General features: G+C 39.4%; 1 protein-coding gene across 1 annotated transcript; it reads right to left on the bottom strand.

Moving 5' to 3' along the window:
• Window positions 1–9,886: 9,886 nt before the first annotated feature.
• Window positions 9,887–44,719, bottom strand: LOC104610287 (oligomeric golgi complex subunit). The gene is made up of 11 exons (XM_010276835.3): window positions 44,350–44,719; window positions 44,210–44,262; window positions 43,341–43,488; window positions 42,873–42,980; window positions 28,152–28,219; window positions 18,196–18,319; window positions 17,947–18,093; window positions 17,601–17,864; window positions 17,161–17,445; window positions 16,239–16,394; window positions 9,887–10,616 (listed from the first exon to the last, which is right to left on the bottom strand). The coding sequence occupies exons 1-11, from the start codon at window positions 44,563–44,565 to the stop codon at window positions 10,107–10,109; spliced, it is 2,079 nt and encodes a 692-aa protein (XP_010275137.1). The 5' UTR covers window positions 44,566–44,719; the 3' UTR covers window positions 9,887–10,106.
• Between the last annotated feature and the right edge of the window lie 27,370 nt (window positions 44,720–72,089).

Consider the following 72,089-nt stretch of genomic DNA (forward strand, 5'->3'; position numbering starts at 1 on the left):
TATGGCATGGGAGAACTACTAAGTAGACCATGAGTCACTCTCAAAGCCTAAGGGCCAAAATGCTGAGCTAACACGACCTTGGCGCAATAAGACCCAGTCGCCTCTATGGCATGGGCGAACTACTGAGTAGATCATGAGTCACTCTCAAAGCCTAAGGGCCAAAATGCCGAGCTAACGCGGCCTCGGTGCAATAAGACCCAGTCGCCTCCATGGCATGGGTGGACTCCAAGGGCAGACCATAAGTCACCCCCTCAGCCTAAGGGCTAAAACACCGAGCTAACTAAGACCTCGGCACTGTGAAAGACTTAGCCAATTCATTGATAAAGGCAAGGTCTGAAATATTAGGGGCGTAAGTAGCTCGGGTCTGAACCCTACGAAGCATAGCTCGTCTCAATAGATCGGTTGGACCAAGTAAGGAACAACCTACAAACATATAGTTCAGGCATACATGGTAATTACTTCGCGTTATACTATAAAGATGCCTCAAACACTAAGGGATAGCTCGGGATAACGATTACCAAAAAATCCTACTTTGGGAATGTAGCTCTAATAGCTCGAGTGATGAGATCGCTTTGGCAAAAAAAAAATAAAATAAAAAGAGCACACCATACTTAGAAGAAAAAGAAAATTTTCATTACTATTTCATAAATAAAAAACCGAGCTAAACAGCTCGGGAAAGTACAACAAGAAGTAAAAAAGGGCACAACTGCCCAAGAAGAAGATTTTTGAAAACCGGGTTCTGACACCCGGGAACCACCAGAAGCCAGTCAGAAAAATGAAAAAATAGAGCCACCAGCCTCAAGGGTCTACCTCCTCCACCTTGTCCTCATCCTCTGGGGAGTCAGGCTCCTCCTCCTCTGCCTGGTCCGCCGTCTCGGGAGCTAGGCCCTTCATTGTGATGCCATCGAGGTTGAGCCTAGAGAACTTCTTTCAGACCAACCAGCGTCAGAGCTTGAATCCGGAGCAGTACGAGCTCGAGCCATACTCCACTTGGAGGTCATGATACTCCTGGGAGTCCTTGAAGTCCTAGACTACCTTAGCCCGCTCGACCTCCACCATGGTGTCGAAGTTCCGAATTCGGTCCAGAAGTGTAGACTCCAAGTCTCGAACCTACTGGCGAAGGAGCTCTCTCTCCGCTGCCACCCTCGACGACTCCTCCCTATAGCGTGCGCTCTCTTCAGAAAGCCTGGCGATCTGCACCTCCTGGTCACGGGCGAGCAGGTCCTGGGCCTCGCTCCCCTTGCGAGTCTGAAGGAGCTCACCTCGGGCCTGGTTGAGCTCGTCCTGGAGATTCTGGATGAGGACCCTCTAATTACGAGCGTCGCCGGAGTGGATGTTGGTCTGGAGGGCCATGGCGTGGATGGCGAAGTTCACTTGTCAAATAAGGGACTAAGGTCAGAAAACAGCAAAAGAAAGGAAAGAATGAGAAGAAAAAAGGACCACTTACCACCATACAATGAGAGGCGGCGAGCGCGGCAAGCGACCTAGGCTCCATCTCCCCCCACTTAGTGACCTCCTCGTGGCAGATCGCCCTTCGGCTCTTCCGCCCAGCCACGAGGTAGTCATTAACACCCTTCCTGTCCCCCACCGGGAACTGCGGGTAGGGGAATGGGCGGGAAGGACCAGGAGGAATCACCCCTTGCCTCAGGAGCTCACCCTCCTTGAGGCCACCTTCTCTGGCACCTCCTTCAGATGGGGCCAGTGGAACTTCAGGCGGTGGAGAAACAAAGTCTAGCTCAACAGACTCGAACTCAGTGCCCCAGAAGTGGGAGTTTGGTCAGAACATGACCTCTTTGCCTTACGCTTCTGGTTGCTGGAAAGAAAGCGGCGCGCATCAACACTAGACATGATGGCTGCCAAAAAACCACAAGGTATTAGTCCGATAGAAAAGAAAATATATGTATACACATATGATATAGAGATCTGAGTCTCTCCATCATCATAGAGGAGGGACCGAAGGTGTCGGGCTCTCTGCCCCAAGAAGTAGAAGCCACATCGCCGGAGGCCTCCCGAGCCTCTGGAGCCTGCTCCGATGATCTCCCTGAGCTCAAGGTGTCGTCGTCGTCCTGGTTACCGTCCCGGGGATAAATGTGGTACGGATACCCAAACATGATTGACAGAATGAATAAGACTCACTGGAGCGGTGTGAACAGAAGAGCTCGGGCAAACTAGATGGATGCGCGACCTCAAAATCCAAAGACAACAAGTTAGCGTGAAAGAAAATGAGGCCTAGGGGGACCTCCTATTTATAGCCACTATGCCCCTAGATCAACGGTCTAGATTGAGACAGATCTAACGATTCGCAGTCAAGCTGACTGTATGCCTCCTGAAACCGAAACGTGACTGGCTGCACGTCTCCCACGACTGAGGTAATGACGACTGCACGACATTCGGAGTTAAGAGCCTCTTTGGCGCATTTTTTGGCATTCAAAAAGTCAGAAATCCCCTGATTTCCGCACGCATTTAATATGAGCAGTCAATCAAGTTTGAACTTCGGTCAAATCCACCCGTCACACTTCATGAACTCCTCACGCTAAGGTAGCACTCTTAGCCCGAGGACTGGGGGGCAATTGATGGAGGATGATTTGACTCGACCCCTTGAGACAATGACACGTGGACCTGACTCAGCACGAGCAACAGCTCAACACCACAACCTGACTGCGACTAAGTAATGAGCCTGCGGGACAGCTCGCTACGTCAGGGGGAGCTCGCTACAACGCGAGCTCGAGGTCCCCCGAGTTACTGAAAGGGAATACTCAAAGACTACCCCAACTCGCGAGCTAGGGTAACCAGCTCACTCTAACACTTAGGCAGAAAGACTGCCCCAAAGAGAATCTCAATGAAGGTCACCTCGAAGTACCCCTGGGAGCTCGCTACAAAGTAGCTCGCGACTAAGCGATGCGATGCTCTCAGGAAGCTTCTATCTGACAAGACCGTACCCATCAGACTGTGCCACGTCTCTTGATTGACGGCGCAATCCCTGCCCATTCGACAGACTGTACCCACGTCTCTCGACAGATGGTGGCGTGCCTGTCCTTCTGGGACGTGTCACCCATCCAATTGGGTAGTACCCTGCAACGGTCACCTGCGCAGCCCTGGCAAGTAACGGCTGCGATAGAAGCCCAGTGGCGGTTACACCCGTTTTGACAAGAATGCCCCTATAAAAGCCCCTTTGTCGAAGAGGAGAGGGATCTCTGGTCTAATCTGATTTTGAGTCATCTTACTTGCTCTCGAGCTAATCTTGAGAACTTAGTGATCTAGCTCGACCTACACTCTTTACTTTCTGCCCCAGCATTCTAACTTAAGCTTCGGAGTATTCCCGTCGGGCAAATCCCTCGAGAATCCTTCACCTCTTCTTCTCAGGTGCCGTCCGTTGCCAGGTAGGAGCCAGTCAGCAGCCAGTTAGGAGTGCCCGGATCGTGCCACATCACCAATATATCTCTTATTGTAATTATTACACTTTCAAATGTCAGACTTCAAAACAAACGAATAGGCCCTCAATTGCATTCGCTGATAATGGATTTTCATTTCTTTCAACAAAATAATAAAAATATACAAATATTCAAGTCGTTCTTAGCACAGGTAGCTCCGCTAGTTATTTTACTACTATCAAACACTTGTACCGAGAATCTCCTCTAAAAGCTTTATTGTTTATTAGAAATATCTTTCATTCTCTCTCCTCCCCCTCTCCCTTCTTCCATTTCCCCTCTTTCTCTCATTAGGAGAGAAAATTGCAATTGCGGCTATAGAAAATAAAGTGAAGACTAGTCAAGACCCATGTGATGCATGTGCTTTATTTATAAGCAAAATTGAAGATGATGCTCTATGACATTTTCAATTAAATGGTGTCCATTTAAGTTCAATTCAAGTATTACTTTTTTGGGTTATGTTTGGTTTATCCAATCACAATACAAGCCGTGATTTAATGAGAGTGATAATTTCCTATTTTCTAAATAAGTTTGTATTAAATTTTTTGGGCGATTTCCTTAAACTACCCATACTATTTGCAAAATTGGCTAGTTGTACCCTTATTGTTTACATATTGTCTTAAAGTACCCTTATTGTTTCTAAAAATTGACATGCTGTTAGGTGTTAACGGAAAGTAATGAAAATATCAAATTTGCCCTCCACTATTCCTCAAATTTCAAAATAAAACCCAACTGATAAGTAGTTCCAATGATAATGTTTTAGAGACGGATCGAATTTGCCTTTCCTTCATCCCACTAGGAAGATCCCTTAAGGTGCGAAGAGTGTTTTTTTCGGTCACCCAAGTTTTCTACTATTTCTAAATCACTGCATCTGAAAACCACAAAGCGAAGAGTGTTGGCTGCTTGTCTGCAAATTTACCCTCCATCTTCCGTCTACACATATAAATATTATATTTCCTCCCGATCATTTTCTGTACCTCACCTCTGAATCTTCGATTTTCCAAGCTCACTGTAAAGATGATATGGCCCTATATTCTGCAGACATAGTTATTTGGATTTATTTTTCTGCTTTACGTTAAGTTCTTCTGAATTTGAAATGGGCTTCTCTTTAAAAGGTTTATTGGTTAGATAAAAGATAGTGCAGTAGAAGAACAAAAATGTCTTGGAAGAGCAAAGGAGAGCTGCTTTCGAGCAGCGTTGTGTCCAAGAAATGGACCCTTTTTCTTTGTAGTGGAAGCTTTTGTGTCGGAATGCTCTTCACTAACAGGTATTTCTTTCTTCTTAATTTTGTTATCTCAAATTTCAAATTTTGTTTATTTATGAGTTTTTACTTCTGGCTATGGATTGGCCGGCTGAACTTGTGGAAATTTACTCCCTCCAACCTCCAGCATCTCTCTGATATTGGAGAAAATAGGAATTTGGATTGTTCTTTCATAGAGATTGATTTTGTCAAATCGGCATTCTAATCTCTATAAAAAAACGAACCTATAAATCATTTTTTTTTTTGCACAACGAACATAGATCAGATTCAGACGACAGGCATGACACCTTTCAGACATTCAACACCGTTGAGGTGAAGATATGGGTATTATTATCATTTTTCAAAATATAACACTCACATGGTGTGGCTTGTGAGCATATTATGATGGAACCCTAATGGTAGGGGATTAATTAGTTAATTGTCAGAAATAGTAGGGGTAGTGCAAAACAATAGTTAAACAGTAAGGGTAGAGTTAGTCAATTAGCTAAATAGTAGGGGTAGTTTAAGGAAATTGCCCTATTTTTTTATATCTTAATGTTAATTTTTATTGGTTTGTTATTATTTTTATACTATTTTTAGGTAAAATTATAAAAAAATTGTCCTCTTATAATAATTTTATAAACCACCTTTGTGTTTTGACCCTAACAAAAGCCTCCCCTATAATTTTGAGAAAAAAGTGCAAATACCTCATTTCCCTTGTCTTTTCGATAATAAAGGCATTGAAGTTATCAAAATACTATTATCTTTGTTAATGCATTATCATACATAATTTAAAGTTTCAACTTTACCCTCCACTAGTTTTTTTTTACTAGATAACTTTCAAAGAACAATTCTCCTTACTCTTCTTGGACAAAGGTAAATAGGTTGAAGTGAACTAAATTCATGCATTAAATCAAATTTTTATTTTTTATTTGGAATACTGACAAAAGGAAGGTATTTGCACCTTTTTTTTCAAAACAATAAGGAAGGTTTTTGTTGAGGTTAAAAAAGTGGGGAGTTTCATAAGTTTTTTAGAAAACCCAATGAGTTTTTTATAGAATTTTCCTTATTTTTAAATGGAGTTTCATAAGTTTTTAAGTTGATTTTAAAATAACTAAACTATATTTAAAATTAATTTTTTAAATTAGTAAAAATTGAATTTATTTAATTATATAAAGTTTTTGTTAAATTTAAATTCCTTAGGAAATTTAATTAACTACATAAATTTTTATTTTTTAGTAGAACTTAAGTTGGTTCTAACCTTTGAATTTGTCCGCATTTTTTTTGTGCTTCAAATTTAACACGAAATTTGTGTCGACAATAGTATCTTTTGAAATCAATACAGAAGATAAAATGCCGATAAGGAATGAAACATCTCTTTTGGTGGGTCCTACTATTGTATGCTATACATACATTTTGCAAACTAGTAATTAAAAACATGCATTGCACGTGAGAAAATTTTCTTCATATTAATTACTTGAATTTTAGATATATAATAATTAAGATAGAAATTGAAAATTAACATAAGTAACAATATGATTAAATAAATTTAAATGCTTATAGTAAATGTGCATGTACATTGCACATGGAAATTTTAAATTATAATTACAATTACAATTATTATTATTTTGTATTCCATTTTTGTCATAAATAAAAATAATTTTTATTTTAACAATTATTTTTATTTAATATGATGAATATATAACATTAGAAATATTCCCAAATGTTTTTGACAAAATTCTATACTTTTTCATTTTTTTGTGTTTTATCTTTTTTTTAAATATTTACTATTCAATTGTGACATCATGAGTTTCTTTAAAAAGTTGGATCATTGACCCACCATCTAGATAAGAAAATAAGTTTGCTTTCATATCAGTTTTAAATTATATATTTCATCTATATTTTATAAATAATTTTTACTTATCACACTTAATATTCGTTTTATATAATTAATATATACTTTTTTATATATTCTTTTAATTACTCATACTTTTTTACTTTTAAAGATTTATTAATTATCTTATCATTGACCCTATATTTTATTTTTTTTATAAATATATAATGTTAGATATATGCCCAAAATTTTCTCTATTTCTTTATTTTTGTGATTCTTTGTATATTCTATTTTTTTTTTAATTTTATTATTTGGTTATGACATCATTTCATTTCTAGGTTGGTTTTAAATTTGGCATTCTATTTTTATCATTAATAAAAATACTTCTTACATTTCATACTTATTTTTGTTTAGTATAATGAATATACAATATTAGAGATATGCCCAATTCTTTTTTATTTTTTTGTATTATATGTTTTATTTTATTTTATTTTTTATTATTTAATTATCATTATTTATTAACCCATTTGACCCCAAATGGTTGAATTGCTTACCCACCATCTGGAGGAAAGAAAATGTTTTATTTTCAAATTATTTTTTAAAATATTTATTTGTATACTATTAAAATTAATATTGTAGATTTAATTAGTACAATTTAATAATGAGAAAAATATATCTTAAATATAGGATTTAATGAGGAATATACCTTATATATGAGATTTAATGAGAGGGAATAGGAAAATAATTTTATTTTCAATTGGTTTTAAGTTTTACATTCCATTTCCATAATTAATAAAAACATTTATTAATTATCATATTTATTATTGTTTAATATGTCCAACATATGATGGTAAAAATGTTCCCATTTTTTTTAATTTTTATATTTTCTGCATTTTATCTATTTTGATTTTTTTTATTTAATTGTGGCAACATGGATTGTCTTATTTGACCCAAAATGGTTTAATTTCTTACCACCACCTAGATGAAAACACTATTTTTTCAAGTAGATTTTAAAAGTACAATTTTTATGTTATTAGAATTGTTAGTTTATTATGTATGGATTTAATTAATAAAATTTAATGATGAAAAGAAACAAAATGCCTTAAATATATGATTCAAGGAAGGTAAATGCAAGTTAATACCTTATATGTTGGATTTAATGCAAGGGAATTGTATGCATTGAATATCTTAAAATTACCTATTTTCAATTCATTTAATATCAATAACCAATTACCCTATTTGCCCTCATTTTTTTATCAATAAATTTAAATATAAAGAGATAAATTTTGTCCTCAAAAAATTCTAAAAATATTCTTGAGGCTATTAATGTTTTTTAAAATAATATAGATTTATAACAGCGGCAGCTTTGAAAATGGGAAATCAGTTTATTCCACTACATTCCAACTATTTCCCGTTTTGCTCTTTGCATGACACATTTGAAGTCAATTTATTAATGGAATGACAACAATGGTATAGAAGTTCCTGTAATTGCGTCCCAGCTCCTAACAAGTTAATGCCAGTTCAAGCAAGAAGAAAATATACATAGCCGATGTCAATGAAAATTGTGACAATTAACCTCAAAGTACAGATTGTAGGACTGATAGAGTAGGAGGTAGGATAGTAGGACCCAGACAGTGGCTTGTAAAAGCAGGCAGTATCAAAAGTAGAGGCACAACTCTTGCCTTGCAAATCAATAAAACCCATCCACCTGATTGGTTGGTACACTATTGTCCCCATTCCTACCTCAAATTATTCTTAACCATCCTTGCAATATTGACGATATTTTGGCACAATATTTATGATATATTCTCATTTGTTAGGTGTGATCATCCTGGACTCTTTTTTTTTTCAAATATGTCTGATATTTTGTCAGTAGTGCTATTTCAAATTTCAATAATAAACTATATGGGCATGTTCTTTTTTTTTTTTAGATTTTGAGAGGGGGAAAAGTTGGTCAATGGGATTTTGGTTTCCATTGACCAAGATTCCTATATTCTTTTTTCAGATTTATGTAGGGTCTATGAAAATTTTATTTTTCCTAGGTATCACTCTCCGAGGTGGGTAAATAATTTTGGGAAAAAATTGTTAACACTTAGATGGAACAAAATTACCCTTTTTAATAATGGCTTTTTATTTCTAAAACGGTCATTGTTTTATTTACATAGAAAATAAAAGAACATGGATAAATACATTTACCCGGGTAAATATTTGCTAGGAAACACTTAACCAGATAAATAACTAAGGGGCCTATATGTAAAGTTTAAAATTTTAGAATAAGGTAAATCCTTTAAACCTCTAGGTTTTCTGAAAAAGCCTTAAACCTCCCCTCAACTTTGACCTACCCTTAACACCTCTCTTGACTCTTGGGGATAAAGAGGGCTTTTAGACACCTTTTGTTACTTTTAAGTAATAGAGACATTAAATGTCTGCTATTCCCCTACTACTTTTTACTACCAAGTTAGGAGATTTTTCCTAATTCCAAGTTCCAACTTCACCGTTAATTGTTAGTACAAGTAAATATATTTTAGCATCTTATTTTACAGCATAAACAAATCCATTTTTGGACAAAGTGAGGTTTAAGGGTATTTTATTTTATTTTTTGGTTAAAGAGTTAAAAGGTTTACAAGTATTTCAATCATCAAACATTTGACGATTTTACATAAAGCAAAATTGGCTTTATAATATGTTTAAATCCATGACACTAGAAGTTGCTATTGGATTTCTAATGGTAAATAGAAAGGTTGTATAAGTCCCTTTATCCCCAAAAGTCAGGGGAGGTTTAAGGGCACGTCAAGTTGAGGGGAGGTTTAGGATCTTTTCAGAAAATCCAAGGGAGGTTTAAGCGACTTACCATTTTAAAATATTATTAAAAGTTTTCAATATTTCATTAAAATCATCATAATTTTTCAAAAATGAGAAGGTATTAGTGATAATTGGCTTACTACTTTAATATGATTCACTAAGTCACTATAATTCAAAAGAAGAAGAAAATGCATATAACTACAAAATAGCATTTGCAATCTAATCAAAACAAGTAACAATAAAGACAGTTGAAATGGCAAGCGATTGACATATATAAAAAGAGAGAAGATAGCTAAAGACCAGAAGGCAGACAATTCTTTGTTATGGTTTTTGAAGCCATAAATGTACAATTATAATTCTTTTAATGATCTCTTAAAATTTTATTAACTAATTTAATCTTTTTATAAAACTTTCCTGATTTTTTAGAATTTCCAAATATCTTAGCAAAATTACCAAAATGTCTCTGAAATTCCCCAACTCAACATGGCAAAATGTTCATCAATATTAATATTACGAACGGTGCTCTTAATGGACTATAGAGCAAGAGAAAATCACAATGTAACAGGAGCAGAAGCATTAGTGTAACAAGTATTGCCTACCCATTAAACATGGGTTAACAATCCAGTGCAATAATACTTCCATGACTACAAAAATGTTGTAATTGTTAACTGATGCTTTAAACCACAACCAACTTATCTTTGTAACAGAAATGAACAAACACCTGAATTCAGTATGTAGGAAAACAACAAAAGAATTTTCAAAATCTGTGTACCTAACAAGGATATAATTTCTACATACAGCTTTAAATCCCTAAGATGGTTTTTATCTGATCTGGTGGATGCCTTGCCAAGGACTTCGGCTCTGGGTAACGGTTCTTTGGATCCATGATTGCATTATGAAGGAGTTCATAAGCTTCTGCCAGTGACTTTGCGACACGGATACAAGCATCTGAACGAAGCCGAGGTACCTGCATCTGCTCAAATTCTGGTAAGGAACCTTCGCTTCCTAAAACAAGTCCAAAGAAAACCTTCAAACTCTCTGAAAGTGACATTGGTGACATGTCCTCCACTTCTGCTAATGGTGGCATATTATCTTCCTCACTCGCTGAATTCTGGATGTGAGGCATCTTGTTCAACAAGCCACATCTTCTTAGTATACCATCTACCTCCTTTTCCACCAGAACACAAATATGATTTTCTATCATTGCTCCAAGGTTCCTAACATACTCTGCAGTAACGTCATGTCCCAACAATGGTTGCTGGATGGATGATAAGCAATTGATAAGAAATATCTTTGAGGACATTTCAGCATTCTGGACAGACCCATGAAGATGACACAGTATCAGGAAAATGAAAACAGAAACAACCAGACAAACTTACCTAGTTAGATTCAAGTCCCTGTAAAATCTTGTCAAAATGCTCAACTAGGGAAGATGTGATAGTTGACTGCTAAATTATATCCAATTAAAACCCAGGAAGAACATGTGGCAACACAAAGCAGATGCCTGGGTCCTAGGGGTCGGCTATCACCCTAGAAAATTCATAACAAAATCACCAAATGGATTATCATAGCCACTCAATGATGCTGTGATACAAAAACTGACTAGCACAGTCTCATGGAGATATGAGAAGTAGGAATATGCTTCATCTCCTAAGATGCAGGACATAGACATGGGTGTGAGTATCGGATTCAACATGTTTACCAAGATTTTATAATTTATATCTAGTTTTAAGCTATGTGCCATGCCTCTACTTTTATGCAGATTTAATAGAGCTTTTAACATATGAAGATTTTTTATAGTATGATTTGATAAAACAAACCATTTTACATATTTTAGAAGTTTTAACGTTGAAGTAATACTCTAGAAGTGCCCATACAAAAATGTGACAAAGGACAGTTGAAGGGTAGAGAGCTAGGAGGGTTATCTGATGAGGAACAGGGGAGAAGAATATGGGAATTAATAGAGTTTTTTGAAGGATCTGAAGGAAGCTGAGTTAAGAAACGGGAATCTGTCCAACACTGAAAGTCCTGCAAAGAGGTCAGGACCTAAGCAGCGAGAAGACAAAATCTGGAAGGAAGTTGGGGATAATAGTGATAGATGCAAAGAGGACTTGTTGGCTGAATTTGTTGGCAAGCTGGGGTGCAAGATTAAGAATCCTAATGCTCTGAAAACTTACTTGGGGGGAAGGAAGGAACAGGGCAAAGTTAGAAAGAGGAAGCTGAGTGAGGCTGAAAGATTAAGATTGGATGTTGAGGGAGATAACGAATTCAGTGAAAGGAAGGGAAGAAAAAGGGGGAACAAATAGGGGAAAATGCTCTAAGTAGGGGGAAGAAACAACAGAATTGAAATGAAATTGATCAGTTGGAATGTGAGAGGATTGGGAAGTTCCAGAAAGAGAGCTCTAATTAAGAAAACATTAAGGAAAGAAAACCCTGATATAGTTCTCATTCAGGAAACAAAGTTGGCAATGCTTGATGACAGGTGGGCAAGAAGCATATGGAAAGCAAGGGGTATAAGCTGGGCTATGATTCCATCATGGGGTTTATCAGGTGGAATAGTGACTCTTTGGAAGAGTGATTTGATGCAGGGGGTGGATGAACTGATTGGAAAATTCTCGATGTCAATAAAGTTTAGGCAACTGAATGATGGATTCAAGTGGTCCTGACTAATTTATATGGTCCAAATGATTATAGGGAGGAAAGAGTTCTGAGATGAATTGGGGGATATTAGGGGACTTTGGAAGGGGCCTTAGTGTACCGGGGGGACTTTAATGTGATCAGGTTAGTTGAGAAAACCAATAAAGATAGGTCGAGAGTCACTACCAGTACCAGTATGAGGAATTTTACTTGGTCCTACTTAAAGAGTTGCCTTTGTTGCATAATAAATTTACTTGGTCCAACTTACAGGCCAACCCAATTTGCTCTAAACTTGATAGATTCCTCTTCACAGTAGACTGGAAGGATCATTGGGGGGGATTTGGTGTCAAAAGCTCTACCTAGGATTACTTCCGATCATTGGCCTATTTTCCTATCTGAGGAGGACTTGAGAGGGAGGGGGGGGGGGTCCAGCTCCTATTCATTTTGAGAAAATGTGGCTTAGCCACCCTGGTTTTAAGGAGAAAGTTAAGGAGTTGTGGGAGGGCAGCAACCCAAGGGTAGATTGGGAGGGAATGAAGTTCCATAAAAAACTAAAGGACTTGAAATTGAAAATAAAGGAGTGGAACTCTCAACAGTTTGGGAGGTTGGAGGAGAGAAAACAAGAGTTGGTTAACCATATCCTAGCCTTGGATGACAAAGAAACTGAAGGTATTTTTGGGGATGATGACAAAGAGCATAAGTGGTCTTTGAGGAGACTTTTGGAAGATATTTTGTTTAAAGAAGAGATAAGTTGGAAGCAAAAGTTTAGACACAAGTGGTTAAAGGAAGGGGATAGAAATACAAAATTCTTCCATGCAATAGCAAGCAGTAGAAGAAGAAAATATTTCATTTCAAAGTGAAATTGCTAGAACTTTTGTAGATCATTTCAAATCCATCTTTAGGAGACCTCTGATGGAGAGACTGAGGGTAGAGGATTTAGAGTGGCCAAGGGAAGAGCACAAGGTTTGGCTGTAAAGGAGGATTGAATTGGAAGAGATAAAGGAGGCAGTCTTCTCTATGGATAGAGCTAAAGCACCAGGTCCAGATAGATTTACAATGGCTTTCTACCAAGACTGTTGGGATGTTGCGAAAGAGGACTTATTGAGGGTCTTCAATGAGTTTTTTTGGGAGAGGGATAATTAATCCTGGCTTGAATTCTACTTTTATTGCTTTGATCCCAAAAAAAGCGGAGGCAAATCATCCAAAAGAGTTCAGACCCATTAGCTTGGTGAACAATTTATATAAAATCATTGCAAAGGTGCTGTCTTGAAGAATAAGATTCATGCTTCCCTTTATCATATCCCCAAACCAAGGAGCCTTTGTAAAAGATAGATAAATTTTTGACCAGATCTTAATTGCGTATGAAGGTGTTGAGGATTTTAGAAGAAATGGGAAGAAGGGTATAGTTTGCAAGCTAGATCTGGAGAAGGCCTACGATTTGGTGGATTGGTCCTTTCTGGTGGAAGTCATGAAGAACTTTGGCAATGGGGAGAAATGGTGTAAATGGATTCGAGGTTGTTTGAGGACTTGCCACTACTCAATTTTGGTGAATGGGACAGTAGTTTATCACTTCCCAGCCATTAGAGGGATCAGACAGGGCGACCCTCTATCCCCCTTTCTTTTTACTTTGGTAGCTGATGTGTTAGGGAGACTAATACAAAAGGCAGATTCTAGGGACCCGGTGAGAGGGTGGAGAGTGGGAAGAGATAGAGTACCTATTACACATCTGCAGTTTGCTAATGACATGATTCTTTTTTGTGAAGGGGGGAAAAAAGATGGGTAAGGAATCTAAAGCTAGTAGTCCAACTCTTCGAGCAAATGTAAAATTTAAAGATTAATTTTGATAAGAGTTGTGTAGTAGGTGTGAATATAGATTCAAGGGAGATGTTAGATTGTGCTGCTATCTTGGGTTGTGAAGTATCAACTTGTCCTATAACTTACTTGGGCCTTCCACTAGGGGACAATCCGAGAAATGGAAACTTGTGGAACCTAGTGTTAGAGAGAGTCACAAAGAGATTAACTTCTTGGATGAGGAATTACAATTCTTTGGTTGGGAGGATAACCCTAATCAAATTGACCTTAACCTACTTGTTTATTTTCTATTGATTTTTAAAATGCCAGTGGGGTCTCCGAAAGTCTAGAGAAGATAATTAGAGATTTCTTATGGGAACTTGGGGAGGAAAAAAGGGACCACAAGGTCAATTGGGAAACTGTAACCAAGGGTTTGGACTTTGGAGGATTAGGAATTGGCTACTTTCAGAAAAGAAATACAGCCCTACTAGGGAAGTGGTTGTGGAGGTTTCCAATAGAGAAGGATAGACTGTGGGCCAAGGTAATTTTGAGTATTCATGGGTTGACGGCTAAAGGTTGGGATGCAGGAGTGTTGGCTCGAGCTACTAGTGCTTCTCCTTGGAAGTTGATACATGCTATCCTACCTTCCTTCCTTCCTTCCTTTTATAAGGTTGTTTGGTTAATTTCTAGAAGCACTTGTGGGTAGGAGACTCACCCTTGAAAGATTGTTTTCCCTCTCTCTATGCTTTGTCTGATTATAAGATTAAATTGGTTTCCGACTTCCTTTCTTCTAATGCTGATGGTCTCGAGCTTGATTGGATCTGGGTTTCAGAAGGGGAACCAGGGATTCAGATCTAAACAGCCTTTTGTCACTTCTTCATATCTTGCAAGGTGTCTGCCTGGACCCTTCAAAGGCGGATTCACGTATTTGGACCCCCTCTTCTTCTGGTATTTTTTCCTGTGTTTCCCTCCTTAGAGCTTTAACAATTACTGATTTTGTTGGGCAAACCTTTCTTGTTAAAGAAGTCTGGGGTAAACCGATTCCACCTAGGGTTGGTGCTTTTTGTTGGGAAGCCTCCTTGGGAAGGATTAACACTAGTAATCTCCTTCAAAGAAAGAAGCCTTTTTGGTGCTTATCTCCTAACTTTTTGTGTGTTCTCTGTAAAGCTGATGGTGAGTCCTGTTTCACTTATTAATTTCCTGTCCTTTTGTCTCTTCTATTTGGAAATGGATTATCTCTTTGTTTGGTTGCAGATGGATTCCTCCTCCAGATGTTCAAAGCCTTTTTGGTCCTGCTACGAGTACCTGTACAAAGAAAAGGGGGAAGGCTTTATGGAGATGCACAAGGGCTGCAGCCTGCAGTATGTTGGACAGTTTGGTAGGAAAGAAATCAAAGATTTTTTGCTGATAAGGAAAGATCCAAAGAGGTAATAATTGAAGTAATTACGAAAGAGTAATACATTGGGTAAAATCTCTAAAGCTATTTGAAGACAACCACTTCAGCCTTGTTAAACGATTGGAAGGAAGTGGCATGTTCAGCTCCTGCCAAGATTGTCACTTTACCACAGTGGACTCCTCCAGATTCCGGCTTTATAAAGCTGAACTTTGATGGAAGTAGTGAAGGGAACCCTGGCCCTTCAGGCATTGGAGGGGTTTTTATTGCTATGTTTTCAGGCCCAGTAGGGGAAGGAGATTCACTTCGAGTTGAAGTTTTGACTGTCTTGGAAGGTGTTAAAAAGGCTAAGGAGCTTAATGTAGAAATGTTAATAATTGAGGGAGACTCGAAGCTAGTAATAGATTGGCTACAAAAGGAGGAGAGGAGGTTGTGGAGCTACCTGAATGAAAAAAGAACTTTCAAGAGGTTGACTCGGGGTATGACAGTGAGATTACAGTGGGTAAAGAGATGCGTCAATTCCTTTGCAGACGCACTAGCCAAACAAGGGGTGGGAAGAAATCAGTTGCTCTGGGCTAATTTGTAATCTTTCTTTTCCTTGGGGGAGTTAAGAGAGTTTATCTCCCCTACATTTGTACCTTTCCTTCATTTTTCATTAATGAAATGAATATGTTATTGATAATACATATATATATATATATATGATTTTGTATCAAGTATTATGTCCACCAACAGTATACTAGGCATCAAGCATCCCAGTACCATAGTAGCAATCTCACTGAGATAGGAAGTACGCTATTAAAGGTCAAAGATCACACCGTCCAATAGTCCACTCAGGTTATTGAAAGTATAGAATTTTCAAGGGTGCATACTGATGGTCCAATTCTGGGTATTTAATATGCGCCATTTTAGATATTGGTAGCAGTATAGAAATATTGGATGTTAGTTACTGATGGTCCAATTCTGGGTATTTAATATGCACCATTTTAGATATTGGTAGCAGTATAGAAATATTGGATGTTCCCTCTATAGGAACATGTTTCAATATCTGTATCAGCACTCGAAAACAATGCATAGAAAACACATGATCTGAAATATGAAACATGTACAAACCTGTGATGATGAGATTGAGCTGCTGCTTGTCAAAATTGCATCAACAGATGATGGAGAATCTTTACTGCTATGGCCTGAATCTGAACTCATCCGGCTTCTCCTTGATGAGTGGATTACTCCTTTGGATTTGTGTGTCTCTGCTGCTTGCTCACACATCTGCGGTTACAGGCATAATTGAGATTCTTTATTTTCAGGCCGAGGGTATAATTAAAATTTCCATATTGATTAACTAATTCAGAAAACACATCACAGTACTCAATTTGAAAGGACCATGACAAGTGCTTTCACATGCTGCATGGTTTAAAACCCAAGTGTACTCTCAGCATCACCAATGGCAAGTTCTTGGTCTAATTTGGTCTGAAATTTTTTTATTTATTTTATGGAGTAGGTATCTTTTCTTCTTTCAGGACTTTTGCTATTATATGCCTGTATGTTGTTCCCTCCCCCCCCCCCTCTCAGTAAGTGCTCGGGGGACTAAAGCTCATCCAAAATAGTGGCAAGATTCCCACCCAAGTTGTCTGTCTCAGTGCCTACAACAGATACTGACTTTTTTATTATTTGAAAGGTATAACAGATCTGACTTTTTTTTATTTGAAAGGTACAACAGATCTGACTTTGCAAGCTCAGCTCACCAGGTTCTCATTCTTGACAACTGAAGCACTAAAGTTCCAAAAGTAAGGCAACCCAAGCATGTACAATGATGGCAATCAACTTAATTAAACATTAAGTTGTTATGCAGTACATTTCAAAACTTAATTGTACTTGTTCATAAAAATTCAGTTCCTAGCCCACATTTCGGAAAAAAAAAGGTAAGGAAGTGTATTATCGGATTGAGTTAACTCTTATGCCCATTCAGATTTGAGTAATGACGAACACTACCTTGAAAAATTATGCACAGGTTAATAGATAAGCACAAAGATACCTGAACAATTGGATCTAGTAAAGCAGATATCACCGGATCAAAGTCAGGCTTCTTTCCAGATGCAGGAAACATCATGCCATCATAGGTCTCAATTATTTCAAGTACCACAGACACTCCTTCCCTAACAGCTGGTGGGGGGGATAGATCAACTGCAACAAGTGGAGGGTACCGCAAAAGTTTTTCTCCTCGAGTCTTAAGAATGTCAAAGAAAGTTTGCTGAGCAGCATCTTTGAGTAATGATAGTGTCTTGCAGAGAGCTGTTTCTCTCCCTAGCAAGTCTGAAATCTATGGGAGAATAAAAACCACCATGAAAAGAAAGATTGCAAGACAAAGAAGTAAAGAAGAAACCATAAGGTGGATGACCATATATATGGTGGGGGATGGGAGAGAGACACAATCACAAAATACATTGATAGGGATGCAAGAATTTAAGAACTTACAGTGTAGCTGTAGAATTCCAATGTGTTACTGAGCTTATATGAAATTATAAGACTGGGTTGAGACTGCAAAACTTGTTCAACTCTCACTTTGAATGGCCGGCAAACTCCCTCAAAAATTCTATCCAGCACAAATGTCATGTCCGATTCCATTTTTGAAGCACCAGTTTCTGCGCTTGTGGAAAAGCGATGTGCAGTTGGCCCTGTATCTATCACTGCATCTGGATCAAGTAAAGTGAAGACAAGCTCCCTCTCAGATGCCAATGCCTACTCAGAGTAAAGAGTAACACGAGTGTCAGAGGACAATAGTAAGATGAGACTAAAATATTGAGGAATGAGGACTTCATACCTGATGTAACCACCCCAACATATCACCTACATATCGCAAGGGGTCATGAGCATGCACTTCAATTGGTCTAGGCAGACCACCAGGTCCTCCACGTGTAAGAGCACTTATAAACCTTCTAAATAATGCATTATGCCTCATATTTGCCACCTGAGCAAAAATTAAGTTGATTAGTGATAATAAGCATCTATGATGTTAACCAGATCCACCAACCATGTATTTGATATAGATTGAGTTTATAAACAGAATCACCTCCTCAGCACAGTACTTGAAGAGGACAGGCCTTTCTTTGAGGCAGCGAACAGCTGTCTTCAGAAGGTCACCAACTTCAGGGGTATCACTATCACCCAATTTCCTACACTCAGATTGAACCCACCTGGAACAAGAAAGAGTTATTAAATCTAGTTATTCATGCAACATGCATTCTTTTTTTAATAAATAAAAGAAAAAGATCCATTAAGCAGAAATACATGGAAAATCCAAAAATAATGCCTACTCTATAGGGGAGGATGATGGGGCAAAAGAGGCCTCATGGGCTAACCAAAAAAGTAAAATGAGATCAAGCAAATACAATAAGATACCCCAGAATGTCGGGCCCCCAGTACAACTAGTTACTCAGGCAATAGCATGACACAAAAAAAAACAAAGTGTGATAAATATGGATTACAAACATAATTTATTTGAGGCAAATTCACTTCACTGAAAATAAATGTTCATGCCATATATGTTATCCAAATTGACTTGCTAGGTTTAGGTCTCATCCATGATATGCGCCAAATAATAGTAATTACAGGCTTGTAAGCCTCTAAATGTTTACCTTACTTAGGACAAGCCTCATTTCTTTTGGATGTGTAGGTTTTAGATCTCAATAACATGGCTAAGTTTCTTTTATCAACATATCCTCTCAGACCATGCAGAAATGCATATATCGGGCCGAAAGTTGACAGTTCAATTCTCCCTTCCTCCTAAAGTTCTTTTTTTTTATTGTAAACGCACAAATTAGTATTCTACCTTGTTCGTGTGCTTGAAACATTCTTGGGTCAGCAAAACCTTGATCTTTTAATTGAATTTCTAATGAATTTACTGATGAAATTTTCTGACTTTGTCCACGGGTGGGAACTGATTGATTTACCACTGGTTGGAGCATAGTACACCTGGACAAACAATCAAGATATTAGTAAAATTGGACAGGTTCCTAGTTTCATCAGATTGGGAAGAACACCTTCCAGATTTGATCCAAGAAGCACTGCCGAATCCAATATCAAACCACACCCCAGTGATGCTTGGTTACGGTGGAATCATATCTTGCCATTCAAATTCAAATATATGTGGTTAAGGGAAAAGGGCTTGGTTGATTTGTTGGAACAATGGTGTAATGAATTGTAGTTCAAAGGGTCAGCCAGCCATATAATAAGTACAAAGTCAAAAGGCCTAAAGTACAAGACGAAAGGGTGGAAAAAGTATTCAGGAGTGTAGCATTTTTTTCAATAATCAATACTAAACTTTTATTATTGATTGGAGTCACTCCTCCCAGACCACTCTGATCAATTCTTGATTGGCGTCGATCTCAAGAAAAGATTGAAACTTACCCAAAAATACTTGGCTGCCACTTCCAATCCTTAGTCTGAACCCTAATCTTGAGTTTCTTTTCTTCTCTCCGATTCTTCCTGATCACCAGACTCTTTCCAAGACTCCAAAATCTCTTGAAAAGGTGCTGCACTCTACCGGTGATCTCCAAGAACCAGCCGATTGCCAAATCTTGCTAAAACTTCCAACCCTAGGAAGTTCTCATGCAGTCAATCCGATTAGATTCACATGAGAAACACTAGGTTGGATCTGATACCAACTTGTTTAGTAGGGACTGAGATAAGTCCTAGTATAGATGAGAATTTCAACAAGAAACCCAGAGAATGAAATAGGGAGAAAGAGAGGAGAGAAAAGAGAGAGAGAGGAACGAAGAGAAAGAATTTCAGAGAAAGAGTGGAATCAATAACTTGCCGCCCCACTCAATTATATATATATATATATATATATATATATATATATATATATTACAGATTTAATAGTGGCACACTTACAAAATTACCCCTACTAACATAACATGTCAGCAACTAAAAGAATAACAGACATACCTAACTTATAACTTACTAACACTGCTAACATGCTAACAGCTAACACAAATGACATTACTGCCCTACAACTCTACAATGTATAAACAGCAAAGGATATTATACAAAATTTCATACACCCATTGAGAGCATATACCATACTTCCACCCCTTATATGTTCATAATTTCATATTACATGGCCCAAACAAATTTGTTCCTTCCTATGCATTGTCTGGCTGAAGCATCAGCCATTCTGTTAGCCAACCATTCTACCCATTGGATTTTGATTTACATTGACCTTGTTAGCCACTTAAACCGTTTGAGTTCATTTCTGTACTGCTATAAGGATCTCTTCCTATTCAACAGCCATCTGATTACTACCTTTGAGTCACCTTCAATAATTAGTTTACTTATCCCCATCCATGTCTTTTAAAGCTTCCTTAATTTCACCTACCTTGAACTCCCTTTCAATCTAATACATTGAGAATTCACTCAATCTTTTGGAAATCATCTCCCCAAGGGATATCCAGCTCCAAACTCTAAGTATACAAGTTTATTTCAACCCAACCACCTCCTGGATTTCACTCCATGACTCCACCACCTCATCTACTTGTATTCTTGAGATAAAATTCCTCCTTCTAGCACTAGCATAGGCATGACTTTCTGAAGATTTCCAATGCCAAATCCACCACATTTTTTTGCTTCTACTAATCAACTCCCATTTAACCCTATTGCCCCTTTTCCCTTCCCTTGGCTCCCATAAAAAATCTCTCATCATCTTCTCTAATTTCTTGACCACATCTTCTAGAGCCTTAAAAACCAAGTAATAGACATGAAGATTAGCTAGGGCATACCAAATCAAGGTAATTGTACCTCCTAGTGACAAGTACCCCTTCTTCCAACTAGCAAAGCCTCTTCTTGAATCATTGTAACACAGGGTTCCAGAAGCTAAAATTTATTGGATTATCTCCAAGAGGTAAGCTTAAATAATTAGAGGCCAAGGAGATACAACACACCCCTACGTAGCTGCATAGTTCGTCCTCTCTATCCACCATGTTAACTCCTACTAAACAGATCTTATTAAAGTTCACCTTGAGGTTTGACATTTGTTCAAATAGATGCACAATTGATTTCAAATTTCTAATCCACATCAAACCATCTGCAAACTGCAAGTGAGTACCCTCTCACTAACTGTCTCGAATTAGCCCTAGAGATTAATCTATGAAAGACATCTGCAATGAGCCCCCAGCAGCTGTGCCCTAACTCACTCCTGTGAGTCATAGTAATGTTATCCTTTCTTTCCAAGTCCGATAGTAGGAGCAGGAAAACAACACAAGCAGTAGGAACAGGAACCACAATTGACCGGGAAAGCAATCAGAATACTCAAAATAGGAATATGAGTCTTGGCTTTAGTCTTTCCTCGCTTTGTCACTCTTTATAAGAAGAAGAGCATATTTAGCAGCAGCTGGAACTGAAGCTGGTGTATTTACAGTAGTCTTTCCTCACCTTTGTCACTCTGGTTGGTTAGTTTGTCTTGTATGATGAATAGGCAACCGGCATACTACATAGTCAGTATGAACTGGCAAGTGGAACACAACCACTAGGAACAAAAGGAACTCGGAACTGGCATAAGAAACCGAAACCTCCACTGCAACGGAATAATAGGAGTAGGAGCTCGTCTCTTGCTGGTAGTAGGAGGAGTAGAAGGTTGTCATGTTAGGGAAAAGGAACTGGAGTGGGAGTAGGATCAGGAGCAGGAAAGCCAAAACAAAAAGGAGAGAGTTCGTCAACCTATTGATTCCTCGAATAGCAAGGAAAAACATCCACCACTATTCAATTTACTAGCAGTCTAGCATTGGATAATGGAAGGTTTAACACATCCCATAATCCACTTGTACCAATTCTCCTCAAAACCACAACTTCTCATTACCTCCAATAAAAATGACCACTCTACTAGACCATAGGCCTTCTCCAAACCTAACTTACAAATTAAGCCTTTTTCCCCCTACTCTTTTCATCTTCTCCATGCATTCATTGCCAATTAATTTGGTTCATAATTTGTCTATTTTGTACAAAAGCTCCTTGATTAGATGAAATGATAGGACTTGCCTAATCCCCTTGATTAGGTGAGATAACACCTTAGCTATTATCTTATAGAGGCTATTCACCAAGCTTATAGGTCTGAGATCCCTAGGATGGATTGTACCATTCTTTTTAGGAACCAAAGCAATGAAAGTTGCACTTAATCCCAAGTTTATCACACCCAATGTGTTCTCCAATAGAAAAAGGAGGTCTAGGGATCAGAAACTTGAAGATTTTCAATCAGGCCCTACTAGGGAAATGGGTGTGGAGATTTGGGAAAGAAAGGGAAAGCTAGTAGGGGAAATTATTAGCAGCAAAATATGGTACAGACACTGGTAACTGGGCAACCGTTTCAAATCTGTCCTCTTTGGGTTGTTCCCTTTGGAATAAAATTATGGAAGTTGCTCCACTTCTAAATAGAGGACTTTCCATAAAGGTGAGTTCAGGTCACAGATTGAAATTCTGGAAGGACAGTTGGTGTAGTAGCAGGCCTTTAGCTAAGTCCTTTCCCCAGTTATACCAGTTTGCAGAAAATCAGGATGTGATAGTGGCTGATTGCTATGAACTGAGAGGCAACAACACTTCCTGGAACCCTTACTTCAGAAGACAATTTCAAGATTGGAAAATAGACCAAGTGGTAGGGCTGTTTCAGCTGCTGTCTAACCAGTCCTTAAACCAGATGGAAGAAGATACTTGGACTTGGAACTGGTCTGCAGATGGGTTGTCCTCAGTTAACTCTTTTGCTAGAAGCTTAACAGTTGGAGACGGAGCTAAGGTTCCTGCTGACAAAATCCGGAATCCGATTTCCCCCTAAAAAGTAGGTTTGGGCTATAGTGTTGGACAAAAGCCTCTCAAAAAAGAACCTGGTCAGAAGAGGGATTCAGATTCAAGACCTGATGTGTGTGATGTGTGGCCAGGAAGAAGAGAACAACAGCCACTTGTCCATCCATTGCCTTGTCTCTGCAGAAATCTGGGGGCATTACCTCTCCTCTGTGGGCTTATATTGGACTATGCCAATGACTGAAGGACCTGTTATGGTGTTGGGAGCTCCAAGTCCTGTCAAGGATGGCAAGAAGTGTTTGGAAGATAGTTCCTGCTGCAGTAATAAGCACTATCTAGGAGGAAAGGAATTGAAGAACTTTTCAAAATTGTTCAAAGGAAGTCAACTGCTTAATTTCTATTTCTTTTGGCAAGCTAATCTCCTGGACAGCTACAGCAAAAGGTCTTCAAAGCAGGGTGCTTGGAACCCAGCTGGGGTCTAGAAGTTTATTTGAGTTGTAATTCAGTGTTGGGTCTTTGGACCCAGTCTGTTGCTTCCTAAATGGGGCTCCCTGTAAAAAAAAATCTTTTGCCCCATATAATCCAAAGAATCACTAAAGGAAGCGTCCTCCACACCATTCACCCTTTGGAACAGAGGCCTAACAAATACCAGCCCAACAAGAGCTCATTTTAAGATTCCGGGAAGCAAAGACATACAAATAAGGTGTCAAGTGTTGTTGCTCAAATGGTTGGATCATTGTAACATAAAGGCACTTAAATGGTGGGACCATTGCCATTGTTTAAAATGTCCATAAATGTCCTAATATTTCCAAAACATATTTCATTTTTTTATGAGTAATAGTGAAATTTTATTACTTTAGAAACTGATTTAGATTTGTAATTACATACAACACCCCTTGGAGAGGCACAAGCTGCAGCCTCTCCCAATAGCTTATAAGGAAACTAGGAATAAGAGCCCAAAACATTCTTCCCTATTTACCCCTTATTTGGCTAATACATCAGCCAAAGCATTTGCTGATCTCCCCACCAACTCCCACTGTATAGAAACCAACATATTCCTTGTCATCCAAAAATTTCTTAATTTAATATTTTCATTCTTGTAGCATCATACAGTATCCTTGGTGTTTTTCAACCAGCCCACCACCACCTTGGAATCCCCTTCAATAATTAGCTGCTCTACCCCCAATTGGTTTGCAAATTGCACTCCTTGTACAGCAGCTAGTAGTTCTGCCCTACCAGAATTTCCGAATCCTGGAGGACCTCAGTAGAGTAGAACAACCTCTCCAGATTCATTCCTCAGAACGCCCCCCATTCCAGATAACCTTGGATTGTCCAAGCTACTTCCATCAAAATTCAGCTTCAGTGAGCCTTCAGACAGGGGAAACCACTTTGTAACTACCTTATTATTAATGGAAGAACACCTTGCTACTGCTGACCAGTTTCTCCAAAAGTCATTAAAGGAGAATTGATAAAAAATTTCCAAAATTTTTTGTACATGAGGGTGAAGCTTCTTTGGCAACTGTGCATATCCATAGGCACTTTTTTGTACATGAGTTGAGGGCGTCTTGCCCTCCTGTTGATCATTATTCATTGATACAATACTTTTACACAGCTTATAAAAAAAAAGTAAATACATAAATACCATGAAGGTGAAGATTCTTTGGTGTTGCACTATGGCAACAATCCTTTGGAGCATTTAACATAAGAAATACATGGATATTTGAGAACAAATGTCAAGAAGCAAACTCCATTATTTGACTATGCATGGTGTGGGTGGCATACTGGGTGATGACAAGAGAAGAATTTAAAAGGGATTGTGGCTGATTCTATCTTGAGGAGGTGATCTACTATAGCAAGTTTTCCCTCAAAGAAAGGTAGTAGTGAAAGCTTGGAATAGGGTAGAAAAGGGAGTGATAAAACTGAAGTTTGACGGGAGTTCCTCTGGCAATATAGGACAATCAGGATGGGAGTGTTTTTAGATATGAGCGCAGAATTCTGATGAGATATGGACCAGGATGTGGGAATTTTTTTAAGGGCAGAACTCTCCAGACTTCTTCAAGGGACAAAATTATCTGTTGATAATGCTTGTAATAGGCTTCTAGTCAAAGGGGACTGTCAAGTGTTAGTTTGATAGCTTATATTTAGGCTTAATGGGCCATGGGCATTAAGAATTTTTACCAGGAAAGCTAGAGTTTTAGTATCTGATCTAAACTTCTCATTTAGATGGATTCCAAGATCTGTGGCCAACAGCTTAGCAAGACTGGGAACGAACAGCACTGATTAGAATGAGGAATGCCAGGCCCAGGTAACTTTATAATTGCATTGCTTTCAAACTATTGTATCAGCCTTATCATCGCCTTTTATTGTTTGCTGATGGTGTTTATCTTTGATTGACTATCTCTCTAAATCCTTTGGAGAATTAGAGATGTACTCATAGTTGTCAAGGCGGCACCTATGCCTAATGACTAGGCAATTTTTAGAGGTCACCTCGCCTAACGCCTATATGGTTTCCATATTACCATATCATGTTTTTGAATGCTCATATATTTATATCATTTTATTGGATGGTTTTATTTTATTAACATACACCCTGTTGTATGTTACACTTTTTTATTAAGATAGTTCTTTTATTAGAATAGTGAGTATGTTTACAAGTTTTTTGGGCTCTAAACCAAGACTGAGAAGATAGAGAAGACTGACAGAATAGTTTCCATTGTTTTGACCGAGAGTGAGAAGAGAAGATGAAGACCGACTGAGAAGAGTTTTTCAGTCCAAGTCATCCAGGACCTCCAGGTAAGTTCTTCTTCTTCTTCTTTAAGTCATCTCATGCTCTTGTATTTTTTTCTTACATATTTTAAGAAATATTGTAGGAAACAAAACAGGGGCTTCGCCAACGCCCCCTCCTCCTTTGAATGGTCCTATTACTCTTATTTTTTAGTTTTTTTAAATACTTTTGCGAACAAGACTGAGACTCTTCTTCTTCTTCATCCCCTTATTTTGGAATGAAACAGGGGCTCTGTCCCCTTATTTTTCTCCTTTTTTCTTGCATTCAACCTTGTTATTGGACTGAAACAGGGTCTCTGCCCCTTAAAAACAGTGCAAATCGTCCTCTTATTCATGGATTTTTATTTTCTTATTTTTTAAAGAAATTCTTTTTTGGAAACGAAACAGAGCCCCCTTATTTTTCTCTCTTCCTTGCTGCATTTCCTTTTTTTTTGCCTGGTACAGGTTATTAAACATTGATTTAATATATTTAAATGATGTATTTATGATGGCGTTTTTATGTTTTTATATGAAATTTATAGTTAGTTACTCATTTGAATGGTTTTATTGCTAATAGGTAGTATACAGGTATGCTAGTTAGTATAAAAAACCAATAAAGCAGCTTACAAGTAGGGATCCTTAGATTTTATGCTTTCAGATTCCATTGCCTAGGCGACCTAGACGCCTTGACAACTATGGATGTACTTTGTTTTATTTGATCAGCAAAATTCTCATCGTTACTGATAAAAAGGGAGGTGGTCCAATAGAAGCACTAGAGGAAGAGGTAGAAGAAAAAGGGGTAAAAAATAGGCATGTTTGGGTTACCACTTGTGAAGTTAGAATATGGATGTTTCCAAGGTTATCAGCTAGCAAGTTCTTTTTGTTTTTGGAGGTGGTTGGATGAACTACTGTTTTCAAGGATCATATGAGGGTGGTGGTGCAAAATTTGAAAGCAAGTCCTTAATCGGGTTTATGTATTATTTTTCATATTGAGAAGGGCTGTCATTTTTGTTTGGGCTACAAAGCCTGCACATTCTTGTAATCCATTTTTCTTTAATGCATTTTTTTGTTTTATTATCAAAAAGATCTGACTAGAACTAACAAAAATAATAATTACATAATCACTACTATCATTACTTTAATTCAAAGAAAATTCAATAAGTTGATTTTTCCCAAAAATACCACATTCTAATCTTTGCTTTTTTTATTTCCATGAATTTAGCAGCTTATTTTCTCGGTAATAATATATTGGTCCGAAATCATCTTGCAAGCCCTTTAACTGGTCTACGTAAAAGAAATAATAGTCCTTCTCGGTGTTATAACCCTCTCACATCTAAATTTGCTAGATTAGTTTTAACATTGTTGTCGCAAACTGTTATTTGACTGAATACCAAAATATGTTCTAAAATGGTGTCAGCTAATTCTAACACCATGCCTTTTAAGAAATGGTGTTGAGGGTCCTTGGAGATTCAACTGCATTTTCAATGAGACTTTGGAAATCAAGTCTAACTTGATCTGTCATTTTAGATGGATTCCTAGAGAGCTGAATTGTGTGGCTGATGGTTTGGTCAAATCAGGGGTGGAGAGGAATTTTTTGCATAGTGACTCCTCAATGATTTGTAAATTCTAGGAGGATCCTACTTTTTTTACTGGTTTTGGTCCTCTGTGGTATTTCTGTACATCTTCTCATGTACATCCTTCTTCCCCCTTTCTTTGCAATAAAAGTTACCCTTCTCTCAAAAAAAAAAATCATATTAAATATTTTCAATCAAATCCATATGACCATTTGCTGAAAATTGAATTCTTAGTGAAGGTATGAACATTTATACATACCAAATATGAGATTTTTCTCCCATACCGTCGATGTCTAGAAGGAGATGGATCTTCTAGAGATCCTATATGGAAATATAGCATGGAAAATTGGAAATTGAAGGGTTTATAAAAATTGGCAAGCCCCATATATTATATATAGTACCTTAACAGGATTACATTAGTAGTTTAGTATTAGCTTATTTTTATGTTACTTATGATCTATAAATTTGTCCACTATTTTATGAAAATCTTTTGGGGCTTAGCTTTTGTATGTATCATGGCTTGCACTTTTCCTCCTTATGTCCCCAACCACCTTGCCTCCACCTTTTCCTTTAAAAACATTGGCTGAAATGTGGGTCTTTATAGTTGGTTTGGTCATTTTAAAGGAGTGGCAAGCTGTATTGAAAAAGAAGAGTTTTGAGAATGGTCTTTCTAGTTTAGATACTGATTCATGGGTTCTTTATTGTACTGGGCTTTGGTCAATAGTGGTGCATTGCAGATTAGAGGGTACAATTGCTGCAGTGTTTGCCTGTGGGGTTTACTTTGTCTTTTGTCTTGAGCATGTTCTTTCTATTCATAGTAATATTCATTATATAAGCATAAAGGCTAAAAAAACTTTTACATGTTTGAACATTTCTTTTTTTGGACATTGAAAAACCTCACCTGCACAGGCGCTCATATGCTCCTTCTTGGTACACGGCCATCATATCCATCAGTTCCAAACCTGCACGCTGTGAAAGAGCCCTTCAGTGAAATAATGACAAAGACTAACCAATTTTCTTATTAAATAAGCTTTTCTGTCTATATAAGATTTATTAAAAAGAATTAAAGATGAGAATTTCAAATCAAGCATGTTAAGCCAAAGCATCACCAGGATACAGATACTTTAGAAGCTATGTTACCAAGATACAAGGACATGACTGGGTACGGTGTTGGACACAAAATTTACACAAAAAATTGGAGTATCTACACAACATGGCACCCTTGTACCGGACGACAGTATCATGAACTAGTAGTATATACTAGACCTTTATAATATACTAGGCTATGATTAAGGAACTCAACAAAGTATTTCCTTTTTTATCACTTTTTACTGATTTACTAAATTCAGAAAGCTTGTATAGTTAATAATTGGAAATAATATTTTTCAATTCAATAACCTGATTCATGAAGTATCAAGGCATCTAGGCAATTCTTGTCAGAGTCAGTTCGAAAGTCAGAAAAGAGAGAGAAAGAGAGAGAGAAGAGAGAATAGCCGAATGGTGGGTGTGACACCTTCTGTCAGTCGACACCCTAAAAGATATATTTATATTAAGTTGTAAAAGGACAGATCTGCCCTTAATGTACAAGAGAGAGATGGTATAAAGAATAGATATACAGCAAAGAAAAGTAAAAGTACAAAAATAGCCCTACGGCTAGATTTCACTGTCTCTACAATTCTAGGCAATAGTGGGTAGCTTAGTCACCTAATTTCCTAGGTGGGCAACTAAGTGATAAGAATACCATAAAATAAAAATAAAAAAAAAACCAAGTTTTGCCCATTTCCCTAGTTTTATATACCATTTACCAAAATAGCAAGTTTCATTATTAAAAACATTAAGTTTCCTCTCAAAACATACAAATCAACATATCTAGGACAATTATATTTCAAATATACCAACTTCAATACTTTCAAAAATAATATTAATATAGGACAGTTATATCAAACTAGCAACTAAAGGTTATAATTTTATATGACAAAACTTAAGATAGAAATTTGGTCTCCACCGCCTCAGTCCACGGTAAAATTAAACTTGGATGGAAGCTCTTTAGGTAGTCTAGGACCATCAGAAGTTGGGGGTGTTATCATAAATGCAGAAGGAAGAGTTTTGAACCTTTACTTGGGCCTGGTTGGGGTGGGAGACTCCTTAAGGACAGATGTCTTGGCTTTACTCCAATGCCCAAGATTGGCAAAACAATGGCAAATGCAGCACTTAGAAATGGAAGGAGACTCCAAGCTGGTAATAGGGTGGATGCAATCTAGAAACCCGGGAGTGTGGCATCTTAAACAGCCTCTAAGAGAGATTGTAAACTTAGCAAGGGAGAATGGGGTGCAATTTAAGTGGGTAAGAAGGTCAGCAAATGGAATCGCTGATGCTTTAGCTAAGCAAGGAGTAAATAGGGAATCTTTGTTTGGGGCTTGTTCATAAGGATTTTATTTTGGGTTTCTCCACCCATCCTATGGGTGGTGTCAATCTTTATTTAAATTCATCAATGAAAGTTACCATTTCCTATCAAAAAAATGTAGACTGCAACATCTGAATCCGACCTGATTACATAAATACATCATCCGAATCTGAGATAATCAGATCAAAAGTCAGATCGGGCCTCGGATTTTCAGGTATCACTGACAGGCCTAGCTAAAGCACCCTCCCTTTGTGGATTTTGTTGAGGAGTGGAGAAGGTCTAACTTTGAAGGAAAGGCAGGATATATTCTAAAGTGAAGACCTAAAAGTATGGAGTAGGGAGGTACTTGGGAACATTTCAATTCAAAAAGCAAAACCTCTTAGGAAAATGGCAGACTCGGAGAGGCTAGAAGAAAGGGATGCTCTTTCAAGGGAAGGCAAAAGAGAGAAAGAAATTGTGAGGGGAATTAATGGAGGTAATCCATAGGGAGGAAGTTATGTGGCGGCAGAAATCAAGGGCCTTATGGCTAAAAGAGGGAGATAAGAATACATCCTTCTTTCATGCTTTAACTAGGGGTAGGAGAAGAAGAAATTTCAACTTTAGGTTGGAGGAGGAAAATAGAGTCATTGAAGACCCAAAAGAAGTGGTGGATGAAATCAGGACTTTCTACATTAATTTGTATAATGCAGCCCCAAATAGAAAGGTTTTCTTGGGAGATTTAGAACTTGGAAGAATTGGGGAGGGTTTAAGAGATTGATTGGAGAGAGAATTTGATGAGGCAGAAGTTTGGGAAGCAGCAAGTATCTTAAAGGGTGATAAGGCCCTAGGGCCTAATGGTTTTAATCTTTCTTTCTTCAAGAATTATTGGCATGTCTTAAAAGAGGATGTAATGCGGGTGTTGAATGAATTCTGGTAGGAAAAGTTGATGAGAAGTGCAAATGCAACTTTCATTTCATTAATTCTGAAAGTGGAGGGTGCTTCTAGAGTAAAAGACTTTAGACCAATTAGCTTGATTTCAAGTCCTTATAAAATTATAGCTAAGGTGCTATGTAGAAGACTAAGATCAGTTTTGCATGAAATTGTGGACCCAACCCAAATAGCTTTTGTGGAAGGTAGACAGATTCTAGATGTGGTGATGATTACAAGTGAGAATGTGTTGATTCAAGATTAAAAAGTGGCCAGGAAGGTTTGATCTGCAAGCTTGACATTGAGAAAGCTTATGACCATGTAGAGTGGGATTTCTTGGAAGAAGTCTTGTCTAGAATGGGTTTTGGGGAAAGGTGGAGAAATTGGATGTTTGCTTGCATCTCCTTGGTTTCTTTCTCAGTCCTTGTTAATGGAATATCTACACCTTTCTTTCAAGCTTCAAGGGGTCTAAGACAAGGTGACCCTCTATCTCCTTTGTTGTTTGTTTTAGTAGCAGAACTTTTATGTCGATTATTATGTAAAGGAGCAAAAGTTGGGAATGTTTGAAGGATTTAAAGCAAGAAGAAATGAAGTTCACATTACTCATGTCCAGTTTGCTGATGACACTTTGATATTTTTGGATGTTTCAATTGTGTAAGTGCTGAACTTAAGAGTGATCATAATTCATAAGGTTCTTGGAAATGTTGGCAGAGCAAAAGATCAACTTGAATAAAAGTGTGATGATTTGGGTGGGAAATATCTCCGAGTCTCTATTGGAAGAGTGTGCAGCTACCTTGGGTTGCTTGGGGGGGGAGTTTCCTTTTACCTATTTGGGTCTCCCGATTGGAGCAAAAGCTTCAGGATCTTTAACTTGGCAACCGGTTCTTAACAGAATTGATCAAAGATTGCTAGGTTGGAAGGGGAGTATCTTTCACTTGGAGGAAGGATAACTCTTATTAAGAGTGTGAAATCTAATCTACCAGTGTATTACCTTTCATTAGTAATTTCCTGGATGGATGACAGCAGTCTAGGTGTGTGTTAGTTCAGACATCTAATTAGAGAAATAAAGATCTTAGCAAAGGATCTTGAGGCAAGCTTCTAGTGGGTCAAGAGAACATCAAATGGGACGGCTGATACTTTGGCAAAACAAGGATTACATGGGGCTCAACTCTTCTGGGAAGATTTAGGATAATCTTGTAACTCTTGAAAAGCTTTGCTTCTCATGTCTTTAAAAACTGATCTTAATCTGTACTATTTTCTTCCTCTTATAATGAAATGAAATCCTATTGATTACCAATCAAAAAAAAATCTCCACATTCTATGATAAGCTCGATTGAAAAAATGCATGGAGAGTTCTTATGGGGAGTCAAAGGGTTTGAAAATCAATAACTGAATGGATTTCATTAAAAAATAAAGAAGCAAATACAAGGAGGAGAGGGGAGATAAACTCTCTTAGCTCCCACTCCCAAAAAGAAAACATTACTGCATAGCCCAGAACAAGTTGTTTCTTCCCACCCCTTGCTTAGCCAAAGCATCAGCCAAGCTAGTGGCATCTCTCTTAATCCATTTAAATTGAATTTCCATTCCTTGAGCCAAATCTCTGAGCTTTCTTTTTCATTTATATACTCCCACCAGTCCATCTCCTCCTTATGGAGCCAACCAATAACGAGCTTTGAGTCCCCTTCAATTATCAGTTTCGAAACATTTAACTCCTTGGCTTTCTGAATTCCTTCCATCGCAGCAAGGATTTCAGCTCTCAATGAGTCACCTACACCAATAGGGACAGAAAATATAGCCCTAATGGTGCCTTCCTCATCTCTGCACCCCCCCCCCCTCCATCCCAGAAGGTCCAGGGTTACCCTCACTACTACCATCAAAATTCAATTTGATAAATCCATTGGATGGAGGGGCCCAGGATGGATGGTTTAATTACAGTTTTTAATGGAGCAGAGTCAGCCACTTCCCCCCACTTTCTCATCAGATCAGCAGCAGAAACTCCTTCAAATAATTTCAGGGTCTTCATCCAATGAATCACTCTAGTTGTAATTGCTTCAATGAGGGCTTCCCTATTTCTTTCCTTCTCGGCAAATAATCTTTGATTTCTTTCACTTAGTAAAATGGAGCAGGGTCTGCAGGGAGAAGAAAGATGGAGGTCTGGGAATTAGAAAATTAAGCCCTTCAATAAAGCTCTTCTAGGGAAATGGCTGTGGAGATTTGGTTCTGAGAGGGAGGCCCACTGGAGAGGGTGGTGTCATGCAAATATGGGATCATTGGGTTCGGGTGGGATTCCAAAGAAGTGAAGACCTCTTATGGAGCGAGTGTTTGGAAGGGAATTATATGCTTCCAATAGCCTTTCCTCAACTTCGTGTTGTTCAAAGTTGGAGATGGCTCAACAATTAAGTTTTAGGAAGACAAGTGGCTAGGCTTTGGCCATGTCTATATTAGGGCTGTAATCGGATCGGACTCGGATCGGATTTAGAAAATTCTGCATCTGATCCGATTACTGAAAACATGCATCCGAATCTGATCCAAAATCCGAACAGATTTGAAGACCTCAAATTCGAATTCAAATTCAAATCCTAACCAATGTTTTAAAACGCAGAGGCGTGACGCGAGGTGTTCCACTACCTAGAGGCGTGAGGCGTAAGCCTCCCAAACACAAAGAGGCGTAAGCCTACTTAAGAGGAGGGGGATGAGGAGGAAGGAGGATCTCATTTTTCTTTATTTTTAATAAAAATAAAAATCTTTTATATTAAGAAGAATGAAGATGCATATCACTAGTTAAAAGGCATGTCTTGTCGAAGCGGAGGCAAATTGGGCTGCATCGAAAAGGGGGGCTGGGGGGTCTGGGGGTGAAGCCCCCCAGCCGAAGGGGTTCGAGGGCTTAGTCCCCAACCCACTTTCTTTCCCCTTATCTTTTCATTCCTTCCCTTTCCCTTTCGTTTCTTTCTTTTTCTTTCTCTTCCCTTTCCTTCCTTTCCTTTTATTTTCTTTTTTCTTTGTTTTTTCAATCTTTTTACATGGGGTGTACATGAGGCGCATGAGGCGTACACCTCTAGCACGCCTCATGGAAAAAGCGTATGAGGCGTACACCTCTTGCAACTAAGACGTACACTTCAAAGGTGTCAACGCCTCAAGGCGTCTTGGGGGCACGCCTCTAGGCATACACCTCCCACGCCTTTTAAAAGACTGATCCTAACAAACTCAGATCGGATTCAGATTTAATCCAACTCCGCTTTAATTTTTTCTAAAATACCAGAAAAATAAAACATTTAATTGCTTTTCAACTTTTATATATAATAAATTAATGTAAATATAACATACTGAATTTATTTTATATATAAATTCATATAGAATATTTTTTTTAATTTTAAATATAATTACATAAAATTTATATATTAAAAACAATAAATATTATAATATAATCGGATTCGGAATTTAATTGGATCAGATGGGGTCAAATTGGAATCCAATTCAATTATTAATTGGATGTAGATTGCAACATCCGAATCCGATCCAATTACATAAATACATCATCTAAATCCGAGATAATTGGGTAAAATGTCGGGTCGGGCCTCGGGTTTTCGGGTATCATTGACAGGCCTAGTCTGTATAGGTTGGGTAAGAAGAATAGCTCTATTGTAGATAATTTTGAGATCAATCATGATAGAGCAGTGTGGTGCCCAAAATTCAGGAGATCTCTTTTTGACTAGGAAATTCAAGAATGTATGGATTAACTTGCAAAGCTACAATCAACTAAAGCACAAGTAGAAAGGAAGGATTGAAGGTGGTGGAAAGGAAGGATCAAGGGACCATATCACTCTTCTATTAAGGAATGATGGAGAAAGCTTGGAATTAAAAGGGATTTGGGGAAACCTTGTTGCACCAAGGGTGGAAGCCTTTGCATGGCTAGTGGTGTCGGATAGCATTCTGACCTTAAATCATATTCAAAACAAAGGTTTTCACTTGGCTAGCAGATGTTACTTATGTGAGAATGTAGAGGAGAATGTCTATCATTTGTTCGTTAAGTACCCCTACTCTAAGTTTATATGGGGCTCTTTCTTCGAATTCTTCAAGACTAGATGGATAGACCCCTGTTCAGCAAAAGAGCTGTTCTCTAGGCTAGTGTTTGGCATCAATGCTGCAGTTGCAGCACCGTTTTGCTGATGTGTGATTGGAAGCACCGTTTTCTCAGAAAACGGTGTCTTTTTTTGTTTTGAATTGTTGCTGCCAGGTAGGACGTTTCCGGGAGCAACAGCAACTTTTTCTGTTTGGTACCAATGCTCCAGGAAACGTTTTCTGCACTTCTACCCATTATCCAGTGCTACATCACTGCCACATCATTGCCCTGTTGGCAGCAACGAGCTGCAGCTCCAGGAAACACCAAATTTGGCGTTGCTCCAAGCCATGCCTTCCCGATTTCCAAGGCGTGGCTTGGAGCACCGTTTTCTATGGAAAAACGGTTCCAAACAGATGGCTGTTTCCTGGAGCACCGTTTTTTCCTACATGGCACTGATGTGGTGCCGTTGCTCCAGGAAACGGCAACGATGCCAAATAGCCGCTAGGTGGCCAAGTGTGAGGGGAAATGTCAAGGCAAAAATTGCTTGGAGTTGCATTCCTTTTGCAGTTTGATGGGAAGTCTGGAAAGAAAGAAATAGGAGAATCTTCAAAGATGAAGTACGATCAAGGGATCATATCACTCTTTTTTGAGGTAAAAGAATCATGGATTAGATTCTCATTCTCCTAGACTTTGAAGGGGTTATAAAAGAAGATCTAGGTGCTGGATTTTGGAACTTTCATAAGTTGGCTTAAAACCTTTGTCCTTTTCCTAGCTTTAGTTTTGTCTTTTTTATTTGAGTGCCTGTCTTTGTATGATTTTGTATTTCTGATGATCTCTCATCACCCTCAGCTGTACCTTCTTTTTCTATTAATAAATTTTATTTTTTATTTATTACCAAAAAATTTTACTCACCTTTACTTCAATATCCACCATTGTCTCCACATTTATTGATCCTTCAATAATATAAGTCTCACAAATAACTACATCATCCTCAAAGTTAGAACCAACCTTTTCTTCACCTTCAATTTTAACATTATCTTGTATTCATCAAAATAAAAATCTTAACATTATTTTGTAACAGCAAAGTTCTACAACTCCTTCACAAACCCATCCAATTGCACCATGGGAAGAACAAAAACATTCCCAGCAACTTCACTGTTGTTGTTGCCTCTCTCTGCCAACAGAAGATCTGGCTCACCAACTGTCTCTTCCAATTCACCTTCCTCCCCCTCACTTAGAGATGAACCAACACCAAATTGAGGTGCAACAGTCATTGCCATAGACCTTGAATCAACAATGACTGGAGAAGATGAACTTACCTGAGGTAAAACACCAAACATCCCACTTCATTAATGATGCCTTTGTTAACCGAACCTTAACCTTGAACTAAATCAGTGACCTTATTGAGCTTGATATTCACCACCTCAAGCTGAGCATTTCCTTCATTAGACTGAAACCCTTTTGTTGTTGTTGCTAGCCCTGAACCAAACTCAACAGATGCTTCAATCCTCACAATCGAAGTACTCATTGTTTTTTTTTATCAGTAACAGAAAACTTTCATTAATTAAGAAAAAAGGTTTAAATACAAAGGTGGGGAGAGGTAAATCCTCTTACCTCACCCCCAAAAGGAAAATTACAGTGTAGCCCAAAACAAATGATTTCTTCCCACACCCTGCTTAGCCAAAGCATCTGCAAATGAATTGGCACATCTTTTAACCCACTGGACACGCACATCCATTCCTTGAGCTAACCACTTGAAATGCCTTCGTTCATTAACGTATGTCCATAACCCATCATTTGTCTTCTCTATCCAGCCAATCATCACTTGCAAATCTCCTTCAATACTCAACCTGTTTATATTCAGCTCCTTAGCCCTTTTCACCCCCTCCAGCAGAGCCAGAATTTCTGCTCTCAGTTAATCCCCAACTCCAATTGGTCCTGAAAAACAAGCTATTATTGAACCTGCCTCCAATCTGAAAACACCACCAACCCCTGATGGCCCTAGATTTCCTTCACTGCTCCCATCAAAGTTGAGTTTGATAAAACCTTCCATCGGGGGGGTGCCACAAAGGATGGACATTGATTCTACTTGGTGTTGAGACTGCTATTTCTTGCCAATTGTTCACAATGGCCTCTATTGGAGCATCATCAAATAGGTTCATTGTCTTTACCCACTGTGCTACCCTCAAAGCCATCACTTCTATAATTGTGTCCCTGCTTCTTTCTTTTTCAGCGAATATCCTTTGGTTCCTTTCATCCCAAATTGTCCAACAAACCGCTGCCCTGGTGCACCCCCACAAGATTTTTCACCTCTTTTTGATCTGGCTATCAACTGAATAGATGAAGAGGCTTTGAATGCTTAACAGGGGAGTCCACCTACAACCAAAAAAAAAGAGAGAAACCACTCCCAGTAGGGGGAGCTACTCATTGTTTAAAATGTCCTTAATTTTCCTAATATTTCCATGACTCATTTCTACGTCCATGGGTAACAACACAAAATTTTACTAGAATCAGCATATTCCCCAGTGAACACTACCAGCACTATGTGGAGTACAAGAGATAGTGTCCATGGCATACATATTCCCCAATGAACACTACCAGCACTATGTGGAGTGCAAGAGATAGTAATATAACATAAGTTGGTGACAATATTGTAGATATGTAGAGTAACAATGTTATTGCATGCCTAACTTAAATGGTTACCACTTTAAGCTAGCTCAATATTCATTTCAAGCATGAAGTTAAATATTAGCTTTTGTTTGTGTAATAGATTATTTGGTTGATCTATTATAACCATTTACAGTTTCTTGAGTCTAAATTTTGCTTCAACTCATTCTATCATGAAGCTCTGAATCTTAAGGTTTACATGGCAACTTCTAAAAGTATTCTTTTGTATATAAGCTTAGTTTCTTAGCTTTGGTTAGTGAGTTAGAATAAGATAATAATTTAAAAAGTTATGCCTATGCTTCTTTTATCATTTCATAAAATACCATTCTATATTATGCATATTTTACAATGTTTTTTTAAGATAAATAAAGAAGAAAATTTTATTAAAGGAAACTGTAGAAAATACAATATGTGACATGTCAATGTTTCCACCATGTCTATAATTTTTACAATATTTCCGACATTTCTGACATGTTTCTTATATTTGGACGACTGACATTCCCACCAATATCAACATTTTAAAGCTTGCAAAGTAGTGCTGACACTATTAAGCTTACCAACATTAGCCATCATTGATAGGTCGAAAGTCTTCTCCGCCTCCTTATCTCCATAAACAAATTTCATCGCATGCCAGGTATAGCCCCCTTGTTTTGAATCGAATCCTCTTCAGCCACTGCCATCCTTTCACACCGATCACATAACTAGGGCACCCGATCTCCAAGACTATCCGAGTCACACTTAACTAGGTCATTGGCCTTCTCAGCCTAAACTCACAGAAGAATTCCAAATAGCCCACCCTCCCACAACTTTCATTTCCTTTCTTTAAACCCTTGATCCATGTGCCCAGCATTTACCTTGCCCACCTTAACACTTCAACAACATTTCCAAAAATGCCCTCAACTTCAACCTCCTCCCCACAAACCTCCTCCTGACCCTTTCTCTTCCTCCCCAACAAAACGGAAACAGGCACACACTACTCCCATCTGATGTCACAAACTCTTCTCTTTTGATCATCTAACAAACTTGGTGGACATCAATCTTCCACCACAACTCTTAAACTGAACCACTCCCTTGCAAATTGCAACACCACTGAAGATGGGATCAGATGAATTTCATCCACTTACATTTGTGTCGTTGAAAGAATCTTCCAAGAACTTGTTCATGGGTCAATTTTTCTAAACTAGCCAATAGCCTCATCCACTGAATGGAACAACTGCAAGCACCATGCATGGAGTGGAATACCATAGACATTAATCCAAACAAGGCTAATAATTCCAATGTTTCTAACCGCTCCTACCAGTGATTTCCATTTTCCCAACCTAAGTTCAGGAGAGAGAATCTGCTCCAGCTCCCAATTAAGCATATCCTCCATCTCTTCCTTGTCACTTAGGAATTTAGAATGAAAAGGAAGAAACCAGCATTGGGTTTTCTTACTTGGATTTCACTTTTCAGGTTCCACTCTATATTCACCCACTTCGTTATGTCTTCCTCGTCTGTATCAGAGTTGACAAATCAACCTACCAAACAAGTCTCCAACAACCTTATCCTCTCCTCTAAACTCCCTACTGAATTAACAACCACCTCCATCTACCTTTGTTTTTCAGGAAACCTTGCTCATGTGGACAAATCATATCAAGTGGAACTTCAAACTGTGGAAAATTTAAGAACAGCATGAGTGAGAAAGGTTGGATGACCTTATCTTCAATTTAATCTCTCCTTCTATATGTTTGCATATTTGAGAATGTTCCACCATGCCTATATTTTTTATTTTTTATAATACTTCCATAAGACATTTCCGACATTGCTGACATGTTTCCTATATTTAGATGACCTATATGTCCACTGACACCAACATTTAAACCTTGAGATTACAGCTGCATGCCTTATATCAGGGCATTTAGAAGGAAATAATTTCAGGTATAGTGCTATTCACCTAAGAATATGATGATGGTTTCCTAAAACAGGATGAGGGTGACAATATCCAGTCAGTGTCATAAAAATGCTTTTGGGATGCTATATAGACAGGAATTCACAAAGTATACAGGTAATTAAATGTAATGAAACCTTTGGAAAGCTAACTTCAGGAAAGTACACTTGCTCCCATTTGTTGAGAAAAACAAAAATCCAGTTTAGCAGCTACTAAATGGGGAATTGAGGTCCTTCGTTTTGGGATTAATGGTGTTCAAAGGAAAATAGTAGCGAGTTTATGTTGGGGATGCTTGGCATCTTTGCATGCAATCATTCTTTTTTTTCTTTTTTGATAAGCAACATTATATTTTGTTGAAGCAAAAAGCACCATGCTGCTCAAAGAAAAAGAAAGCCAGCAGCCTATAGCCCTATACAAAGTACAACCAAGCTTTCAACAAGAAAGAAAGAAACTACTCCCAACAAGAGGAGCCAGAAATAAAATAAAAGAGCACAAAACTAATAAGTTAAAGAGTACATCCCAGCCCTGGGCAACCCCATTCCAGCTGGATTTTAACCACCCCCAACCTAGCTAGAGAGTCAGCTAGACCATTAGCACATATAGGGACTCAATTGAATGAGATGTTCAAAGAGGCAGCCAAGGAATGTGCCTGTCTCACCACCAATGGCCTGAACTTCCAAGGTATTCTGTCCTGTCTTCTCATCCAAAAAACTGGTTTGATAGTCACCCTCTACTTCAACATTTGTCATTTCTTTCAAGCAACCTAGTGTGCTACTCTTACTGTAATACTCTCCAAAATTGCCTCCTTATTTCATTCTCTTTCCTCAAATATTCTTAAATTCCTCTCCTCCCATACTATCCACACAACTGCTGTCCTTGCACACTTCCACAAGATTCTGCCCGTCCTCTTTGTTCTTTTTTTTTTTTTGAAAAAGGATAAGGTAAAATTTTATTCAAATGGCCACAAGTGGCAGATTACAACCAAGGCCCCTAAGACAAGGAGCCGAAAACTCACTTTAACAACTACAAAACATCATAACTCAAGAAAAATCCTAGATCTCAGCTGAGAACAGAGGACTGAAGCCAGCAACCAATTAGGAAAGATGGGCTAAAGAGCCTTTCCAAACTCACAGGAGAGACCCACCAGCAACCAAAAAGAGAGCAAAACCATTGTCAAACACAACAAACAAAGGGACAGGAGATTAAGAGGTGGAAAGCACTCTCACCATTCAACTTACATAAAATGCACCAATTAGGAGACAAACTCCAATTTGGCCTTTTCTTTTGCGGCAAGTCATTTGTGTTGATGCATGCATGGTAAATTCCCAACAGAATGCACTGACTTTTGGGGGAATAGGAGCACACCAAATTTCTTTCACAGGAAAGGAAGGGGGAGAAGAAGTGGCCACAAGGGAAGAAAAAAAGGATTTGCAAGTGAACAACCCAGAAGGATTGAGGGACCAAACCCACCTATCATCCACTGACTCATCAAAAACCACACCATCCAAAATATTCAAAAGGTTAGATGCTGAAGAGACGTCAAACTCTCTATAACCATTTCCCTAGAAAGACTGAATTCCTATCCCTCAACCTTCCCGAACCTAGGCCCTCTTCTATTTTTTCGTTGCAAAAAGATCTCCAGTCTAAAAGTGATCTCTCTTTGAGTCTCCTGGCCCCAAAAAATATCTCTCATGACCTCCACTCTTTTAGCCACTACAACCAACATACCAAACACAGAAAGGAAGTATACTGGTAGGTGCCCTTGTGTTCAAACATGAATTTAGTTCAGATGATTCCCAAGGCCTGGTTGCCAATGGTAGGCTTTTCAGTAAAGAGTTTCTCTAAGGGGTCTCTTTGCCAAAGAAAATCATCTATCTTGTGCATTTTGTGTCAGTATATTTTTATCCATTGACTATGGATTAGCTAGGTAACCCCTATTTTTCTGTTGTAAGGAATGAAGGCTCTTCTATCTTCTTATTTCCCTCTTTCAATAATTTCTCCTTCAGTTACCAGTAGAAGAAAGAAAAGAAATGATTTGTGACACAAAAGAAAAGTAAGGCTTTCCTTTAGCAGACAGACACATTTAGATTTATGATCCAAAAGACAAATTGATGCAAGCAGAATGCCAGAATATAAAGGGGGGCTACTATATAAAGTCCGACAGAATAACAAAAAGCATCAGTAATTTCTATTTATACAATAAAACATGGTAAAAAAAACAAGTAATGGAATAGCTCCTTGAATTTCTTTTGGATAGCCAACCAGGAAAGGACTGCCCACATGGCCATTCATAAAGCAGCAGTATCCTGAGAAGATAGTCTATTCTGGAAAATTTTTGCATTTGAGTGAAGAAGAGTTAGGTGCAGAAGTGTTTAAAGAAATGGAAGAAGGCAGTGAAACTGTCGAAGGGTCAACTAATGATGGCAACACATTGGTTGATTGTGGAAGAAATTTTGGCAATAAGAAGCCTGTGGTTCCCAGTGAAATATGTTTTGTGGGTGATAACAAAAGGATGAGAAGGTCAGCCAGCAACAACAAGGCTTGTGCTAAGGAGAGAAGAGATGTGGTTGTCCATATCATGGTATGAGCAAGGAGAGTTTGGTTGTTGATCCAAGGTTTTTGTAGATAGGCTAATGATTCTAAAAGGATACCAGACAAAGGGTGGTAATCTTAGTATTAAAAGTGCAGTGATGGTGGAGTGGAAGGAAGGTAAAGGTAGATAATAGGCACTGATCTCTTTTTCCTATTGAGGTTGATGATTTGGAAGATGTTTTAGTTGAAAACTTTGTAAAAGAGAAGGTTAGTGGAAACCATTCATCAATGGCTTACTGTCGAATTATTGCCAGAGGAAGGGGATTGAACTGAACCAGAGTAAAAGTGGCAATCAAGAGAAGATAGTAGAAGATGAAAAACAAAAAGACAGTGGACTACTGAGTACATAAGGGGGATTGAGAAGAATAACATTCAAAGGGGAATAATTTGGGTGGAGAGAAGGGTCAAGGTTGTTGAAGGGGAGAGTGGAAAAGGCAGATGAAGTTTTTCAAACTGTTGGAGCTTGGTTTTGATTAGAAAATTTTGGGTGGTATGAAAAGAAGTATCTGCATGGATTTTAGCTAGAGGGTTGTTTACCGATGTTTATGGTTCAGTTTTTCTTTTTGGTCATGTCTATCACCAATTCTTGTACTTTCTTCCTTTTTATTTTATGAAGTGTTCTTTTTACTATCAAAAAACAAAAGATTTTGCATTTCTTTTTGTTAACTTAAGCTGGCATAATTCTTTTATGTTTAGTTGTCTAAGCTAGATATGGTATCTTAATATTTATATCTTGTCCAATTTAACTAAGCTCTAACATCTTCAGATTTTTAATAGTATGATTTGTTAAAATCTACCATTAACATATTTTAGAAGTTTTTCATGCTAAAAGGTATAAATTAAATGTTTCCATGCATCCATGCAGTATCCAGTGCCATATCAGAAATCTATGGTGTCCAATATTGATACTCCATGCACTAAGCATGTATATGTATCATAGCTTTCAATCTTTCATAAATGTTGATTTCATCAAGTATAGTTTTTGCATAGGATACATGTTATCAGAGAAAACCCTTCATGTTTGCTGTTTTATTTATCTAAGAACAAGAAGATTAAACCGTAGTACCTGGTGATGTGTCCTGAGCAGTATCTTACAGTTGGCATGAATTTCTTGAACATGAGCAAGTGCTTTGAAGAAGTTTTCATCTAGGTCTTCTTCCCTCAGTGCATTAATCTGCAATGTAGAAACAAAAAAAAAAAAAAAAATTCTCACACATCTCTTTAGATGATATAATTGTACAAAAACCGATTATGGAATATTAAGTGAATTTGCAATGTACAGAAAATATGTAGTAAAACAAGAAAACAGAGCTAATACCCAGAACAGTGTCTATATCATGAATCCAAACTATGACACCAAAAAGGTATCATACCTAAGAACCTGATAACCAATCAACCAGTATCATCCAACCAGTGACCAATCAACTGTTATTCAATTATATCCAGATAGGTTTCTGACTAGTTAAAGTTTTTCAGGTATCATACCTTTCTAGTATCATAGGAATTGCCAAAACCTATACATGTACCCATATACCTCTTCATTAGAAAGTTGGTAGTCCCGAAGGAAACATGACGCAATCTCTTGCCGCTGTGTGGTGATCTCAAGTTCTTGTTTGAGCCTCTCGGTTGTACTGATGATATCTCCCGTGGTAGCATTGCAATTGTTCAATGCTTGGGCAATCCTGGGATTTCTCAAATGTCCACTATGAAGTTATAAAATGTAGTAGCAGTTTCATAGAAACCAAAGATATAGGTTACCTAAAGACAATGGAACAAAATACATCCCTAAAAAACAACTATAGACACTATATTTGCTAAAACCATAACAAACAACTATAGACACTATCTTTAATAAGAGTTGTTTGGGTAATCTTTTGTACAAGCTGTGGTTTTTTAGGATCTTTTTTGGGTTTTCTGTGGGTGCTTCTTGCTTCTGGTGATATCTTATCACCTCCTACTTACTTCATCTTTTCTTAATGAATTTTTATCTGATTCTTCAAAAAAAAAAAAAAGAAAAAGAAAAAGAAAGTAATTTCCGAAATTGGCATTCAGCAAACAAACCTAATGCATGCCAAAGATGTTAAATAAAAAACAACCAAGAGAAAGTGTGTTTAACTTGTAAAGCTAATTGTTAATCTACAATGGTGGAAAGCCCCAGAAGCAGACATTTCAACACTACCGTGCCAGCAATCCCAAGTCAGAGGTTGAAAGAAATCACAAAGACCCACTTAGGTACAAAACCTTACACACTGGTATTTATGCTAATTTGAGAAGCAACTGTACTCATGCTCCCTTGAAGAAAAATTCTCATAATGTGAAGAAACTATACCCAATGCCATCCATTAACAGAATATTTGACAAATTTGTGTGCGTTGATAAAAGAAAACGAAAATGGGATCTTACTTGTCGCAGCAATCGGTTAACGCGTTAGCTTCTTCCTCCACTCGATCCAAGGCCTAAGAAAAAAAATCAAAATAAATAAACGTAAGAGAGAGCCAAACAGACAGACGGATAGAGGATGAGTACTAATTGGTGGTGGGAACCTGTTGGACGGCCTCGGAGGCGAGGAGGAATTCATCGTTGATGGAGAGAGATCGCTTCTCGATGGTGGATCTGAGGTTCCTCCGAGCCTGTTGTGTGTTCTCTGTGTAGAATGTCGACAGTGTGTTGAGTGAAGCCAGCAGATCCGGTGAGTCCGTTCGTGACTCCAACACCTTCTTCAGCTTCCGTGACAACCCCGGAGCCAGTGCCACCGCCATCTCTCTCTCTCTCTCTCTCTCTCTCTGTCTAGAGAGAGAATTGTCTTCTGTATTGTTAAATGAAATCACGATTGTCGCCCTCAACAAGCCACACACCCGGTGGAAAAGATCCTCGTTTCGTCTTCTGTAAATTTCCTTCCAATGTCTAGTGCCCACTGCAGAATTCGGGCTTTCAACAGAGTGTGGAAAGTACGCTCTAACTGGCCTGCAAACAGATCGGATCGGATCGGGTAAAAGGTAGATCCATATATCAATTTTATTCGGATATTGAGTAGTCCGAAAAATCCCTCCGTTTTCTCAAACTTGTAACTGATTGATGACTTTTAAGTAAAAACTAAACAACATTCAAACCAATTTAATAGAATATAGAGTTAAATATTTAAATTATTCTGTGATTTAACAAATAGACAAGAAATGGGTAACCAACTTAATGACTTATAGATCGATAGAATTAATATAGGTGCAGCTTGGGTGGACTCGGGTTGGGCTTTTATCAAAAATTCAATGGAATCTACCCAAGGCCCGAGACGGAAGCAATAAAATGATAACTCCAAACAACATGAGTTGCACCTCATATGCATTTAAGTCAAATCGAATTGGATTGTATCAAATTGGATGAATGGATTATACATTTACATCAAATTGATTTGGATTATATCAAACTAGCAGAATTGCACTGGCTTTGTGAAGTCAAATTGAAATAGAAGAAACCCTTACCCTATAGCCAAGGTCATTGGTAGTAAGAAGATTGATAGACTTCTGTCACATCGTGAAGGCATGTGCTACTCCAACAACTTGGACAGAAATTGGAGTTCTTGCAAATGGAAAAAAAAAAAAGAAAAAGAAGATTGGAAGTATATCTGGGTCGGGTTATTGGATATGAAATGACCTAATCCATATAACTCATCTTCTATACCCAATATTCGCTATAATTTTCACTCAAGGTTTTTAAAATCGACCCAGAAAAAGAACTGGTCAGGGGTTCGGTTTCTAGGTTGAACGGTCTGACCGTTTGAATCAAACGGTCGGCCCATTCTGACAAAAATAAAAAATTAAAGATAAATAAAAAAGGTCAAAACCGTTCAAATGGTTAATTGCCCGAGTCAGCGGTTTGTTGATCAAAACAATGGTTTTTGGCAAAAATCTGGTTTTGGGGAAAAATGGAACCAATGTCTTGACCTGACCGTTTCCCTGTTTTTCCAATCTGGTCCAGTTTTGAAAACCATGTTTTCACTTGAAACAATGAACAATAGCATCTTATAGTTTATAAAGAAACTTTTCTTTCTGCACCCTAGGCATGCAATGGATGTTGAATATTCCCCAGTATCTATTATCAGCATATAAAACTACCTAAACGACCCCAAAAATGGGGTAAAATCCCTAATATATGACACAACATACCTAGGAAATTTTTGTCATTGCAAAACTTCTAATGACCCAACTTGTGTCATCCTAGAACTTTTACAAGTGCTAATAGTTGCAACTGCTATCTCACAACTTCTCCAGCCTGCAACTTGATGAAACACATAATATAGTGAATAGGTGCCAAGAGCAATGAAATCTTCAATAAATTTTGCAAAACAAGCTGCCTTCTAGAAAATGAAGGAATATGCATGAAAAGAAGAAATTTGTAAACATTGCTTATAGTGTTGGTTCTTGGCATTGTCTCAAAATATATATCACTTCTGGTGTTGGATATTGGACTATACATCCAAAATAACGGATTAAGGATTTTACTATTTAGTTAAAGGGAAAATCTATGATGCGGAAAAGATATGATATGAGAAGAGTTTTGACCAATCAAAACCCACCCATAAATTTTGATAAATACCACCTGATTGGCTACCATGTTTATAATTCCAGTTGAGTGGCCAGAAGTTTTTCAGATATGATATCTTTTCCATATCATAATTGAACCCTTGGTTAAAATTCAAATCGGACGCACTGTAAAGAGGTGATTATTTATCTTCCATTGAAAATTTGCCACATTAATTGCTTTCTCTCTTGAATATTACCATCAAACAAAGCTTTGCCTTGCTCATTCCCTCTTTCCCACGTTTTCTTTGTTTAGTTTTCTTTTAATCTCACATTTCTACCATCTTCACAGCTACTTTTTACTCTCTCTCCTCCTGCATGCTTTAATTCCTTTCTATTTAAATCTCGTAGTCGAACTAAAGAGAAGAACAGTGTATATGTCAAATGAAAACAAATTTATATGGAAGAAAGGAGAATCTCCATTTTTTTTTTTTTTTTGAAAACATGATATTGATCCGAACCATTCAAAGTTTTTAACTAAATCCAATTTTTGAAAACTTCTCTATTTGAGAGAAAGGGAAATCCGAAGTACAGAAGTAGGAACAAGAGAAAGAAAGATGTCAGGGTTTGAAAGAAAGAGAAGAACGATGTTACCAATTTGTTTCTTTAAATACTTTTTGATAAATTAATATAATAGAAAAAAGACAGTTTGTAAAACAAGTTTGATCCCTTCAATATGCTAAGCAATTAAATGACGTGGCATGCAATGAATGAAGGACCGAAAGTGGCCCTTTTTCAGTGCATTCGCATCAAACTTTCACCCTTTACTATTTTTTCTACAAAAAAAAAAAGAAAAAAATGGTTGAATTTGATTACCTGTATAGAGAAACTAAAAATCTCCTTATTACTACTCTCGATTCCTTCAACTCTAACACTTGTTACACTTACTTGATACACAAAGAAGAGAAATCTTGTATCATGGATATCTTTAGTTTTACAATTGTGATGGAATCTGATTTTACTATACAGCCAAAATAAAGGATAAAAAAATAAAAAAATAAAACTTTCAAACCTAAACAACTATCCCAAGCCTAACAAAACCTATGTGAGCCTATCCCATGTTGTATTTTGTTCAACTTAGGTGGGGTTTGGGTTGAGAAAACTTCAATTTTGACCTCAATTTGGGTCTAGGCTCAAGGCCTATGCTTAGGGTTAAGTCTTGGTTGACATTTAACCCAATCTAACCTGATGAAGGAAGATTTGGCCCGACCTCATAATCACTCCACGTGTCAAAGACGAACAGCTCGACACAACAGCGTGCCCAAGGCACGAGCACCGAAGGGAGGAACTAGCAGTCCAAACTCCCTACTAGGAGCCCAAACTCTCCCTTAGGCCCCGAGCCTCACACAAGGCAGTGACTCGAACTGGCCCGCCTCATGACAGTTCGACACTCCCCTATCCGAACTCAAGACTTCACCTCGCTCACCACTCCAACACTTCACCTCCAGGACGCCGAGCTGAACAAACGTACCATACCTGACACTGAGGAGGTCCGTATCCAAGGGCGGCGCACCTGACTGACTTGGGATCTGACGCTTGACAGCCGCACTTCAACGGCCACCTGCCACCGCCACCTACCACCATCATCGCCAGTCGTAGAGATGGCTCCGACAAAGAAAGCAGTGGCGGTTCTGTCCAGCAGAGGGGATGACACCCGAACTGACAGGGGCCCAGGGGTAATCATACCTGACCAGACAAAAGCTTAGAAGTGAGTGCACGAGGTGGTTATAAAAGGCTCCTCACCCCCCGAGAACAAGGTATGTGAACTTTGCGCCATCTGGTTTTGTCCTGCCTTTGAGAGAATTCTAACTTAAGCTTCGGAGCATTCATATTGGGTTCCCCCCGGAGCTTCCTCATCTTCTCCGTTTCAGATTCCCCGTATCTCCGCCCAGAGGTAGAATCGTTGACAGCTAGGACCAGCCGGATTGCGCTCCATCAATTGGCGCCGTCTGTGGGAAACGCTTCTAGAAGCCTCCCTCTAAACTCTCATAACCTCTTTTCTCCAAAAGCTCTAACACTCATGGCTTCTTCCAACAACGCCGGACATGGCACGGAGACAAACACCACCGGGGAACAACTTCAGGTCCCCGTGGTGTGCGTCGGGTAGTTCACCATCTCCCTTCCGGTGGATGGGATCCCTAGCTTGAATGCGCCACAAACAGTGGCGCCCGTAAGCTTTCCTGCCATGAGCATTCCCCTTCCACTCCCTATCGAAACAACTGTTGTCCCCCTAGCGACCCGCCAGAACCAGTTTGACGACCTGATGCAATGCATGCGGGCAATGCAAGCCCAAATGCAACAATTCCAGCAACATCAGCTCCAGCAGCACCAAGTACTGCACAACATCTCCCAGTATCCTTATCAGCAGCAGTTCCCCCAACTGCCTCTGAACCAACCGCTACTTCCACCTCGGCACCCCACTCCAAAGCCAGTTAAGGCTTCCCCTCAGGATGGACGCCCTCGCTGAGGAGAACCCTCCCAACCCCAGAACCCCCCCAACAGCTAGGCCTCATCCCCAGGCCGAAGGTAAAGAATCACCTCCGCCTCGCAGCTCGCAGGCGGGTCGGGAACCTCACCCATGAAGTCAGCACCTCGGCGCTCCAAGCCTGAGTTCTCGCTCACAAAGAACCGATTCAGCGCCCTAGCAGCAGACTACCAACATTCTGGACCCATCGAGCTCGGCAACACAGAGGCCAGCAGCGCCAGTACCAGGCCCACCCAACAACACAGGCGCCGACGAAGTCGCCGAACTGCCACCCGTGTCCTTCCTGAACTCAGAGGTAAGGAAGAGACGAGTTCGGACGGAGTAAAAGCTATCCCGATTCTCTCAGTTCCTTCCCCCCTCGCATCGGAACTCCTAGCAGTCCCCATGCCCAAAGGCTTCAAGCTTCCACCATTGGACAAGTATGACGGGTCCTTTGACCCCAACAACCACGTCGATGCTTTCCAGTCCCAAATGCACCTCGCCAGGGCCAATGAATCATGCATGTGCGTGGCCTTCACCACCACCTTCAGGGGGGTGGCCCGCACATGGTACAGGAACCTAGCCCCAGGGTCAATAAGAAGCTGGACCCAGTTCATGCAGGTCTTCACCGCGCACTTCGTTACCAGCAAGCGGTGCCCCAGAACTGAGGAAAGCATCTTCGGAGTAGTCCAGAGAGAAGGAGAATCCATCCGGGGCTACATCAAGCGGTTCAATGAAGCGTGCCTACAGATACCACGATTAGACCCCGCAGTTCAGCTCGCGACGGCCAAGAGAGGAGTAGCGCACAAGGAGTTTAAATGGCACATGGTAGCCAGCCATCCCGCGGTCGTGGCCGAATTCCTCAAGCTCGCAGACAAGTTCATGAGAACAGAGGAAGAGATCAACCAAAGGACCGAAGGCGGGGTCGAGAAAAGGAAAAGGGAGGGTGAACCCTCCAACCCAGGCGATAGAAGAAACACGGCCCGGGAGGCGAAGCCAAGCCAACCGTCCCGAGCACCATTAGCAGTTCGGACAGACTATACGCCATTAAACACCAGGCAGACTGAGATCTTGATGACGATCAAAGACGCCCCATACGTCAAGTGGCCACCTCGCCTAAAAGGGAATCCAAACGAGAGAAACAAAAATTTGTACTGTAGTTTTCATAGAGATCACGGTCACAGTATCGAACAGTGTAATAATCTCCGGGACGAGATAGAGGGACTCATCCGTCGCTGATACTTGAGAAATTTTGTACAGCATAATAACAATAATAACAATAAGGTAGGTCGGCAAGGGGAGCACGAGAAGGATGCCCCCGAATCCAGCAGCAGACCAGCCGAAGTGTTGCCACAGCCTCCGGAAGAGAGGCCAATTCGGGGAACCATCCATGTGATAGTGGGAGGTTCGGTGGTAGCAGGATGTACCTCAGCAGCAGCCCGGACGTCAGTTCGTGAGGCAGCCCGAGAAGAACAAAACCCTCCCAAGAGGCCGAAGACAGAAGAATCGATCTTCTTCACTGAAGACGATGCGCGAGGTGTCCACTACCCCCACGATGACGCGCTCGTCATAAAACTTAGGATCAGCGACTTCGAAGTCAGGCGCGTACTTGTGGATTCGGGTAGTTCGGCGGACATCCTCTTCAAGTCGGCATTTGACCAGCTACAGTTGCGGAAAAGCGAGCTGAAGCCCGCAAGCACTCCTCTGGTGGGCTTCAGAGGAGAGGAAGTCAAGCCTATCGGAAAGATAACAGTACCTGTGGAAGTCGACACATGGCCTTGTGCGGTCAGACTCAACCACGTTTTCCTGGTGGTCGCGACCCCCTCCCCATACAATGCCATAATAGGGCGGCCAATTACGCATATCCTGCGGGCAGCGGTCTCCACATACTATTTGGCAATGAAGTTCCCTACAGACTTCGGTGTGGGGGTAGCGCGGGGCGATCAACTTAAGTCTCGCAAGTGTTATGTTGCTGCCCTGAAGGGAAAAACCAAGGCGGCCGACGACCTTGAACTGGAGCGGCCTACAGAGCAAGGCGAGGAACGAGCTTCGCCCACAGAGGAAACGGTCGCAGTCCCAACTTCGGCTACAGACCCATCTCGCACACTACAGATCGGTGCTTCCGTCAAGGAACCGGTACGAACCAAACTGGTGAGTTTCTTACTTCAAAATTTAGATATTTTTGCCTGGTCCGCGGCCGACATGCCCGGTATTGACCCCAGCCTTATAACTCACAAACTTAATACTGACCCTATAGTCAAACCCGTTAGACAGAAGAAACGCAACTTAGCCCCAGAACGCTGGAGGGCGGTTGACGAGGAGATCGAAAAGTTCCTCGTAGTAGGTTTCATAAGGGAAGTTCATTACCCGAGCTGGGTAGCCAACCCAGTGCTGGTGAAAAAGGCAAATGGCAAGTGGCGCATGTGCGTCGACTACACCGACCTAAACCGGGCTTGCCTAAAAGATTACTTCCCCCTCCCCAGAATTGACCACCTAGTAGATGCGACCTTGGGACATGAGTTGCTAAGCTTCCTGGACGCTTACTCGGGCTACAACCAAATCAGGATGGATCGAACCGATGAGGAAAAAACCAGCTTCATAACCGAGTTTGGCCTGTACTGCTACAAGGTCATGCCCTTCGGATTAAAAAATGCCGGGACGACCTTCCAAAGACTTGTAAATAGTTTGTTTCGGCCCTTAATTGGCATGAAATTAGAATGTTATGTAGACGACATGGTAGTTAAGACGCAGTTTTCACATGAATTAATATAAGACTTAGATTCTGTCTTCCAAATCCTGTGTCGATTTAGCATGAAACTGAACCCTAACAAATGTGTCTTCGGTGTCACCTCGGGCAAGTTCCTAGGGTACATTGTCAACTGACACGGTATTGAGGCCAACCCGGACAAGATAAAGGCCATCCTAGACATGAGACCACCCCGGAAAGTAAAAGAAGTTCAGAGGTTAAACGGCCGTATAGCCGCCCTGAGCCGCTTCATGTCCAAGTCAGCAGACCACTGCTTGCCTTTTTTCAAAGCAATCAAAGGCAAAGGGTTCGAGTGGACCCGAGACTGCCAGCTCGCGTTCAACGAGCTGAAAAGCTACATCGCTAGTGTGCCAGCCTTAGTCCGGCCCGAGGAGGGCGAAGTCTTGGAACTATACCTCTCGACAAGCGACGAGGTGGTCAGTTCGGTACTAATTAAAGAAGTAGATCGGGTCCAACAACCCATCTATTATGTTAGTAAAATCTTGTAGGGAGCAGAGACAAGGTGCCCGCAGATAGAAAAGCTAGCATACGCACTGGTGATAGCAGCCCGGAAACTCCGCCCATACTTCCAGGCTCACACTATCGTCGTCTTGACTGACAAACCTCTGAGAAAAGTTTTACTCAAACCCGAGGTTTCCGGTCGACTGACGAAATGGGCCGTCGAACTCAGCGGGTACGACCTACAATACAAGCCACGAACTGCTATTAAGGCCCAAGCCTTAGTAGATTTTATCGCCGAGTGCACGTTTAGCTTCGAAGCCCCTGGGCCAGCCGAGCCCGAGATCCCCAGCTCGGACAAGCCCGGAGCTCCCGAGCCAATAGAGTCTGAACCCCGTGAAGTAGTAGCAAGTGTGGCATCTCTCCTGGTTAGGCCAAACGCGAACTGGAATGAGGAGCCCTGGATCCTTCACGTAGATGGCTCCTCGAACCAGCAGGGCAGCGGGGCTGGAATAGTGCTACGCGACCCAAGTGGCACGAAATTGGAATACGCACTACGCTTTGAACTCGCGGCATCCAACAACGAGGCGAAATACGAGGCACTGATAGTCGTACTGAACCTAGTGCACAAGGTAAGAGCAAAGCACGTAGTTATTTGCAGTGATTCCCAGCTCGTGGTCAACCAGGTTACGGGCGAATACAAAGCGCGCGAGCTCACTATGATCACATACTTGGCCAAAGTAAAGGAGGCTCTGCTCAACTTCCAGTCACACTTCATCAGGCAAATCCCGAGGTCAGAAAACACTGAGGCCGACGCCCTGTCTCGGTTAGCCAGCACGAGTCACAACACCATGAGAACCGTGTACATAGAGGACTTACCTCGGCCTAGCATTCTCGGTGGGGCAGAGGTCGTTCCCATCCTTGAAGCAGAGCCAAGCTGGATCGACCCACTCACGAGCTTCTTGATAGATGGGACCCTCCCTGCGGACCGCAATGCAGCCAAGAGGGTGCAGTGCCAGGCAGTCAAATACATCATGATAAACGAACGGTTGTACCGACGGTCCTACACGCTCCCCTACCTGCGCTGCTTGCGACTTGCCGAAGCCGAGCTCGTACTCCGTGGCACTCATGAAGGTCTATGCGGCGGACACCTGGGGGGCAGAGCCCTCGCCCAAAAAGCACTTCGACAATGATACTACTGGCCAACGATGAAGGCAGAAGCCGTCGAGCTCGTCAGAAAATGCGACAAGTGTCAGAAGCATGCCAATATCCAACATCAGCCCGCTGCCGACCTCAAGTACCTCACCAGTCCATGGCCCTTTGCACAATGGAGCATCGACCTCCTAGGGCCATTCCTGCCAGCAACAGGTGGGAGAAAGTTCCTAGTGGTGGCAGTACATTACTTCAGAAAATGGATAGAAGTTGAACCTCTGGCAACAGTCACAGCCCGAAACATACAGAACTTCTTATGGAAGAACATAGTATGTCGCTTCGGGCTACCTCGGGTACTGATCTCCAACAACGGCAAACAGTTCGAGGATATCCAGTTCCAAGAGTGGTGCCAAGATATGGGAATTCGTCAGAACCACATCAGTCGCACATCTGCAGGCAAACGGTCAGACAGAAGTAATGAATAGAGCCATCCTCCGCGGACTGAAAGCACGACTAGACCGAGCTAAAGGGTTGTGGGCAGACGAGCTACCAAGTGTTCTATGGGCTCACCGAACCACGGAAAAAACCGCTATAGGAGAGACCCCCTTCAACCTCACCTACGGCACTGAAGCGGTAATCCCGGCGGAAATCAAAATACCTACACTGCGACTAGAAGCATATGACGACCAGACAAACGGAGACGAGTTACGCACCAACCTCGACCTACTGGATGAGGTAAGAGACCTCGCGCACATCCGAACAGCGGCCTACCGGCAACAAGTAGCTCGGTACTACAACGCCAGAGTAAAGAAGCGGAGCTTCCACGTTGGCGACCTGGTCCTTCGTAAGATCATGGTACCCGAACCTGGCATGGGCAAACTCGGACCAAATTGGGAAGGACCGTACAGAGTAAAGAAAACACTCGGGGGGGCATACGAGCTTGAAACCTTAAAGGGTAAGCAAGTACCCTGAGCATGGAACATCGTCAACTTAAGGCGATACTACCTATAGACCACCAAGCGAAGTGGAACATCGTCAACTAAGATGTCGAGCTAACGAAGGAACCTCGGCATAGGCAAGCCAAGAAAAGGCCAAAGGCGAAAAGGAGAACAAACTAATGGGGACCGACATCTTAGAGCACCAAAACAGGCCACGCGAGTGCGGTAACCCAGGCAGGAGACAGACCGGGTGTATGGTCAGTTCGGCAAATACGTTCAGTTCGGGAGAAAGAACAACCAACACTTAGCCAAAAGGAAAGACGTTCCATTTCAAAATAAGGGAGTACATTTCAAAAAAAAATAAAAATTTTACAGGCCCGGAGCTACTTCTTCATTATTAGAAGGCACTTCAACAACACCCGAAGGTCTCGCCTCGCCCTCGGAATCTGGCTCACCATTCGCAGCATTGGCCATCTCCTGAGTTATGCGCGAAGTGGATATGGCACTGATATCAAGTTCGGGGTACGTATTCCGGATCATCCACCGGCTTAACTTGAAACCCCTTCGGTACGAATCCACCATCAGGTCGTCAAAGCTCGGCGAGGCGATGTAATCATCGACAACCTTCTTCTTGGCATCTTCAATACCTTAGAGGAGATCTGCGTCCTCTCCCTAATGTCCTCCTGAAGATATTCGACCTGATGCTGCAGATCCAACCTCAAGTCCGCCATATGTTTCACTACGACTCCCATGGCCTCGGCATCTCTCTGAGACCTCGCCTGCCTGGACTGTGCAGCACGAGCAGCTGCCTCAGCAGCGCGAAGAGCCTCTTCGGTAGCTCGCGCCTGCCTCGAGCTCATTTCCACTTGGGCCGCCAAGGCGTGAATAGAAGAGTTCACCTACCAAAAGGAAAGAAAAAGTGATTAAAAGAACCAACAGCAAGAAGGATAAAAGCAAAAGAGCTCAATAAAAAGTCAGATTTACCACCATGGAATGAGTAACAGCACGACAGGCCACCTCGTGCAGAGGGAGATCAGTCCACGCCACGACCTCCTCGGGAAAAATGGCCTCCTTACTCTTCTGAAGAGCGTGGGTCGGCGACAACACACTCCTGAATTCCCCTGGGGCCCCCAAGCCCGAGGGCCCAGCTCGCGTATAAGTAGACCCAGAGTAGATGGGAGCCCCCGTGTAAGTAGTTTCAGCATACGAGCCCCCTGCCGCTTCTTGCATTGGAGGAGCCATCTCGGGCTCCCTGGGTGGATCCTCTAACGGGTAGTCTGGAATCTCGGGCTCCACATCCCGAGGCAGCTCGGTGCGAGTTCGCTTGGCGACTCGCTTCCTCCTCTTCATGCCTTGAAACAAGTGCCCACCACGGGTCCCTCCTGAGTCCATCACACCTACAAAAAAGAGTTCGGCATCAGAAGGAAGCAAGAGACAGCAAAATATAACCTCTAAGTAAGGAACCTACCCGAACTCAGGCTGACCGCAATGAGCTTGGCCTCCGTCAGATACTGTTGGCACTTTAAACCAAGCCACGCCCATTGCCGGAGGCCCTTCGCGGTCTCCTTGTCAAGTGTAACCTCGGAGTCAGGGGCGGCCATCCCCCACTCGGTCTGAAACGGCCACCCCAGCACACTTCGCACCCCGAAGTAGTCCCGCTTCCACGCCGGGACCTTATTAGGGAGCTCGTGTAAAAGCTTAAAACCCGGGCGAGGAGACAAGTAGTACGCTCGCCTACGCCCGGGGAGCAGACCCGCTTGCTTCTTAAGCATTAAGATGAAAGAGAAAATCTCCAAATCTAAAGGGAAGCCCTGTTCGCAAAATAGAGAGATGGTCCCCACCAAATTACGAATTGAGTTCGGGTGAAGCTGTCCAACCGTAATGCCGAAGTGATTCAAGACCTCGACAAGGAAGGGATAGAAAGGCAATCGCAGCCCCGCAGCGAGCTGCTCCCGGAATATCACGATCTCATCAAGACCGTGTTCCCAAGGAAAGCTACTCGAAGGTATGAAATAAGCGTACTCCCCGGGCAAATTATAATAGGAAATAAGGGATTGGAGCCCCTCGGGGGTCATGGTCGAGGGGCCAAACTTCTCTAACGACCGACCCCGATGGAAGGTGGACGCCAAACTACCCGAGGCGACTCGACCAACGGGTTCGAACTCTTCCTCGAGCTCTACCTCCGGCTCGCTGGAACTATCAGGGGATGCTACTCGGTTCGTGGAACCTGCATCTGACTCACTGGAAGAGCCGCCTAATCTATTCGAGCTAGACATCGAAGAAAGAAGGTGGATTCCAGGAAGGTACTCACCCGGATAAAAGCTTGAATGAGACTAGGAGAACTTGAACGAGCCAAAAAACCTTGAACGCGAACTGAAAGCCCGAACGCGAGCTGAAACCTGGACATGAGCTCAAGAGGCAGCGCAGAAGTGACAAAGCGACTGGGGTCCCCCACTATTTATAACCACAGTGACCGAGAAGCAACGGCGTAGATCAAAGCTGATCTGATGGCCCGCAGTCGCGCTGACCGCACGTCCCCTGAGACCGAGACATGATTGGCGCACATCTTTCTGAAACTGACATGCGCCGGTGCACGTCTTTTTGAAACTGACAGCACGCCAGTGCACGTCTCCTCACATTAAAGGCGGTAGCGGCACGTTTTCAAATTTGAAAAGACGCCTGCTGTCACGTCTCCCAGCGGTGCGCTTTTTGAATTTTCAAAATAAGGAGCACGCTGCCACGTCTATCAGCATTTGTAGGCAGGTCGGCGCGTCTTCCACGCTATCGGTCAACCAAGATTCGAAGTACGGGACAAATCCACTGCCAGCTCGCGAACTCCCCGCACGAGGGCAAGACCCTTAGCGCGAGGAGTGGGGGGCAATTGATGAAGGAAGATTTGGCTTGACCTCGTAATCACTCCACGTGTCAAAGACGAACAGCTCGACACAGCAACGCGCCCAAGGCGCGAGCACCGAAGGGAGGAACTAGCAGTCCGAACTCCCTACTAGGAGCCCGAACTCTCCCTTAGGCCCTGAGCCTCACACGAGGCAGTGACCCGAACTAGCCCGCCTCATGGCAGTTCGACACTCCCCTATCCGAACTCAAGACTTCACCTCGCTCACCACTCCAGCACTTCACCTCTAGGACACCGAGCTGAACAAACGTACCACACCTGACACTGAGGAGGTCCTTATCCAAGGGCGGCGCACCTAACTGACTTGGGATTTGACGCTTGACAGCTGCACTTCAACGGCCACCTGCCACTGCCACTTGCCACCGTCATCGCCAGTTGTAGAGACGGCTCTGACAAAGAGAGCAGTGGCGGTTCTGTCCAACAGATGGGATGACACCCGAACTGACAGGGGCCCAGGGGTAATCATACACGACCTGGCAAAAGCTTAGAAGTGAGTGCGCGAGGTGGTTATAAAAAGCTCCCCACCCCCCGAGAACAAGGTATGTGAACTTTGCGCCATCTGGTTTTGTCCTGCCTTTGAGAGAATTCTAACTTGAGCTTCGGAGCATTCATACCGGGTTCCCCCTAGAGCTTCCTCATCTTCTCCGTTTTAGGTTCCCCGTATCTCCGCCCAGAGGCAGAATCGTTGACAGCTAGGACCAGTCGGATTGCGCTCCATCACAACCAATCCGATTTATACTTCTAATTTATCATGGTAAAAAGGAACCAAAGAGATTTAAGAAGAGTGAAACAGAGATTTAATGGGAAAGAAGGAGAGGTTACAAAGATTGACTATGAGAAGAAGAAGAAGAAGAAGAAGAAGAAGAAGAATTTTATAAAGAGCCATGATTGACATATGTGAGAAAGGAGAGAAGGCTAACATAAGCATTGGGGTGAGGTGATTCCAAGCCTTCCTCTTTCCTTTGTATGACATAGACTAGTAAAATTTTAGATGATGATGATGATGATGACAATAATAATGATGTACATTCAAAATTTTCTACATTTTTTTTATATTTTTGTGTATAAAAATAATTCTTATTTATCCCACCTATTTTTGTTTAATATGATGAATATGTAATATTAGTGACGTACCAAATATTTTCTACACATCTTATATACTTTTTCATATTTTTATGATTTTATTTTTTATAATTTTTATTATGGAATTATAGCATCATTAGTTGACCCATTTGACTTGGATGCATGGTTGAATTGCTTATTTGTTACTTGAACAGAAGGGAGATTTCGTTTTTGGGTCAATTTTAAGAAAACATGGATTTTATATTATTATATTAATAGAATTTATTGATGATAAAAAATACCTCAAATGTAGAACTTAATGAGAAAAAATGGGAAGAGCCTTATTGGTAATAAGAATAGAAAGAGTTAATACCTTAACTATACCCAATACTCGCTACCATATAACTCACTTCTATACCCAATACTCGCTACAATTTTCACTTGAAACAATGATAGTATCTTAGAGTCTATAAAGAAACTTTCCCCTAGGCATGCCATGGATGCTAAATATTCCCCAGTACCTGTTATCAGCATAAAACTAGCTAAACCATGGGCGGATCTATGTAGAGCTTAATGTGGACAATTACCCCCACTGAGATTTGAAAAAGTTGTATACATATAAAAAGGAAAGGATATTGATTTTTTTTCCATAAATTCCCCCACTCAAATAAATTAGTTGGGGTCAAAATAGAAATTTTAGTACTCTTAAGAAGTGAGGCTAGTTGGCTGGAGAAAAGGAACAACTATACTAAAATAGAAGCTTTAAAAAATACACAAAAGTGAGGAAACTTGAATGAAGAAAAGTTGGAGGGTTTTACTTTCCATTATGTTGCTAGTGCTAATTTTCCAAAGGAAAAATTGCAAAAAGAAGCTTGATTGAGGAAAAAGAAGTAAAGAACAACAAGTATATTCAATTTCCCTATCTTCTTTTCCATACTCTCTTGTCATTCAATCTTGTCGATTCTATTAATCTTGCTTCAATCTTAATGGTTTACTAGCGGGGACCCGTGCGATGCATGGGAAATCTGAATGATCTGATAATTTTATTTACTATTAATTAATATTAAATTAATAATCAAAATTTGTTGTTAATTAACTAAAAGTATTCAAAATTTTTGTAAATATTTAAAATTTTAATAATTGTATTTTTCATTTAATGTTGATTTACAGAAAATAATTATTGTTAATTTAATATGAATAAATATTTTTTAATAAATTTAGTTTTATTAATAATTTGTACTAATTTTAATAATTGGTATTATTTTTAAATGAAAATTTGATTAACTTTAAATAAATAAAAATAATTACAAAAGCTAACATTTTTATTAATTTCACTAATAATTAATAATTATATAAAAATGACAACAGGGTGGGTTTAGGGCAAGGCACCCCATCCCTGTCCCTACCCCATAGTCAAGACACTCTACTCCATCCCCGCCCCATCCCCAGTGTCAGGCGAGTTCAAGGCAAGGCAACCACTCCCCAATGTCAGGCGAGTTTAGGGGCAAGGCACCTCACTTTTCATCAAGGATGGGGAATCCTTGAATTTTCCCACCCCATCCCCAGTATTGGGCGGGTTCATGTAGAGGTGTAAACTAGGTCGTGCTAGGCCAGCACAACACAACCCTCATGTGGCCCGCACAAAGTGTGGGTCGTGCCGTGCTGGCCCATAGGGCATCATAGGTTGTGCCTCCCTCCCCTGGGATAATTTGAGGGGTCGGTTCGGCACGGCCCATGGCCCAAGCCCACACGGGCCCATGCCATGGGCTGGGCTTGTCCATGGGTCGAGCCTTAGGACAAGCCGAGCCATAGACTTGACCAAGCTATGAGAGGTCCATTTAAAAGAAAATGAAAAAGATGGTTAATTTTTTATTTCATATGATTTTTGATGTATACAATTGTTTATATACACAACTAGACCTATTCATGGGTCGGGTAGTCTGACGGCTCGGCTGGGCCTAACATGTTATTTTTTAGGCTTGGACAAAATTTCAGGCTCGTAGGCCCAATAAATTATATATATATATATGTGTGTGTGTTTCTTAAATTATTAATAAATATCAATTTACTATTAGGAAATATAAATTAGTTTATTAAATTATTACTAAATTAATATAATATTACTTTATAAAAGTATACTAAAAATGAGACATCTTGTGTACAGATCGGGCTTTAGGCTCAAGCATCGGGCTTTATATAAGGGCTAGGCTTGGGCTCAATATCTAGGCCCGATGGTCGGGCCGGGCTCGGGCTTGCACATTTTCTATTGATAAAGAGGCCCATGTTAATTATAAAACTATGATTTTTTACAAATTAAAATTTTTATTTAATTCTAGTCTAGTATAAGAAAATATATAACATTTCTATATATTAATATAAAATTTGATATTTAAATATTATATAATAATATTTATCATATATACATATAACTTCCAAGTTGAGCTTATTAGGGGTTATGTCCTATCCGCTAAAGCCATCATTGGACTCCAAAAGTTTAATACCCAATTAGATTTTGAATGTGATTATCCTTGACAATATGTGGTCATGGTGCATACCTCAGCTAAACCTAACTCAAAAGAAAATAGTTGCTTGAGAATGCAAGTTTATACCTCAGCTAAACCTAACTCCAAAAGTTGGCGCATCTTTTTGCGTGGTCTTTCAGCTGTTTACAAGCCGGGAAGACCGAAAATTGATCTATTCCCGTTTGGCACGCGGAAGATCTACCCGCCAAAAGATGCGGCGCCGAAAATACGCGAGGAGCCCATTTCAGGCTGATTTCAGGAAGCTTCAAATGAAGCTTCTCGTGTCTTTCGCATTTTAATCTTGCACGAAAAGCCTCGAAAAGATGCACGGAAAGATGCGCACTTGCCAAATGGTCTTCGGACTGCCCAGATCTTATGTCAAAAGCTCAATGCGTCTATTGACTGTCAAAGCTACAAGAAGATCTTCTCAAAAAGACTTGCCAAACAGGCCCCTAATAGTTGCCTAAGTTATAAACGATTTCTTACTTTTTATTAATTATTAAAATATTATAATTATTAAATTACTGTATTTATTTAAATTATAGTATTTTCTAGAAATTATAATATTTTCAAAAATATTACTAATTTCTTGGCTAAAACTAATTAAATGTAATTTTTTGATAATTAAATATAACTTTTTTGTAATTAAACGTAATTTTCTACTATTTATAACTTAAATTATAAATACTGTTAATTACAGTTTAAAAATAGTTATTGTTAATTATATTACTATTAATAATTAAAATACAATATTTTTTCATTATTATTTATTATTTTTTGCAATAAAATATAATTAATTTATTTTTTTAATTATTTTTAGTATTTTAATTAAGCTTTAGGTTTTTCTAGAATTTTTGGATTTTTAATTAATTTTTGGTGTTTTTTCATTATTAATCAGTAATTTTTGCATATGAGTATTTTTCAATAATTTTCAGTATTTTTAGCATTTATTTTTTCATATTAGTCACTACAAAATTAATTTGCATTTGCTTTTAGTAGAAATAAAATAAATAACTAAACAAATACCATAGTTAATTAAAATACAACTAATTTTCAATATTTTCAATAATTGCTGGCTTGGACATTTTTAATAAATTTTGGTATTTTTTAATAATAAAATACTATTAATTGTAGTTTTTAATTATTTTCAGTAAATACCCTTATTAATATAAAATATTGTTAATTTTCAATATTGTTTAATTATTTTTAGTATTTTAATAATTTTAGGTTTTTCAGAATTTTCCGGATTCTTAATTAATTGTTGATATTTTTTCATTATTACTCAATAATTTTTGCATATGAGCAATTTTGCAATAAAATGTTGTTAATAAAACATGTTCTACATTTTAAATTTTCATTAATTTTTATCATTTTTAATGAGTTCTGCACAATAAAGGTCTCAACTTATAAAAATTATTAATTAATTAAAAATGCATTAATACAAAGTTATCTAATAATATCATTAAAACTATCAATTAATATTTTTATATTTAAATTTATTATTTTTAATTAATTGTTGGTATTTTCATTAATATTCAGTAATTTTTGCAACAAAACGTTGTTAATAAAATGGGTTATGCATTTTAAGTTTTCATTAATTTTTATCATTTTTAATGAGTTCTTTATGCACAATAAAGGTCTCAACTTATAAATTATCTAATAATATTATTAAAAGTGTAAAACTATCAATTAATAGTTTTATATTTAAATTTCTTTTTTTATTAGCATTTATTAAGTTTGATTTTTAAGTGGAATTGAAACACATTTTTAATATTTACTAAGTTTTGTTAATATTTATTTTTAGTGAAAGTTTAGTGAATTTTTAAATTAATAATTTTTTGATTGTATAACCTCAACTTATTTATATTATTACTATTCTCTCCCTCTCTATTTTAAATGTAATAATAATATGCATTAAAATAAGAGGCCTTGGAAAACCCAAAGGTCTCTCTCTCTCTCTTAAATGTCTTTTTTAAATGTAATAAGAGGATTTGAAAAACCCAAAAAGTCTCTCTAATAGTGTGCATCTTTATTAATCTAATCAAGATAATCAATGATTATTGTTTTATATTTTTAAAACAAAAAAATACAAAAAATGGAGAAAATAGATAAATAGCTTCTCTCAAAGGAGAGACATGATGACATGGATAGACCAATTTTAATATATATATATATATATATATATATATATATTTCTTTGGTAATAGTTTGCACACATTAACAAATCTGTAGCTTTCACGATTACACAAATTGAATCCATTAGAATAAGACAAAATCCTTTTTACATTTTACTAATTGGAACAAGACAAACAATGAGAATTACAATACTTATTTTCCACCTTTTAGAATAAGACAAATCTTTCTCACCTTTTGCACAATTCACGATGAGAATATGGCTACCAATTTCAAGAAACAAAACAATGAAAATATGAGCTATAGCTAGGTTGTAAATTGTAGTCTTGCACATTAACTCCAAGTCTCCAATGGGCATTGGCTTGGTCTATTGGACCTATGTTCCACCATATCCACACCCTATAGCTTGTAGTTGCATATACTTAATGATGTCTACTTATAATACTATTACTTTTAATTAATAAAATTTCATTAGGGAGAAAACAACCTATTATTTCTATTATTGTCTTTTTTATCCTAATTTCCCCTTCCTTTTATTTTATTTTTGATGTTTATATTGAGTTTCTACAATTTTCTTATAACAACACAATATGTTACTAGCAGAGGGGCCCCTAAATTATTGTATAGAAAAAAAATGGAGAAAGTAATTTATTTTGAGTGAAGGTATTTTCAAAAAAGGTACTTAAAATAAATAAAAATTTATGGATAGCTGTACACAATGAGTGTTCCAGTTGGCCTCTCTTTAAACAAAAACATTCTGTCTAACAAACTGTATAACATCCCAAGGTCAAAAGCCTTGCATCATCGATCTCTTTAATGGCTACAAAAGAGTAAGGAAAAAAAAGGTGAAGGCTTTGGATACGTCAATATTTTAATCCTCCATGCTAAGCATAGTTTGAGTCCTATTGTTAGTGGATATATCAAATTCGGATAAGCACAATTTAGTGCTTGCCACATATGATACTACATGAAATAGCATTGGTGAAGCCTTTGGGACACTACACGTTTAGATATTTTTCATTTTTTTGCCATTTGGCCCTTCAAGCACATTGATGACAACGGAGTTGCTCTTAGGAGGATAAAGTGTGCTGTCATTACCTGTAGACAAAAAGAGAACAATAGTCAATATCCAGGGGAAACCATGGCTGGCATGGAGAGGGTAGGGTACCTATGTAGAAAATTGGGAGTACACATGCGTTAGGCACATCTAACTTGTAGATCTGGATTAATTGTAAGTGTGAAGTGTTGGATTACTTACTTGGGCGTTCAGAGATTTTTGTGATTTCAGTGAGCAACCTACGACTCTCTTCTTGCCAACTTATGTTTGAAATGAATACAATGACCGGGGAGAACTGCCTAGGCGGTTCAACAACAATTGTACACATGAATGAACCAAGTTGTCTAGGACTTCAATTTGGTTGTCCTAAACATTTAGGTTGGGTAATTAGCAATTACCGAGTTGTACAATTTTAAGTTTAAATTAGTGCTTGTTCAATACCTGCGAAAGTAACTCTTTTAGCTCTACAACGGGTTTGCTGATTAAGAATTCGGCTTGCTTGTCAAACACGGTAAAATTTCTAGATGCGGTTCGATCTTGGAAAGAGACGGAAACTTTGTACCTAGAACAAGAGTTCAATGTATCTTAGGACAAGTTCGTGTGGGAAGTGGTTATAAAGTAATGTATGAAATTACCTTGACACTGTTGATGTCACTAACATACCACAATTTGAGCAACCAAAACTTTGTTGATTAGGAGTTGTTTTTTTCCTACAGAGAGAGCATGCTTCATACCACAGCCCCTGTGAAGGGATGAGAGATCCATCATATGGATGGCCGAACCCTACAGGAGGGTTGGGAGAAATTTCAAAAATTTCTCTCTCTCCCATGTGGGAATCGCATTCCCTATTTTAGAAAACTGCATTTTCAAAAATCAATCTTCAAACCAAATCAAATCTGAAACCAAAAGGGAGGAGAGGAATATACCTGATACGGAATAATAGTAAACCCCCAATGAAGATGTTCATGCTCAAGGAGAAGACCAAACACTATTTCTACCGAAGATGACACGGTGTGAGATGAAGCAGAATTAGCAGGATGATTCTTCAGCAAGAACCAAATTCTTCAGCAAGAATATGATGGAGGACTGGTGAGCACGACTTCAGATTGCCTTTTCTAACAAAAGGCAATATCAAGAACCGTTCTTGATCACTCCCACAGGTGGAGATCGAACTGGGCAGGGGCGGCAAGAGCAGGAAAGAAAAGAGCAGAAGACAAGAGCAGTCAAACTGTAATGTCTTCTCTCTGTGATATGTGAACTCTGAATTCTTGTTCTGCTGGTGTGTCTTTGGAAGTTTGCCCTGTTCTTCTATTTATAGCCTTAAAGAGAGGATCTCCTAATCCCATTAGGAGTTTCCTAATCCAAATCTTTTATTTGGATATGGACTCTCTTTAAGAGATAAGGATAATCCCTTATCTTATCTATAGATAAAGATCAGCCTTCCTAATAAAATTAGGAGTTTCCTGATCCAAATCTTTATTTGGATCTGGACTTTTTAAGTGGATAGGGATAATCCCTTATCCTATCTGCTGATCCAAATCTCAGATTCACCCCTATTTAATTAATCTTATTAAGCTAATTTGAATAGGGCTTTACGCCCATTAAGTCTATGTGCTCACTTATTCTCTTAATCTGCTACCCAGTTGGCTCTCCTTGTATGGCGTGGGACCCAAACATTGGTCTACACATCAACCACATGGGTTCAACCCGGCCTCTATTACAAGGCCTGGCCAAATTCACTATAGGAGACATTGAATCCCTGAGTCCATCACCATGGGCTCTTAATGGGCCCAACATTTACACTAAATGATCATTGGGTCAAGCCACCTTATAAAAACCCAAAGTCTATGGACAAATGCAAGATTAGTCCATCAGGTATTACCCTCAATGGTCTTATACTTAAACTCTCAGCCCATAATGATCAAACACTGCTCGACAAGAGAGGACCTCTCCCTCGGCTGCAAGGAACAGTGTTGCACTCTCTACTTACATGGACAAATGCATGTACCTCAGGTCTCACCTTGGCAACTGAGACAAGCCACTCTAACCAATTTGGCGGCACATCAATGTCAGCCTTGGCGAGATAAATCTCCCTAGATTTATTCAACGGCTGTGAAGATTCTAAACTAACGCGAGTTTCATATCTGTCTAGTTTAAGGGTATTACACAGAAATACACCATAACAACATGAATCAAATATATACTTTATTCATTTACAATAAATGTCATAATGTACATCATTCTGGTTGGAGCTAAGGGCATACACTATCTAACAGCTCCCACTTGCACTTTGGTCCAATCGGGTATAAGTCTGAGTCCCATGCTTTCCATGTGTTCCTCAAACACTTTCTGTCTCAATGGCTTAGTCAATGGGTCTACTACATTTTCTGCTGATGCTACCTTCTGAATTAGGACATCCCCTCTTCCAAATATCTCCCGTAGTACATGGTACTTCCTCTTAATGTGCTTTGACTTCGAGTGGGCTCGTGGCTCCTTAGCCTGAGCAATGGCTCCAATGTTGTCACACAATAATGGAATGGGCGATGCGCCAGGTGGAACTGCTTCTAATTTTTGAATGAACTTCTTCATCCATACGACTTCTTTGGTAGCTTCACTTGCGACAATGTATTCGGCTTTGGTTATGGAATCTGCTATAGACCCCTGTTTGCTGCTTTTACAACAAATAGCGCACGATCCTATCATGAGAATATAACCAGATGTAGACTTTTATCATCTGGATCTGACTGGAAATTGATATTAGTATACCCCTGGATCTGTAGTGAACTACCATCGAACATCAGACAAAACTCTTTTGTCATTCGAAAGTACTTTAGTATGTTTTTCATAGCAGTCCAATGCTCCTGCCCTGGGTTAGATTGGTATCTGCTACACTCACTGCCTGAGAAATGTCAGGACAAGTGCACAACATGGCATACATGATGCTCCCTACGGCTGAGGCATAGGGAACCTCTTTCATGCCCTCAATCTCTTTGGGAGTCTTGGGAGACATACCCTTGGAGAGAGTGACCCCATGCCTGAAAGGAACATTTCCTTTCTTGGAGTTTTCCATGCTGTATCTCTTGACTATTTTGTCAATGTAAGCAGATTGAGATAATCCTATTATCTTCTTCGATATATCTCTATAGAGTTGAAAACCCAGTGTGTAAGAGGCTTATCCCAGATCTTTCATGAAGAATTGCTGTAAAAGCCATACTTTCACCGTAGTTAACATTCCTACATCATTCCCAATGAGTAGAATGTCATCTACATACAGAACCAAGAACATAACCTTATACCTACTGGTTTTCTTGTAAACACAGGGCTCATCCGGATTTTACTCAAAGTCAAACTTTTTTACGATAGAGTAAAACCGGAAGTTCCAACTTCTACAAGCTTGCTCAAGTCCATATATGGATCTATTAAGTTTAAATACCATGTATTCCTGACCTGCAGCTATAAAAACATTGCGGTTGCTGTATATAGATATCTTCAGTAAGATCTTCATTCAGGAACACAATTTTGACATCCATTTGCCAAATCTCGTAGTCATGGTATGCTGCTACAGCTAATAGGATTCTAATGGATTTAATCATGGCCATGGGTGAAAAGGTTTACTCAAAATCGATTCATTTTTTTTGAGTATACACTTTCACCACAAGATGAACATTGTAAGTCTCAACCTTACCAGAGTCCAGACTCCATTGGTCTCCATTGAGTTCATCTATGCTCTCATGGCATCTACCCACTTCAAATAATCTATGCCCAACATAGCTTCCGTATAAGTCATGGGATCCTCCTCACTGATTCTGGCTTCTACCAAGTAACTTTCTTGGTCATAGCCGTAATGAATTAGAGGCCTAGAATCCTAGGTAGATCTCCTAGGTTGGTTATTAACTGGAACTTGTTGGACATCTCCACTACCCCTGAGCTCTCTTCATCAAGAACAACTTCTTGATGATGATTGTTCAGGATGTAATCTTCCTCCAAGAAATGAGCATTTTGACTACATAACACCTTTTGTTCTCCTAGGTCATAGAATAAATACCCTACATAGCCTTTTGGATAGCCTACAAATAGACAACGACTGGTCTTGGATTCCAATTTGTCAGCACTTGTTCTTTTAACATGTGCCGGACAACTCCAAACCTTCAAGTGTCTTACACTTGGTTTTTTGTTGGTCCAAAAGCTCATAGGGAGCCATCGGAATGGATTTGGTTGGGACCCGGTTCAACACGTATATCGCATTCTCTAATACGTAACCCCAAAAGGATGTGGGTAATTCTGAGTATACGAGAAGTGATCGGACCATATCCAATAAAGTCCGCTTCCTCCTTTCTGATACACCGTTTGATTATGGTATAGCAGGATGAGCTAATTGTGATACTATCCCATTTTTCTTTAAGTAGTCCCTGAATTCGTCAGAGAGATATTCTTCTCCTTGATCTGATCAAAGGGCCTTAATGTGTCTCCCCAACTGTTTCTCGACCTCTTATCTAAACTTTTTCACAGGATTCAGACTTGTGTCTCATTAGATACATGTAACCATACCGAGAGTGATCATCGGTGAATGTTATGAAACAAACATGCTGGTTACGTGTCCTAACATTCATAGAACCACATACATCAGTATGTATAAGGTCAAGTGTGCCTGTCGATCTTTCAGGCTTACCGTTAAATGGTTGTTTCTTCATCTTACCCTGAAGGCACAGGTTGGAAGATCTTTTATAGTTAGAAAATCCAAAGGACCATCATTTACCAACCTTGTGATACGATCTATGTCAATGTGGCCAAGTTGGTAATGCCATAGGCACGTGGGATTAACTGTATCACGGGTTCTTTTTTTGGGGTTATTATCCGACGTAGTTTCGGTTATATTTGTTTCCAGAGAATGATGGAGAACATAGTGACCATTATCAAGTTCTCCGTATGCGAGGAATTTTTTATTTCTTTTGATAGTAATCATATTACTAAAGAGAACAAAATCTCCATCCACACACAGTTTTGAAACAGAAATCAAATTTCTTCTCAAATTGGGTACATAAAGACAATATTTTAATGTAACTAATCATTCTCTGAAATACAACTCTATAGTTCCTATGGCTGTAGCTACAACACTTGCAAAAGTCCCAAAGTAAAGAATCACCTCTCCGTCACTTAGTCTTCTGCTTGTCTTGAACCCCTGCAATGTATTACATGCATGAGTAGATGCCTCGGAGTCAATACACCAAGAAGCAAAAGTCACCAACATATTAGTTTCTATGACAAAGGATTCGAAATTACCTTGTTTCTTGATCTCCAAGTACTGAGGACAGTTCCTCTTCTGGTGGTCGGCCTGCTTGCAGAAGTGACAAGCATCTGATGCTTTGTCCTTCCTTTGCCTTTTGGGCTTGCTAATTTTCTTCTGAGGCTTCTTCTTTGCCTTCCTCTTCTTCTGAGGCTTCTTAATTGAAGGTAAATTACCATGCATAAAGGTGTTTTGCTTCACCAATATCAGGGTTCCAAACAATCCTACTATACTTAATGGTAGAAAAAGATAGACCTGAGACCATTGTAGGATTTGTTGTGAGTAGAGGTGTGGAGAGTTGGTTTTGGGAAAAGAAATCGTATAGTTTGAGTGGGCATACCATTGTAGAAGGTAACCTTCGTAGTTGAACCAAGGATGATGACAAAATCATTATCTATTTGTTGGAGAGTATCATCATCAATTATCCCATGTACATCCCATAGGCTAAATTTAATGGGAAACTTTCTGTTTTAAAACAAGTAAATATTAGATGAAGGAATTTAGGTTTCAATGGAGAAAACTAAGCGATGATAATCTTGAAGAACTCTTACTCCTGGTCAACCAAAACAATGTCCATGTTTCGAGAGTTTCCTGCAATAGTTGTTTATGAGTGTGCCAAAATAACAACTGCGATAATGTTTGCAAAAAAGGTTAAAGCATAGGTGAGATAATATTTTCAAGGACTAGATAGTTTTACTATTTAAGAACTGGAAATACATTAAGAGAATGTTACCTATGAATATCCTTTTGTTCTTAAAAACATGGAGCCGTTAAAATGGCACAAAGTTGAATTTATACATTGGAATATCTGGGCAATCTTCCTCTAATTGGGTAATAGTGGTTCTATTAGTGAATTGTGGGTGTACGTCAGTACGAATATATTCTATTAGCAAGGAATAAAGGACTTTTTAGGTAAAGTTGAATTTTGAATGTTTCACATGAGAATCCAAATAAGTAAGAATATATTCTATAAGTACAATTTAAATGAACAATAATATAATTTTCATATATTTCATAATTGTAACAAATGAAGTAATAACTATAAGGCCATCATTGGTGATAAAGTCTAATACGAATGCCGATTTAGCTCACTAAAAACTTCTTTATCTACAACATTCCTTGTAAACCCTGTAGGGCGTTCGTTCTTCTTAATAAGCAATATTTTCAAGCCTGATCTAAATGAAACCCTTGATACAACAACATATAGTTGGTCATGGCTAAAAACAGGGTTTTCCAAACATACACCAACATGTTTCAATGTTTGACCCTGACTCTTGTTAATTGTCATTCCGAGTGCAAGCTTTATGGGGAATTGCCTTCTTTTCAATTGAAATGGCAAAGAGATTTCAATTGGTGACATTATTATCTTGGGTATAAAAATTGTTTGGCTGATACGATTTCCTGTGATCACCTTTGCTTCTATAACATGCTTGCCAAGTGCTTCAACAACCAAACGAGTTCCATTGCACAAGCCGCAAGATTGATTCAAAGAATGATTTGGTATTCCAGGAAAATTTAGGGAGTTCAAATATTCAGGAAGGTATAAGTTAAGGTAGCTTGGAGAAACATCATTAGTATTACTAATGGTATCGGCACTAAGATAGGTGCATTCATTTCCGGGTATGAGAGATAAAATGTAGGAATTGATAGCATTGACTTCATTGTTCCTTGGTGCAAAACTGGCACGCTCACACAAATATTTTTCATCTCAGAACATGGTTTCTGTATTGGGGAAGATACTATTCACCAAGGGAGAGGCACCATCCCTTGTGTCCTCTAATAAGATATCGTCTGGTATTGGAATCCAATCAGGTTCCACATATTCTAGAGTGAAAATTCCAATGATGTCACCATTTTCCAACTTGGAGGATCTAATTTGCAAAAGATGCAATTTGTTTAATGTCTTCTGGTTGAGATTGGGCAAGTACTAATATCATATTTATGTTTAGTTCAATGAGCGGGCATTGAGCCCACAAGGTTGACCTTTGCAAAGAAGCAGATATGACATCTTGTCAATGTCCCTTCAAAACTACAAGTAATATTTGCCTAAAATCACCTCCTAAAACACTTGTTTTACCATCAAATACTTTATCGGATGCGGCTGGGTCAAAAGGTTTCATAAGATCTTTCAGTGTTCGATCCAGAACTTCGAACACATAACGATGAGCCATTAAAGCTTCATCCCGTATTATCATATTAGCTACCTACAAAAATTCAGCTAGTGCATATCGATGCCTTATTGAACATGTTGATGTTTCATTTAGGTCAATTGGAATCTTGAATGTAGAATGTGTAGTTTTTACACCAGGTAATATAAAAGGTGCAATTCCGGAAGTTGCAGTTGCAACAACAATTTTTTGCTCAGAGCGTAACTTTAAGATCAATGCTCTCCACAAATATGTCTTGTCAGTTCCGCTACTACCATAAACAAAGAAAAATCCACCAATGTTGCCCATGCATGCATGCATAATTTTATTGAACACTAATCGTTGTTGTGGGTTCAAGGGATCGTATATGTGCTCAAACTCTACCTTTAATGTAGTGACATCATAAGATAACTCTTGCCATATTAATCTGTTTAAGTTTCCATGAATAAGGTTGTTAGAAGGGGTTGGCATTCCAAGGTAATTAGTTAATGACTTGTTATTTTGGTTCAAGATTGTCTCGATTTCGAGTAGAGCCCAATTCTGTAATTCATTATCAGTGAGTTGGATTTGAGAGTTCTTAGATTCTGATCAAGCTTTACATTGCAAGTCATCTGATAGACTTTTCCAATGGTTATTCCAAAGCTGTCTTGGGTTAGCAATCTCATTAATCAATAGAATAGATACAAAAATATCATGCATTTGGTTACTAGTTGCCCAAATAGAAGCTTCTATCAATGCGTAATCCCATTCATTATCATTATCAAGCAAGCCAAGAGTTATACATGCTGCTTTGTAAAAATCATGTGTCACTCCATTTACAGTTCTCATGTC

Source organism: Nelumbo nucifera, chromosome 1, assembly GCF_055504915.1.
Source record: "Nelumbo nucifera cultivar China Antique chromosome 1, China Antique-T2T, whole genome shotgun sequence".
Classification (NCBI taxonomy): Eukaryota; Viridiplantae; Streptophyta; class Magnoliopsida; order Proteales; family Nelumbonaceae; genus Nelumbo; species Nelumbo nucifera.

What these genes read in the sequence shown, in the direction of transcription:
- LOC104610287 (XM_010276835.3), bottom strand. Translation starts at nt 44,565, where the DNA reads ATGGCGGTGGCACTGGCTCCGGGGTTGTCACGGAAGCTGAAGAAGGTG. An exon ending in ACCAACTTTCTAATGAAGAG is followed by an intron (nt 42,981 to 43,340) that starts GTATATGGGTAC and finishes TCTACATTGCAG; the next exon opens with ATTAATGCACTGAGGGAAGA. An exon ending in TCAAGTACTGTGCTGAGGAG is followed by an intron (nt 18,094 to 18,195) that starts GTGATTCTGTTT and finishes ATTTTTGCTCAG; the next exon opens with GTGGCAAATATGAGGCATAA.